Source organism: Agelaius phoeniceus, unplaced genomic scaffold (assembly GCF_051311805.1).
Source record: "Agelaius phoeniceus isolate bAgePho1 unplaced genomic scaffold, bAgePho1.hap1 Scaffold_110, whole genome shotgun sequence".
NCBI lineage: Eukaryota > Metazoa > Chordata > Aves > Passeriformes > Icteridae > Agelaius > Agelaius phoeniceus.
The window spans coordinates 2,004,325-2,074,317 of record NW_027509876.1 but is presented as its reverse complement, the minus strand read 5'-3'; the positions used below and the strand labels follow the sequence as shown (position 1 = coordinate 2,074,317).

At 53.4% G+C, this 69,993-nt stretch overlaps 2 protein-coding genes across 2 annotated transcripts; one reads left to right on the top strand and one right to left on the bottom strand.

Annotated features, from left to right (window-relative positions):
- Positions 1-20,852: 20,852 nt before the first annotated feature.
- Positions 20,853-33,359, bottom strand: LOC143692981 (olfactory receptor 14A16-like). Its single transcript, XM_077173060.1, has 2 exons — positions 33,178-33,359; positions 20,853-21,651 (listed from the first exon to the last, which is right to left on the bottom strand). The coding sequence occupies exons 1-2, from the start codon at positions 33,357-33,359 to the stop codon at positions 20,853-20,855; spliced, it is 981 nt and encodes a 326-aa protein (XP_077029175.1).
- Positions 33,360-57,132: 23,773 nt separating this feature from the next.
- Positions 57,133-57,720, top strand: LOC143692980 (olfactory receptor 14J1-like). The gene has a single exon (XM_077173059.1). It carries the CDS (start codon positions 57,133-57,135, stop codon positions 57,718-57,720), a length of 588 nt encoding a protein of 195 aa, XP_077029174.1.
- Positions 57,721-69,993: the final 12,273 nt, after the last annotated feature.

Below are 69,993 nucleotides of genomic sequence, written 5' to 3'. Positions count from 1 at the left end.
TATTCTAATAATTGTTATAGCTCCTGAACTGTGGAGTAAATAACTCTGGTTAAGATCTTTCTGTCCGATCATGATCAGACGCAATCAGAGCTGTATTTATACTAATTTATCTGGTATTCTATCATTAATCTTGTGGGACAAATTGTGCTAAATTTGAATTCCACCTGTTCAATATTTTACACCTTTGCAAAATTCTAGGTCTGGGATTGGATCCAGCCTCTCCCAGTGTCCTCTCCTAGAAGGAATTTTAAGAGTCTAGGGGCCCTGCAGGAGTTTGAGGATCCATGGTGGCTGTTGGGTGTCATTTCTTCATCTCATGACTCAGAAGGAGCTTCTCCAATAAAGAAAAAAAGCTTTGGCCTGGATCTCCCACTGTGCCCATGACAGGAACTCCTGTGAGTGTCTGGCCATCCTGGCTCTTTGGCAGCCTGGGGACTCCTGGGATGTCACCATGGAGCCCCCGTGAGTGCCTGTGACAGATGGATGCCTTTGCAGCCCAAGGTGCCCTGGGATGTCACCATGGAATGGCTGTGACTGCCTCTGACCACAGGGCTCTTTACCATCCCCAGAAAGCCCTGGGAGGTCTCCATGAAGCCCCTGTCTCTGTGTGTGACATTCCAGCTCTGGAACAGCCTGGAGATTCTTGAAAAGATCCCATGGAACCCCTCTGAGGGCCTGTGACAAATCTGATCCTTTGCAGGCAACCATCACCAGAAGCATGTTGCTGTGGTCTGTTTCCATGGCAACCACCACCAGGCCCTGTTGCTGTGGTGTGTTTCCATGGCAACCATCCCCAGCCCCCTGTTGCTATGGTCAGTCCCTCGGCAGCTCCATGGAGACCCCATGCCAGGGGTGGTTGCCATGGACACCAGCTCAGGCCTGCAGCCAGAGCCCGTTGCCATGGCAACCATTGGCAGCCCCATCCCCAGGCTGATGGGATCCCAGAAGCACAGAATTGGCTGAGCTGGGAGGGACCCATCAGGATCCTCCAGTCCAACTGCTGGCCCTGCACAGGACACCCCAACAATGCCAGCCTGGGCCTGGCAGTGCTGGCCAAACGCTGCTGCAGCTCAGAGAGCCCTGGAGCTGGGACCCTTCCCTGGGGAGCCTGGCCAGGGCCCCAGCAGCCTCTGGGCAAAAACCTTTTCCTGACATCCAACCTGAGCCTGCCCCAACTCAGCTGCAGCCGCTCCCTCCACTCCTGTCCCTGGGCACCAGAGGGAAGAGGTTCCCACAGCCCCAGCCAGGGACCCGCTCCCAAGGCTGCTGCCATGGCCACCAGGGCTGCCACCAGCTGGGATGCTCGGTTTCCATGGGCCGGGCTTCAGCAATGGGATTCCCCAATTTCCTGCTCCCGCTAAAACCGCGCTGCCCTCGCTGCCCTCCCGCCTCCCATGGAAAGCACAAAAGGCAAAGATCCGGGGCTGGGATAAGAACAATTTATTGGGAACAGCAACGAGATAAAAAAAAACAGAGCAGAAACAATATTGATAACAGAAGGGATAAATAAAACCGTTTACAGGGAAAATAAAAACACAGCTGACTGGGTCTGCCTGGCCACAATTCCCCTGTCTGGAAAGGACACCCTTCTCCTCAGGGAGAGAGAGAGAGAGAGCCCCTTTCCTGCTCCTGGAAATGTTCTGGGGTGGGAGTGAATGTAATGACAGGGCCATGGCCAGACCCTCATGTTTTTCAATGCCACATGATGTCATTGGCAGGGGCAGGAAAAGGGACAGGTGTCTTCCTCACATGGATCACAGGGAACATGGATCACCGGGGCTCTTCCCAATGTGGGTTCTCCCATGAGGGATGAAGCTGGAGTGGTGCATGAAGCTGTTCCTGCAATCGAGGCATTTGCAGGGCTTCACTTACTGGTGACTCCGTTGGTGTCTTTTCAAATGAGAGCTGCTGGTGAAGCTCTTCCCACACTGGGGACACTCATAGGGCCTCTCTCCTGTGTGGATGCGCCGGTGGGTGAGGAGGGTGGAGTTGTGCTTGAAGCCCTTCCCACAGTCAGGGCAGAGGAAGGGCCTCTCCTGGATGTGAATGCGCTCATGCAGGAGGAGATTGGAGCTGCTCTGAAACCTCTTCCCACATTGGGAACACTCGTAAGGCCTCTCCCCAGTGTGGATGCGTTGGTGCCTGATGAGGGCAGAGCTGCAGCTGAAGCCCTTCCCACACTCCCCACACTCATAGGGCCATTCCCCAGTGTGGATCATCTGGTGGCTGATCAGGGTGCTGCTCTGCCTGAAGCTCTTCCCACACTCCAAGCACTTGTGGGGCTTCTCCCCATTGTGGAGCTGCCCATGGGCCACCAGCTCTGATCTCTGGCTGAAGCTCTGCCCACCTTCCTGGCTCAGGGTGGGTCTTTCCTCCTCAGAGCCCCCTGGGCTGGGTTTTGAGCCCCTCCTCCTGTGGGATCTCTGGGGCTTTTCCTCTATGTTGGAATTCAGCACCGAGGAGCCACTCAAAATGGCCTCTTCCACGAGGTTTTGCTGTGGGGATTTTTCCTCCCTGGTCTCCATCCTCAGCCCCTTCCCTGGGGGAGGAAGGACAAGGAGAGGATGGGATTTGCCTCCGTGCCACAGGGAAGGGGAAGGAGATCCCCCCAGAGCATTCCTGGCAGGACGGGGTTGGCAGCAGGGTTGTCCTGCAGCCAGGGGCTGTGCTGGGCTGGGAGATGGAGCAGGAGAGAGGGGGAAAGCGGCACTGACTTCCTCCTCACCTGCCTGGGGCTCCTGGGGCATCTTCCTCTTCCTCACAGCCTCCTCCTTCATCTAGTGAAGGTTTCAGGATGGGAAATCCTGCTTTGGGAGGAAAACAAGGGATGAGCACACTAAATTTTATACTGGATTGAAGGCAAACCTGGGGGAGAGTCTAAGTCAGAATTACAATTTAATAAGAAAATTAGATCCCGGCAATGCTACAGAAACACTGCCTTAAACTGACAGAGTCAGGATATAACCTGACACCCTGCTGGTCAGGGTGGTGGCTGCAGTCCCATTAAATGGTGGCTGCAGTCCTGTGGGAGTGATGAACGTGATTCTGTCCAAGCAGTGATCCTGTAGAAGGGTCTGGTCTTCCTCTGAAGGTCCAGGGGTGGCTCTGGAGCTCTTGTCCTCTGGGAATCCAGTAGGCAAGCTGCTCCTGGTGTTTAAAGGCTCAGCTTATATCCAGGTAGGAATGCTTGGATCCTCCCCCTGGGCGGAGCATCCCACAATGGGATGATGGAATTTGATCAGTCCTGCAGTGACACACAATGGCCCATTCACAGCAGATATCTCCCCTGGAGGGCGTTATCAGGGCTGAGTCATGGAAGAGATAAAGAACCCTGCCCCACCTGTTTCTAGCAGTTGATGAAGATGGGGATTGAAAACATGCATTGGGTTCCATCTTACATTGCAGCCTGAAACAGTGGGGGAATCCCTGCTCAGGGGGTGAACACCATCCCCCTTACCCAAACTGGCTCAGGTGTAAAACCCCCACCCCGGGAAGGCCACACACACAGGGGACAATGTCACACTTGGCCTGCCCCAGGGGAGGTCTCTGTCCCTGTCACTCCCTTGCTCTCTCCCCTTTTCTCTTTCTTTCCATCTCTCTCTCTACCGCACATTTACTGTTTAATAAAATCCACCTTTTATTTGGTCTTGCTAGCACTTCAATTGAGGTGGAGGCATCTCTCTGAAAACTTTCTTATCCAGATTGCGAGACTATTTTGGCACAGTGAGTTTAGGCAGTCTTCTCTGACCCCGAGTGCCTTTGACAACAGCATGGTTCCCTCCACTTAGGAGGTTGTGGCTCTTTCTGGAAGAACTCTTGGAAACTTGTACACAGTCCCTCCTTCCTCCTGTGGAACTTATGGGAGAAATGATGAGGAAAATGGCTGCTGTGGGTCTGGAGCGTAAAGAAAATATTTTGTTGTCCTTCCTTGAAAAGTTTGTTAAAATCACTGGAGGAAAGGGAGCAAATGTTACCAGCAAGACTGACAAGGTTCATTCACCCCATGGTGAGGAACACAAGGCTGCTGAAAGTCCTACAAGAAGCCCAGCTCAAGTAGCTAAATTCCCAAATAACTCCAGCCAGGGGTCTCCGGGAGGATTTTTTTGGAGAGTGTTCGGAGCCGGCAGATCCCGGACTCGAGCCCCAGGTATCTCCGGGCTCCCTAAGAGGAGCTTTTTCGGGGGCAGAGGAGCCGCGATCGCCCCTCGGGAGGGTCCCGGGGGTCCACGTGGGGATGGCCCGGTACCGACGGGGCAGGACATTGGTTTTGGGGATCCCCGTGTGAGCCGGGGCTGTGGAACGGGGGACCCCCGGGGCGGGGAGAGGGGAAGGGGCGATACCGGAGCTGGGGCACCCCCGGCAGCCCGGAGATGAGGCGGGGACGGGACCCCCTGACCCTGACAGGGGCGCGTCCTGGGGTGACTTCATGATGCTCGTGCCCCATCGGTCCCTTTAGCCCAGAAATGAGTTCTGCACCTTTAAGGCTGGTTCTGAGAGCCAAGGGGAGGAGCAAGAAGCTGCAGTTTGTTTTCAGACACTGCACTCACTCCTCCACATTCCGGCTCCTGGATGGACAGAGGGCAGGACAGAGCTCTCCTTTGCTTTTAGTTAGTTTTTAGCTCTCTGAGGCAGAGAAGTTTCCTGGACTGTGGTTTTTCTTTTTCTTTGCAGCTGTTTAAAACCTGCTCTGGACTGAACACCCAGAACATCACTGGCAGCTCCCACCTGTGGCCCACTTGGCCGGGCGTGGGCCATGGCATTTCCAGCGCTGGAGGGACTGATAAGAGACTGATAAGAGACTGATAAGAGACTGAGTGCACTGAGCTACAGCCCAAGGAGGGACTTGTGGAGTTTGTCATCTATTTTGAAGCAGCAGGAGGTTTTATTGCTTAATATTGTTCAATTTTTGTGCTGGTGAATGCTTTGCCTGGTAAATAAAGTTTTTTTCCACTTTTCTCCAAAGAAATATTTTCCCGAACTGGCTGAGGGTGGGGCTGCTGAATCTGCATTCTAGAGGAAACTCCTTTTGGGGGTTTTCAACCAAATTTGCCCTAAACCAGGACAGGCTGGTGGAAAGAAGGGGGAACCCCAAGTGGCTGGATTGAGGGGAGGCTTGAGAAGGGAACCCTGGGACCCCAAAACCCCCCAGAATCCCTAAGCAGGACCCTGGAGAGGGGGAATATCCAGGACCCATGGGATCCCCAGCAGCCCTGAGATGGGGGACCACCAGAACCACAGAGGGATGAGACTGGAAATGGGAATCTCCTGGTGGATTTTTTTATTCCCTCTTGATTTTTGGACATCAGGTGACTTCCAGAGATCCAGACTTGGGGAAGAGGAATCCCCAACCGAAGGCATTCACATCTTGTTTTTCCCCAATCCACGATTTTCCCCAAACCTTCCCACAGTGACATCCCCCCTGTCCCACACTGGGTGAGCTCAGTCCAAAACCTGACCCTGATCCTGGTCTCAATCTCACTCCATGTTTAGACACACTCACAGTTCTGTATTTAATCCCATCCCAGTGCCAAACTCATCTAGCCCCAGACCCAATCCCAACCCCAGCCGTAAAGCCAATCCCATCTCTAGCCTTAACCCCAATTCCAGCTCTAATCCAAATCTCAGCCCCAACTCCAAGCCCAGCCCCATCTCCAGCCCCTTCCTAAATCCTCGGCCCCAAACCAAATCCCGGGCTCAGCCCTTCTGGGGCTTTGGGGGTGTCTCTGTCCCTGTGGCCCCGATGATGTTTGGGTGGGGTCACAGCAGGGCTGAGAGGGACAGAGACCCCCCCGGCCTCCCCAGGGGTGAGAAGGTGGCAGAGCCCCCCCAGCCCCGAGCAGCCTCAGCGGTGAGAGGGACACAGAGCCCCTGGTGCCCAGCCCTGCACAGGCATTGCCTGAGGCCAGAGGGATGGAGACCCCCCGAGCATCCCCCAGGGCCAGGGCACAGAGAGCCCCGAGCATCCCCTGGGCTGAGAGGGACAGAGACTGCCCCGAGCACCCCCTGGCACAGGGGAGAGAGGGAGGGAGACCCCCCAGGCATTCCCTGGGGTGAGAATGATGGAGACCCCTGGGGAATGGCCTGGGGTGACAGGGACAGGGACACCCCTGGGGAATGGGCTGGGGTCACAGGGACAGGGACAACACCCCAAAGCCCTCCCAAGCATCCCCCAGGGCAAGAGGCACAGAGATCCCTTGAGAATCCACTGGGCACTGGACAATATAAACTTGGCAGAAATCAAACTTAGCTCTGCATAAATGACTTTGATGAATATTTGATTTTCCCACAAGTCACATGTGATGAAAACACAAACAAATCCCAAACATGAATAAACTGACAATAGAAGCAATTCTGTGGCAGTTCCTGGTTTAATCTGTCCCTGCACAGCTCCAGCTCAGCTGCTGGCAGGTTCCAATAAAAGAAAAGTAGAAATTTGGCCAAATACTGATTATGAAAAGGAAGGGAAAGCTCTGTGTAGCTGTAAGAAATGTGATAGGGCTGAAGAGAATAATGATTCTCACATTTGGCAAAGAACCCAAGCCTGGGAATTCAGGAGTTATTTGGGAATTTAGCTACTTGAGCTGGGCTTCTTGTGGGACTTTTAGCAGCCTTGTGTTCCTCACCTTGGAGTGAATGAAACTTTTCTGTCTCACTGGTATCATTTGCTCCCTCTCCTCCTGTGATTTTAACAAACTTTTCAAGGAAGGACAACAAAATATTTTCTTTACACTGGCCACCCAAAATGGCCATTTTCCTCCTCAGGTCTCCTGTAAGTTGCTCAGAGGAAGCTGTGTCCAAGTTTCCAAGAGTTCCTCTAGAGAGAAGCACAACCTCCTCAGAGGAGGGAACCATGCTGTTGTCAAAGGCACTTGGGGTTAGAGAACAGTGCCTAAACCCACTGTGCCAAAATAATGTCACAATCTGGTTAAGAAAATCGTAAGAGAGATTCCTCTGCCCCAATAAAGGTGCTAATGAGGCAAAATTCATCATGGATTTTATTGAACAGTAAATGTGAGGTAGAGAGAGAGATGGAAAGAAAGAGAAAAGGAGGGAGAGCAAGGGAGTGACAGGGACAGAGACCTCCCCTGGGGCAGGGCAAGTGTGACATTGTCCCCTGTGTGTGTGGCCTTCCCGGGGCTGGGAGATGGAGCAGGAGAGAGGGGGAAATGGGCACTGACTTCCTCCTCACCTGCCTGGTGGTGGTTGCCATGGAAACAGACCATAGCAACAGGCTTCTGGTGATGGTTGCCTGCAAAGGATCAGATTTGTCACAGGCCCTCAGAGGGGTTCCATGGGATCTTTTCAAGAATCTCCAGGCTGTTCCAGAGCTGGAATGTCACACACAGAGACAGGGGCTCCATGGAGACCTCCCAGGGCTTTCTGGGATGGTAAAGAGCCCTGTGGTCAGAGGCAGTCACAGCCATTGCATGGTGACATCCCAGGGCACCTTGGGCTGCAAAGGCACCCATCTGTCACAGGCACTCACGGGGGCTCCATGGTGACATCCCAGGAGTCCCCAGGCTGCCAAAGAGCCAGGATGGCCAGATACTCACAGGGGTTCCTGTCATGGGCACAGTGGGAGCTTCAGGCCAAAGCTTTTTTTCTTTATTGGAGAAGCTCCTTCTGAGTCATGAGATGAAGAAATGACACCCAACAGCCACCATGGATCCTCAAACTCCTGCAGGGCCCCTAGACTCTTAAAATTCCTTCTAGGAGAGGACACTGGGAGAGGCTGGATCCAATCCCAGACCTAGAATTTTGCAAAGGTGTAAAATATTGAACAGGTGGAATTCAAATTTAGCACAATTTGTCCCACAAGATTAACGATAGAATACCAGATAAATTAGTATAAATACAGCTCTGATTGCGTCTGATCATGATCGGACAGAAAGATCTTAACCAGAGTTATTTACTCCACAGTTCAGGAGCTATAACAATTATTAGAATATAGTGCTCTAGGAAGCAACAGGGCGCCTTGCTGTAGTCACTGGAGCCCATTGCAGGCAGAGCCTCCTGCTCCAGCAGGAACTGCCTTGCCTGTGCCATCAGCAGGGCAGGTCCCGCTGCAGGAAAAGCCCCAGGCCAGCCCCAGCACAGGGAAGGCCTCGGGCACAAGGGCAGAGTGCCGTGCTGGGAGCTGTGCCAGGGAGAGCCTGAGGCACCAAAGGCACCTTGGCAGCAGCAGCTGCTTGCAGGCCATGGCCAGAAGCCTCCCTTGGCAGCCCGGCCTGGTGGCCACCACTGCAGAGCTGCTGCCTCAGGGCTCATTCCTGGCTGGCCTCTGAAAAGCCACTTCTGCTCCAGGAGCCTGACTGGGAAGCCATTGGCCCCAGCACCATGGGGACAAGATATCAATGACAAAACTCTTCATGCCAGCAGAGCCAAGGCAGGGCCAGAGGAAAGGGCAGAGCCAGGCCCAGGGGACAGGGCTGCCATGGTGATGGCTGTGAGGGCACTGCCCCTGCAGCAGCCTGGCTGCCCTCAGCAGACATTCTGGCCAGAAGCGTTGTGAGGCCACCCAGCACATCAGAGAGCCCACACGACAGGAATTCTGTCCTTGGAGATGAGAGGGTTTCACTGGGTCAGGTTGCACAAAGCTCCTGATCTTGGATAATTCCTGGGATGGGGAATCCAATTCTCTGGAAAAACAGTTGCAGTTTCATGTCACTTTCATAATTGCAAAATATTTCCTGTTCTAACAAATGTAAATCTTCCCTCATTTAGCTTAGAGATATTGACCCTTGTTTTGTCACTGCAAGATTTGGGAGAAAATAACTTTGATTACTATTTTTCCATTTTCACAGACCTTGGAGAGGAGTAAAAAATCTCCCAAGATGGGGTTTGGAGGCCTCATCATAAAACCGGCAGGGAGAGTCTGCAGTCTCTGGGTTCAGTGGTGTGGAGACTGAGGACAGAACAGGAGTAGCCTGGGAGGGATGGAAGGGTGGTTTGAGAGAGGCTGGAGCTTTTCTTCCTAGTGGGAATGAGCCTGAAGAAGCCATAATAGCACCAAGGGCAGCTGGGGAGGCCCAGAGTGGACTCCAGGAGAAAGGAATTTCCCTGGCCAGGCAGGGCTGTGGTGCAGCACGTCCCCCAGCAGGAGCCTGGAGCAGCCTCAGGCTTTGTGTGGGCAGGCAGAGGCAGGCAGGAGGCAGAGCTGTCAGCAAAGGAAGGGGCCAGCCAGATGGGGCAGCCGGGGGATGCCCACAGCCTGCAGGGACAGAGGCGCAGGTTTGCTCAGCACCAGAGACACCTTTGCCTTGCTTGTCCCCACCTGTCATCACTGCCACCAGTGTTCTCCTCTACCTGGAACCTGGGGACGCTTTCTCAGTCCTGTCCCCTCAGAAGGATCTATTTAAAGTATGAGAAATTTCAGTGTTTCACCCTCTTTTTGAGTCCCTGAGAAGTTCTTTGAGCAGACTGTGAGGGACTGAGTCTGATGCAAAGAGCACCAAAGCCCCAGAGGGTCATTACAGTCCTTGTGCTGTGTCTGTGCTGCTGAGCTGGGCCGGGCTCCTGGCCCAGAGGCAGCTCCTGGCAAGGGCAGCAGAGCTGCAGAGAGACAGCTCTGGCCAGGAGCAGCTCCTGTGCACAGCCCAGCAGGGCTGGGGCACTGCCAGGGCCCCTCAGGGACACCAGCAGGGCACAGACAGAGCTCCCAGGGGCTCAGCACTGGCAGGGGCTGTGGCATGTCCCAGAGGGGGCTGTGTCACAGCAGCTCCTCTGTGGCTGTGTCATGGAGGCACAGAGCAGCTGTGATGTCAGCAAGGGGCTGTGTGACAGCACAGAGTGGGCTGTGTGAGGTCACAGATTGGGCTATGACATGACAGAGTTTGTTGTGTGAGGTCATTGAGGTCACTGAGCATCATAGCGGGAACTGTGTGACCTCACAGAGCAGGCTGTTACATCATGGCATGGCTGTATGACATCATAGAGCTGCCTGTGAGGTCAAAGTGTCTGCTGTGACATTACAGAGTAGCAGTATGACATCACAGAGAGGGTTTTGTGACATCACTGAGGGACTTGTGACATCACACAACTGTCTGTGACATCATAGTGTGGGGCAATAGAGCAGATCCTGCCATAATAGAGGGTGGCTCTAGGACATGAGAGAGTGGGTTGTGACATCACCGGGTGACTGTGTAACATCATAGAGCAGCCTGTGACATCACAGAACAAACTGTGACATCGCAGTTTGACTCTTTGACATCAGAGTCTTCTGTGACAGAAGACAGAGCAGCTGTGTAACATCACAGGAGACTGTGTGACATCATAGGAGGCAATGTGACATCACAGGGGACTTTGTGACATCACAGATATGGCTGTGTGACATCCCAGGGGCTGTGTGAGGTCCCTGGGGAGGTCACTCTGCCCCGGCCCCCCTCACAGTTCCCCCAGAGCAGTCCAACCCTGCTCCTGCACAGCGGGGTCCCCTGTCCCCCCGGGTCCCCCCGCCCCCGGCGCCGCAGCCTCCCCCAGAGGATGTTCCACGAGATCGACCCCAGAGCCTGACACGGGGACGGGGGGCCGGGGCCCTGGGGGTGGCACAGGGAGACAGGGACACCCCGGCAGCGTCCCCATGTCCCCCAGGGCCAGAGCCTGGGCCAGGGCTCCTTCACCCTGGTACCAACGAGGCCTTGAGAGTGCTGAAAAAATCCCCAGCAAGGGATCAACAAAAATCAGATTTAATATTAAAGGACAGCAGCACAAAGTTCCTTGGCAAGAGTCACTCTGCTCCTGACTGGACACTTCAGGCACACCAAGGAAACAAAACAACAACAAAACCAAGCAAATCCAGGCAATCAAACCAGAAATGAGCCAAGAACTGTCCCTGTGTGTGTGTGTGTGTGTGTGTGTGTGACACAAGGACAGTGAGGGCAAGGATAAAAGGAATACGGCCTAGAAGCTTAATAGAGCTCAAACTTAGCAGGACTTAACTTATACCTTAACCTTAAGTGATACTGTCAACTCCACAATTTAGCAAAAGAACAGCACTTAACACTATTTAACCTAACTTAAAACCTAAGTTACCATTTTAACAGAGGAATAACACTTAACAAAATTCAACTTAGCTTATAAGTTATATTAAAGATAACAACTCAGCAAAAGAACAACTCTTAGCAGCATTTAAATTAGCTTAGGACTCATGGTGTAATCTTACCTAAAGGCTTACTGACTCAGCTATCCAAGGCACTCAAACTCCTCAGAGAGCAGCATTTCTGCCACATTTCCCCAGCACAGGCACTCCTGTGGGCACACAGACACAAAGAGTCAGTGCAAGGCACCTGGGAGAAATTCCCCTGAGGGCAGGAAATGCTCCCTGTGGATCCTTTGGCATCTCCCCAGAGGGTGAAGGGTTGAGCCTGGAGGAGTGGGGGGATCGGCCCAGGCTCCGTCGTTGTTGGGGATCCCCGAGTGCAGCAAACGGGAGAGTTCCTGGCTGGGAGAGGCCCCACTCAGAGGGAGTCGCTGGCCCAGGAGAGCTCCAAGGGCTCCTTTTGGAGCGCTGTTTGCAGGGCCCCAAGAGAGGGGCTTCAGTCCCAGCAATGGTTCATCCTGGCCGCACTTGGCACCAACAGCTTTCTTTGGCAGTGTGAGAACAGGGATGTTGTGCCAGTGAGGGAACAAAACCAGTTCCCAGGGCTGCTCCTACAGAAAGCAGGAGCTGGTTGGGCAGCAGCAGTGCCTGGAGCAGACAGTGTTTGTGATGAGCTGCAGAGGAGCTGAGCCCAGGGGCTGTTGGCCAAGGCCGAGGCCCAAGGAGCATTTCTCATCTGGCAGGGCGGCCTGAGAAGGGGAGGGGGGAATGCAGCAGCACAGGGCCCATGGAACCAAGGGACCATTGTGACACTGTGGGGCCCTGTGAGACCAAGGGACCGTTGTGACACTGTGGGGCCCTGTGAAACCAAGGGACCATGGTGACACTGTGGGGCCTCATTGAATCATGGAGAGCACTGTGACATTGTTGGGCCTCATGGAACCATGGGGACCATACTGACACTCTGTGGCTCCATGGAATGTAGGGATCATTGTGACACTGAGAGGCCCCATCAAACCAAGAGTCCATTGTGACACCGTGGGGCCTCATGGAACTGTAATGCCATTGTGACACTTTGAGGTGTCATGAGACTAAGGGACCGTTGTGACACTGTAAGACCCCGTGGAGCCAAAGGTCCATTGTGACATTGCAAGACCTCATAGAACCTAATGGAGAGACCATTTGGACACTTCAGAGCCTCATGGAACCAAGGTCCATTGTGACACTGAGGGGATTCATAGAATCATGGAGACTCATAGAATCATTGGGACACTGTGAGGCCTCATGGAACCAGTGAGACCATTGTGACCCTGGGGGTCCCCACAGATCCAAGAGGACCATTGTGATACTGTGGGGCACCAAAGGGCCATAGTGACATTGCAGAGCCTGATGTCATCAGGGGTCCATTGTGACACTGTGGAGCCAAAGGAGACCATTGTGACACTGCAGGGCTGCATGGAACCAAGGGGCCATGGTGACACAGAGGGGCCTCCTGTCATCAATGGTCCATTGTGACACTGTGGAGAAAAAGGAGACCATTGTGACACTGCAAACCCCCCCAGGTCCAAAGGTCCATTGTGACATTGCAGGGCTCATGGAACAGAGGAGTCCTGTGACATTGTGGGGCCTGTGGAACCACAGAGAATATTGTGATACTTGGTGGCGTTCTGGAACCTAGGAGCCATTGTGACACTGTGGGACCCCATTGAACCAAGGGTCCATTGTGACACTGCGGTACCCCATGGAACCAAGGGGACCATGGTGATAATGCAGGGCGTCATAAAACCAATGGAACATGGAACAGGTTTGGCTTGTTTGGCCTCCCATGGACTGCCTGACTGGTCCAACTGACCTTGGCATGTTGGGGGTCTCTTCTTATCAGCTGCTGAAACACTGGGGCTCTGTGCTTTCATTCCCAATGGAAAAAAACCTGTTCTTCTCCTCCAGGTACCCATGGCCAGAATTGCGATTTCGCCTCCAAATTTCCTTATATCCAGTGATTGTTCCCATAGGAATATTGCCAGGACAAGTCTGGCTGGCAGTGGTTTCACAAGGGTCACTTCCCATCTGTCCCCAAACCACTGGGGAAGGGTCCATGCTTTCCTTCCTATGGAAAAGAACTGTCCTGCTTCTCCAGGAGCCTATGGCCAAGATTGGGTTTCCACCTCCAAAATTCCCATAATCCAAAGACTGCTCCCATACAATATCTGCCATTCCTGACAAGTCTGAATGGCCTTGGCCTAGTGAGGCTCTCACCTGCCTTCCAAACATTGGGCTCTGTGCTTTCCTTCCTATGGAAAAGAACTGTCCTGCTCCTCTAAGCACCCACGGCCAGAATTGGGATTTCACCTCCAACATTCCCTGTTGTAACAGACTGGAGGAGATTGTTGGCTCAAAACATTTTGTGTGTGGGAGAGGAAGGGGCAGGTCCAGCCTTGCCCTGCCCTGGAAGCCCAGCCCTGCCCTGCCCTGGAACCCCAATCCCCCCAGAGCCTCTATCCCAGCCCAGCAGTGGCTGCCAGTCCCTGGCACAGCACAGGCAATGCTCCACAGCCACCTCTGCAGCCCCCAGCCCAGCTCCTGAGGGACCAAATGAACCCAAGCCCCACCTGGGGGAAGGGCCCAGGAAGACCAAGGGGTATTGAAGGCTGACCACAAGGCGAGCACACATCTTGACCCTGGATCCTTTTGGAATTTCCATCGGAACAGCGCTGGAATGCAGGAGTTGCGAGCTCTGTGTGTGCTTCTCTAAATCTTTTTTTGTCTTTCTCTCTTTCTGTGTCTGCTTCTTCTGTTTCTGTGCTCCTGCAAATGTTGATTAACTTAAAATTGAACAGGCTTAGAGTTTGTGAAGTTGAATGGGCCAAGTCAATGCTTTCAGAAGTGTTTTTTGTTGCTTGAATATCTGTTGTAGTACATGACAAGAATTTTTAAAAGTAATGTAAAATTTTTTGTGTAACTGACAATCAGTTAAACCACTGAGATACTGAACACACCTCTGTGAACCACATATGCTAAAGATGAAAAAACCCAGGAACCTCCTCTTTCTTTTCCAGTCAACAAAGAAGCAGCGGGCCCTGGCCTTGGCCCCCATCTCAACCAAACCAAACCAAACCAAACCAAACCAAACCAAACCAAACCAAACCAAGCAACCCTGCCATGGGCTGAGCCCCTTTCCCCCTCCCCAGACTACTCCACCCCCATCAGCCCCATTCTGACCAAACCAAACCCCAACAACTCCCAAACAGGAAAACAAAAGAGGCTACAAAACCCCAACCAGAACAAAGCCAGCCACAGCTATTAAATCTTACCAAGTCCCTTCCATCCAACACAACTAAAACTAAAAACTCCTACAACTTACAAACCATACAAAAAAACCCTACAACTAAAATTAAACACAAAAAACCCAAAACGAACCATAAAACCAATCCTAACACAACCCAACCACAACTTCCACCACAAGTTACCAGCAGGTCAGGTGTTAACCCTTTCAATACTTCAATCCTCCCTCGAGTAAAAGAAAAACAAAATGCAAGCCTATTAAAAAACATAAAACCATCAAAGCCAGTGAAGGAGAAATTAAATCCCCCCAAAAAAGACAAAAATTAACCTTAATCTTAAAACTAAAATCTTCTTATAAGGTATAAATAAAATCTCTTTTTCTTTATAACACAAAAACACTCTTAAAAAATAATCAAATAATATCAAACAAAAACCTCCATACTAAAATAAACAAATGTTAAAATAACTGATTTTCATCAAAAGTTTAAATGGGGGAAAAGAAAATAAGTAATTCAGTATCCCCAAGAGAAGATTTCTATTCCCAGAGATAAAAATAATTTTGAAAGTAAATAATAAAATCTTTTAAAGAAGTCGTCTTTAAAACAATATCTCATAAGTTGACATGGCAAATCAATAAGCTGTAAAACAGCTTGTAGCAATAAAAACAATTTCATAATAACAAAGTTCCCCAGATAACTGATATCCATGACAAAATTAAGAACCACAAAAAACCTATTTTTTCGTCTTGGGAAAAAAATCTCCATAACCTTAACAAGAAAAACTTCTCTCCCTAAGTAAACTAAAAAAAGACTATTCTAGAAACAGCAAACTAACTAGACATTTTAAATTTACTTTCTTTACACTCTCAGTAAAAAGAAAAAATTGTAAACAAAAAAAAAGTTTTCTAAAGAGATTATTTTAGTTCTTACTACCCTTTTTCTTTTTTAATTTCTATTTAATAAAATTTTATTTATACCCTTTTGGAATTTTAGGCCTACTTTACCATTCTCATATTCCTATCTCAAAACAAAATAAACACATTAATAATTAACCAACACTATAACCCGCCACACTCATCAATACATTAATTAGGAAATCTCAAAATTAGAAAAATCTTAAATTAACAAAACAAAACCACTACAATGTCATAATAAATCCTTTGCCAATTTTTCTCTGATTTTCTAATGCTCCCAGTAAAGTCTGTTTGGTTGTTTTGAGCTCCTGAGAATCTCTTGTTGGTATTACTCCAGGGAGTCCAACTCAGAGGGCACAAACAACTGTAATTCCTTTTAAATGTCTCCTTGAGAGAATTGTTTGGGGGATGGGAGTCAGGGCTTGTGTGTCCTGCTTGGCCCAGCCCAGGCAGGGCTTTCCCAGCCACATTCCACACTCCATTGCCCAGCTGGAGCCGCTGGTGCCTCTGAGTTGTGCTGCCCCAGCCCCAGGGACGCTCTCCTTGTCTGCCCATTCCCCCACGCTCTCTGGGCAGGGATGGCCTCAGTGGGGGCTGCTGACATCCTCAGCAACTTGGAGGCTGCTGCTGAATTTCCCTGCTCCAGAGGCTTGTTCAGCCTTCAGCTCTTCAGTGCAGGAATTCAGTGTCCCAGGGCTCATTGACATTCAGAACACCTTAACAAGCCAAGCCTCTGGGAATAATTTGATTTTAATTTTCAAATAATTTCTGGTTAATTAGACAGATCTCAGTAGTATATCCAAAGTGAATGCAATATATTTAAAAAGACAGAAACAAAGGATTTTTTAGGTCCTGTTTCAGTTTTTTTTTCCCTCTTAATTCATTGATATGTGCAATCTCCAAGTGACACTGAATCCAAGTACTGCTCCAGAGGCTTGTTCAGCCTTCAGCTCTTCAGTGCAGGAATTCAGTGTCTCAGGGCTCATTGCATTCAGAACACTTAACAGGCCAAGCCTCTGGGAATAATTTGATTTCAGTTTCCAAATCTTGTGTGGTTAATTAGAGGGATTTCAGAAGTGCATTCAACTTAATACGTTCTATTTAAAAAGAGAGTGAGAAAATATTTTTTAGGTCCTGTTTAGGTTTGGATTTTTTTTTCCTGTTAATAGCAATCTACAATTGACACTGAACCCAAGTACCTCCTCATGCAGTTTGAATAGATATGCAAATCAAGACCCTTCATGGCTGACAATCAATCAGACTCTGTCCCTACCCCCACCCCACCATTTCCCCCATCCAAGCCCTGGCACTCAGAGCAGCCTTGTGCAAATCTGAGCTCCCTCCAGCCCAGGCTGCACCTGCAGCTTTCAGCTCCTTGGCTCCAGCTCCCACCTGCTTTCCTTGCAGAAGGAGCTGCCCGAGACACAGAGGGATGTTCATTTCTTGTCAGCCAACAAAGCCAAGGGAACGCACAGCTCCATCAAATGCAAAAGTCATTCCTCTGCTGGATATTAAATCCACTTTGCACAGCAGACAGTCTCAGAGCAATGGAAAACACCTTCTGTGCCCAGCACAGATCCCAAGGTCCCCCCAAACCCTCCCTGCCCCAATTCTGCCCAGATTTGCTCTTTGCACACACGAGTCACAGGCTGAAATCAGGAGCCCTTTCATGCCCAGAGGGAGGAGAAGAGAGAAAGGGGATGAAGAGCTCTCCTGTGCAGAGCCAAGGTCCAAGTACAGCCCCTGCAGTGGGAACCACAACTCATCAGGTTTGTGTCCTTTGGGCTCAGGGCCTGGTGACACTCAGAGGCACAGAAGGGTTTCTTGTCAACAAACACAAGTTGAACATTTGAACGGTTTAATAACAATCACAGCTCTTCCCTCAGCTCTCTGGGATGTCCCAGCCACCAGGAATTTCTGTACAGGAACAGTTTTAGACAAAGACATAAGAAAAGGTAATTCAGTGATAGATATAAACACAATTAAGATGTTGGCTGAAACAGGGCCCAGCATGGTGCCGGGATCATCAGAGAGCTGAGGTGTGTGCTGGAAATCAATGCCCTCCCCATCCCACAGCAGCCCTGCATTTCCCTCCTGCAGCCTTGGTCTCCAGCCCAGCCACGGAGGCTCTTTGGGCTCTGGAGTGTTGCTGCAGCCCCCAAGGGCAGCTGAGCTCTGCCTTTGGCACAGTCAGGCCTGGCCAGCGCAGGCCATGCTCAGCAATTGCTTGTGTGTGCCTGGCCTTGCTGTCAGCCCCGGCAGCGGCTGCGTGGCCCCTTTGTGGCCCTGTGCTGGCCCAGCCATGGTGGCCCAGCCCCTGTGCAGGCCGAGCCCAGGCCAGGAGCATTGCGGCTGGGAACGGCCCCTGTGCCGTGGTGCCCACAGCAGCCTTGGGGCTCTGTGCCCCATGGCCTCCCTGCTGGGCAGCCTCTGCCAGCTCCTGCAGAGCCCCTGGCACCTGTGGGGCTGCACAGACAGCCCTGCCCCGGGCTCTGCCGGCCTCTGGGCCAGCAGAGAGGCAGCCAGGGCTGGCCATGGCCGGGAACAGGCCCTGAGCCCCGCAGGAGGATGGAGCTGGGCCACAGCCAAACTCAGCCCAGGCCAAAGCTGGGCTCAGCAGCCAGGGCTGCCAACACATGGGCACAGAGGCTGGCGCTGACAAATGTCCTGGGCCCCCTCCCTGCTCTGTCCATGCCACCAAGGGCACAGAGCAGCCTCCTCTCTGGGCCACTTGCCTGTTTGCAATGCCTTGCACAGGCGCTGGCCCTGCCCCACAAGGCCTGGCCTGAGTCCTGCCCCTGCACGCTCAGCCAGGCTGAGATGGACACTGATGGTTTCTGGGCCAGGCTCTCAGAGCCCAGCCCAGCTCCCTGCAAGCTCTGCCAGCTGCCCTGAGCTCTGGGCAGCACCAAGGGCCTCTCTAAGCCCAGCCCAGCCCAGCCGGCTCTGGCCCCACAGCTCTGCTCAGGCCAGGCTGCTCTGGGCACTGGCCCCACGGCCTCAGCCCCTGCCAAGGGCACAGCAGCAGCTGCAGCTGCCACAGGACTCAGCCCCAGCCATGGGGGAAGGTGCTGGGCCAAGGCCAAAGGAGGCTCCCTGGCTGCCCTGCTCCCCTTGGGCTGAGGTGCTGAGAGCTCTGCAGCCCCTGCTGCCATCCCATCTGCCCAGGGCAGCACAAGAGCCCCGGCCTTGGGGCCCTCAAGAGCTGCTCCTGCTCCAGGCCCAGGGCCCATGCCAAAGCTGGGACAGCAGCCACAAAGCTGTGCCCATTTCTGGTCCTTGCTGTTCTGATGGGGCTGGATACTCAGCCACTTGGAGGTTGCTGATGAATTTCCCTACTCCAGAGCCCTATTCTTTCTGGAGCTCTTCAGTTCATGAATTCAGTGAGAAAGGCTAATAAACATTTGCTCAAAATGCCGAAACAAAAAAAAGCCCCATTGAATAATTCAAAATTTTCAGTTCTTCCCTGGTATTTAGACTGATTTGAGAACTCTATTCAAAGTGAGTGTACTATATCAAAAACAATGCAAGAGAATCGTTTGTCCTGTGTCCATTTCCTGTTTATAGATGGCTATCAGCTATCCTCAGTTGATATTGATTCTCAGCACCTTCTAATTGAGTTTGAATAGATATGAAGAAGAAGACCCTTCATGGCTGACAATCAATAATACTTTGTCCCTACTCCCTCCCCACCATTTCCCTCATCCAACCCCTGGCACTCCTATGGATAAGGAATGATGTGGCCAGCAGGAGCAGGGCAGGGATTCTTCCCCTGTGCTCAGCACTGCTTGGGCAGCACCTCGAGTGCTGTGTCCAGTACTGGGGCCTCCAATTTAGGAAGGACATGGAGGGGCTGGAGCGTGTCCAGAGAAGGGCAACAAGGCTGGGGAGGGGTCTGGAGCACAAGTCCTGTGAGGAGAGGCTGAGGGAGCTGGGGTTGTTTATCCTGGAGAAGAGGAGGCTCAGGGGACACAAGGCGATGTCAGGGCACAGGTTGGACTTGATGATCTCCAGGGTCTTTTCCAGGCTTGCTGATTCTGGGATTCTCTGAAACCACCCTTGGATGAGCCCTGGGCCTCCTCTTCAGCAGCTCCAGCAGCCCAGGTCCCTCAGCTTCTCCTGGCAGCCCCAAAGCCCATCCTGTCAGTCCTGCAGAGCCTCTGCAGCTCCTCCTCATTGCCCAGAACAGGGAGCCCCAGAGGCAGACACAGCAGCCCAGATGTGCCCCCCTGGCCTGGGGTGCCTCTGGCAAGGGAGCAGCACCAGGCACTGCAGGAGCCTGCAGACAATTCCTGCAGCACTTGTAGGATGATCCTGCTGCCCAAGGGACGTTCCCAAGGTGCCAAGTCAGGAACTGCAATGGGGAGTGGGGCCAGAGAGGAAAGGGCAAACAGGGATGGGCTGTTTGCAGGGCAGGGAACAGGGCTGGGCAATGGGAAGAAATTTGTAGCAGTTGAGCAAAGAAGGCAAAGGTGAGGCAAAGGAAATGCTCAGGGCAGTTTGGGGGTGGCTGCCAGGCAGCCCTGGCTCTGAGCAACAGCGTCTGCAGTGGCACAGGAAACTCCCAGCTGATGGGAACAAACTTTCTGGCTGAGTGCAGAGGCCAGGACAAAGCTGAGTGGTTTCCCTGGTGTCCCGCAGGCCTTGCTGGCCCCAGGGGCTGATGGCATTTGTGCTCCCTCAGGTTCATGTCCCCACAGCAACAGCATGGGGGTGCTGCCCCTGCTGTGTGCAATGCAAACAGCGGCTGCTGAGGCAGTGCTGCCGTGCCTGTGCCTGCAAGGATGGGGCACCTGTGTGAGCTGGGGGAGAGGCCAGGGCTGCAGAGGGGGGATGTTGTTGGCAGCTGCATGAGGACGCTCTGGGACGCTGCCCTGGGCTGTGCAGCGCACTGGGCATGGATCAGCCCCTGCTCTGCTGCTCCTTCCCGTCTGCCCCAGGGCCCTTGCAGAGCCCCAGCCATGCTGTTTGCCCCCAGCCTGCCCACGGCCAGCCTGGGGCTGCTCACGGGGGTTTCTGTGCTGAGCATTGGCCTGGCCGTGTTCTTGAGAGAGCCTGGGCAAGGAGCCTGGAGCCCCCAGGGCCTGGCCTGAGGCGTCAGCGCTGCCCCAGCAGTGCCCATGGCCTGTCCCTGCTGCAGCCCCGGCACTGCCACCCCCAGGGCTGTGCCCGGCCCCGAGAGCACTCAGGCCCTGCAGCAACACCAGGGCCACCAGGGCAGCGGGGCAGGGCCACGGCAGCAGCACTGGCAACACCAAGTGCTGCTGCTGCTGCTGCTGGGCACAGCTGCTGGGCCAGCACTGATCTGCCCCAGCTCTGCACACAGACATTGCTGCTGCAGCTCCAGAGAAGGCAACAAAAGGGCATCTCTGCAGAAAACTCTGCTGGGACATCCTTTAGTTCCTCTAAATACACCAGGAGCGCAGCCCCTCATTGACACAGTCTATGGCCACAGGGAAGTTGGAGAGAAACAAAATGAGCAATGGCACAAACATTGAAATTTATTTGCGGACAATAAGAAAAAATTAAAACAAAGGTAAAGAAATTCTAAAATGAAACCAAGAAGAAGTATCAAAGATTACTTTTTTTACAAGTGATTTGCAAACACTGACCAGCAGTTTAATACTTCTGAAATTTTCCAGTCATCAGTCTCCCCACTGCAGCCTTGAGCTCCTGGTTCCTCAGGCTGTAGATGAGGGGGTTCAGGGCTGGAGGCACCACCGAGTACAGAACTGACAGGGCCAGATCCAGGGATGGGGAGGAGATGGAGGGGGGCTTCAGGTAAGTAAACACGACAGTGCTGACAAACAGGGAGAGCACGGCCAGGTGAGGGAGGCAGGTGGAAAAGGCTTTGTGCCGTCCCTGTTTAGAGGGGATCCTCAGCACAGCCCTGAAGATCTGCACATAGGAGAAAACAATGAACACAAAACAACCAAATACCAAAGACACACTAACAGCAAGAAGTCCCAGTTCCCTGAGGTAGGATTTGGAGCAGGAGAGCTTGAGGATCTGTGGGATTTCACAGAAGAACTGGCCCAGGGCATTGCCATGGCACAAGGGCAGGGAAAATGTATTGGCCGTGTGCATGAGAGCATTGAGAAAGGCACTGGCCCAGGCAGCTGCTGCCATGTGGGCACAAGCTCTGCTGCCCAGGAGGGTCCCGTAGTGCAGGGGTTTGCAGATGGACACGTAGCGGTCGTAGCACATCACGGTCAGGAGGGAAAACTCTGATGTAGCGCAGAAAGCAAAGAAAAAGACTTGAGCAGCACATCCAGTGTAGGAGATGTTGCTGGTGTCCCAGAGGGAATTGTGCATGGCTTTGGGGACGGTGGTGCAGATGGAGCCCAGGTCAGCGAGGGCCAGGTTGAGCAGGAAGAAGAACATGGGCGTGTGCAGGTGGTGGCCGCAGGCTACGGCGCTGATGATGAGGCCGTTGCCCAGGAGGGCAGCCAGGGAGATGCCCAGCAAGAGGCAGAAGTGCAGGAGCTGCAGCTGCCGCGTGTCTGCCAATGCCAGCAGCAGGAAGTGCCTGATGCAGCTGCTGTTCGACATTTGCTGTGCCTTGGCATAGGGATCTGTAAGAAAAGTAATCATGGAATAGTTGGGTGTGGAGAGGACTTGAAATATCCCAGCACAGCCTGGGGGCACTTTCCCCCCACTGCCTGCCCAGGGCTCTGCTGCCTGGAGCTGTCCCTGCCAGCAGCTGCTTCCCTGTGCCCAGGGCTGGGCCCTGCCAGTGCTGCCAGAGCCCAGCCCAGGCCTGGGGGCTCAGCTCTGCCCTGCAGAGCCCTCCCAGCTCAGGCACTGCCCCGGGGCAGCTCCGGCTCTGCAGGCTCTGAGGGCAACGTCAGAGTGATAGTGGAGCCCTGGAAAATGTAAAAAATATTCTTTGAAAATATTAGGCTTTGTGTTTTCTCAGATCACTGCACCTGCATAAGCAGTATGATAAAAGATATAATTGTTAGATGTGATGATTGTTTAGAAATTAAATATAATTATTATATTACCAAAGGAAGAATTGTGAGAAACTATGTTGGAAATTTAAAGGGAGCTATGTTTAGCTGAAATCTGTGTATACAATAGATGAATATAAGTTTAATAATTAACATGAAATTTAAGTAATGATAGAGTATAAAACACGTTCACCTCGAATGTATGGTCAGAATCAGATTTGGGTGGAAACTACATTGATTCCCAGAACTCTTGAATAAAAAGCACCACATATAATCGCTTATGTGATTATGTGTTTTTGAACGCTAACAAGAGCTACCCTGAGGAGGCTGGAAAAGCAGCACTGATGCTGCCTCTAAAGGGCTCTGTGCTGATTTCTGTAACTGCCGGGTTTATAAACATCTGAGAGGATTGTTTTTTTTTTTTTTAACCTGAATTGAGAGATAAATATCTATGTGCAATTTCCTATCAAGACAACCAAGAAAAATAGATTTAAAAAGCATGATTTCCTCTTTCATCCAGTCCCTGCATCGCTGTGGTCTAATTATAACTTACTTGGAAATGTTCTGCACTTAAAGGCCATGCTGGGAGCAGTCCTGAACAATGCAGCATCCTCCCCACACAAGGAGAACACTCCCAAGCCTCACCAGCTGTCTCCCCCCACCCAGATCTTGTCCCCCAGTGCTGGGAGCAGCTGCCAGGGCTGGCTGAGAGCTGTCCCTGGCAGGCAGCAGAGTCCCTGCCCCAGCACAGCGCCCTGGGCTGCAGGACCCTGCTCTGCAGGACAGCCCTGGGCACCCCTGGCTGCTCTGCACAAGAGACAAGCAGAGAATGTACTCACAGGCTCTGCAGGCATTGGCATGTTCCAGCTGCAGGAGATGGCTCCAGGAGCTGCAGCTGCATTGTCCTGCAGCCAGAGGTTCCTGTGCCAAGGGCTGGCAGTGATTGTGCCCCAGGCACTTCTCAGCCCCTTCCCAGCCCTGACTGATTGAAGCTCTCTGTGCCTCTGTGCTGTGCCCGGGCTGGCTGCAGGCAGTGCCCCAGCCCTGCTGGGCTGGCACAAGAGCTGCTCATCAAGAGAAATGTGCTTTTGAAGCTCTTCTTGGTGACCAGGAGCTGCCTCTGGGCCAGGAGCCCAGCCCAGCTCAGCAGCACAGACACAGCACAAGGACTTTAATCAGCCTCTGGGGCTTTGTGCTCAGGCCCTGGACATCAGTCCCTGAGAGGCAGCTGAAGAAACCTCTCCAGAACTCCAAGGCAGAATCCAACTCCAAACTTTCTTGGACTTTTAATGGGTCCCACTGAGGGACACGACTGAGCAAGTGTCCCCAGGCCCCAGGCAGAGCAGAGAACTGCAGGCAGTGATGACAGGTGGGGACAAAGTGAAGCCAAGTCTTGGTGCCCTGGGGCACAGCAGGGTCTGTGCCACCAAGGGCTGGGAGGAGACACCTTGTGCTGAGGCCCTGGGGCCTCCTGGCACAGCCCCAGCCAGGCTGGGCACTGTCAGCCCCTTGTGCTGCCCTCAGCATCCCCCCCTAGCCCACATCCCAGTGGCCTCAAGGATCTGCTGCAAGGAGTCCCTGGGGAGCCTTGCTCAGCAATGGCCCTGGGGGCTCCTTCATGCTCCCTGCAGGGGCTGCAGCTTTTTCAAAGGACTTTGGGCTTGGCTTTTGCCTTGGAGTCTCTGAGAGGTTTGTGCAATCATGGCCTCCAATTATCTGCTGTAATTAGTCCCTGGAGAGGCTTTGTCAGTAACAACACTCAGTGGGGCTCGTTAATACTTCAAGGTACTTCAGTATTTGAATGTACTTGGTGTTTCCCTTTTGATACAGACTCTGTGAGAGATTTGTGCATCATGGCCCCAATTATCTGCTTGAACAAGTCCCTGGAGAGGCTTTGCATGGACACTCAGTGGGGCTCATTAATACTTTGAGGTACCCAAGTTTTTTAAGGTAGTTTGGATTTTCTTTTCCACTCTGAATCTCTGAGAGGTTTTTTTGCAATCCTGGCCTTCAGTTCTCTCCTCCAAGGACTCCATGAGGAGCCTCTGTTGGGGATGGACCTCAGTGGGACCCAATCATGCTTTGAGACACTTTGAGTTTTTCCTCTGACTTTGATTCCTGGCAAGGTTTGTGCAATCCCCTCTCAGGCCCTGAGGTTCCAGACTCAGCTCCAAATGCACCACGGGGCTCATTAGGATCAAGCAAGTCCTGACAAACCATGGCTCTGCCTTGATTTCCTCTGGTCTGGAGCAGTTCAGCAGGAAGATTTCCTTTTACAGTTATGGAGAAATATTTCAAAGAGTTTCTAAAAAATATGCATTCCTATCTTAAAGAGTGTCTTTATTGCTGTTCATATTATACAAGAGCTGATTGCAGCATCTGTGATTGATATTGATCCAGGGTCTCTCACAAGGAGGTCTGGCCAGGTCAGTGAAGTTGTACCTTGAGAGCTCACCCAGCATGGACAACCTTATCCCACATTCCCTAACCCCATGTGAGAAATTATTTCTACTTTCAAAAATTTAAATGGTTTATTAAGACCTTATTAAAATTCAACAGAAGACTGAATAAAGAAAAGAATACAGCACTGGGAGCAAAGGATTCAGTCACTGTGTGCTCATCTACAAAATGGATGTTCTGTCTTTTACACCTCCAGCCCCTCCCAAAGTCTTGTCAATTGACTCCTTCTTCTCTGTCCAGTGCTGGAGATCACTGTCTCACACCTTGATTGGAGGTCAGGTGCTGCCATAGGAACAAGCCAACCCTCCCAAATGCCCCAACTACTGAGGCCATCCTGTGATAGCAATGCAAGGGGGAGGGGAAGGATAACTGTACATCTACAAAAGTTCTCATAACATAGATTTAATATTCACCCCTTCATTGTCAGAGTCAACCATAGGGTTACTAATCTATAACAAGCCCTCCTTTTCTTTTTCTCTAAGTCATTTTGCTTGAACAATTAAGTAAAAAAGTTTCTCTCTCTTTTGAATGAGTCATACCAGCATCTGTTGATGTGGGCAAGGACAGTAGGAACAGGAGAAAAAATCTCAGGTTTTCCTTAGACACACTCATTTGGAATGGACAAAAGGGCATCCCAGAGGTCCAGTGTGGCTTTGACTCCCATCTACCGTGCCTCTGTGGCTGCTGCCCATAGTTGGTGCATCTTAGGGGTGAGTACAGAGGCCAACTCGGTCCTGCCCTCCAGTCCCTGTTGAATTAAAAGACAACTGAGGAATGACAGAGGTCTGGAATTGCCTTTTGTCCCTACCTTACCATGCCCATGGGGTTGCTACCCACAGCAGGGCTATGGAGCCTTCTTGGTAGCAAACAAAGGGGCCAACCCGGCCTTGCCCTCCTTCCTTTGTCTTATTTTCTTGAAGAAGCTGTCCCATTGCCTTTTACAGTCCCTTGTTTACTTCCCCTCAACAGCTGCTGATAATTCTCACCCATGAAAACAGGAAGACAGTTCTCGAGCTGGTTGGTGGAAGCTTGACTCTGCTTTTTGGGCATCTTGGTGTTTTCCTGGTTGTCTTTGAGTGTCTGCTTGAGAGTCAATCTTGTTTCACCCAGCCTGGATGTTACAGTCCACTCTTTGGGTTCTTCTCCTGGGCCTTTGACTCTGTTGCCATGAGTCCATCCCCGCTCTGCAGCTCGCACGGCCGATTCGGTGGTGAGCAGTGCCTGAAAGGGACCTTCCCACTGGGGAGTTAGAGGCTGATCTCTCCATGGCTTAATCATCACCCAATCCCCGGGATTAATATTATGGATTCTGAAATCCAGGGTGGTAGTTTGAGGAATTGCCCCTTTATATCTTAGCCCTTCTAAGGTTTGTGCTATAGACATCACTTATTTCTTGGCATTGGCTTCCCCTTCCTCATGGGTGGCAGCCTTCTGGGGTGAGGTCAGGAAGGGAAACCCAAACATCATTTCATAGGGTGACACCCCCAGATCTGACTGGGGTTGGGTTCTAGTTCTTAATAAGGCCAAAGGGAGACATTTTATCCATGACATTTGGGTTTCAATCATTAGCTTAACTAGAGCTCTTTTAAGAGTATCATTCATTTTCTCAACCTGACCGGAACTCTGTGGATGCCTTGGAGTTTGTAATTCCTATTTTACTCCCAGGGCCTGAACAATTTTCTGCAATATCTTCAATGTGAAATGAGTTCCCCAGTCTGAATCAATCCTGTTTGCCATCCCATATCAGGGAATGATTGATTCTAGAATTGTTTTACTCACAACATTGGCATTGCCTTTCACAGTGGGTACCACCTCAACTCAATGAGTCACGTAATCTGCTATCACTGGCAAAACTTCCACTGTTGTACCTGGGGAAGCTCAATAAAGTCTACTTGGATGTTTTGGAAGGGCTGTAAAGCCAGTTCTCGCCCTTCCCTGGGTGTTTTCCTCATGATTTTCTTATTCACTTGTTGACATATCACACCCTGTTCAGTTACTTGCTTAGCTATTCTGAAAATTCCTGTGCATCTCCAGCCCCTTAGATATTGATCACTCAGCGCTTGTGTACCCCAATGTGTTGTTCCATGTATGCCTTCTAGCATTTTCCTGGCAAGGGGTTTATTATTATTTCCTTCCATCTGCTCATTTCCCTTTGTTGTCTTGCTTGGCTCCTATTTTAAGGAGTTCTTCCTCTTCTGACCCATTGAATACAGGGACTTTTTGCATTTCTCTCATGGGGGTTAATACTATTATTAGTTTTTCTGTCTCTGATTCAGTTGCATTTTTAGCTTCTAAATTGGCTAAATTGTTCCCTTGCTCCCTTTTTGATGTCCTTTAACATATACCACCACTACTTCCTCTGGTAACTGTAAGGTTTCTAACTCTTCTAAGACAAATTTTTCATGAATCGGTCACTTTCCCTTTGAATTTAATAGCCCCCTCTCTTCCCAAATTTTTCCAAAGATATGCACTGTTCCAAAAGCATATTTTCAGTCTGTTTATTTTGTTCCCCTTTTCCGTGCTAATATTTCCAGAGCTCGTTTTAGGGCACACAACTCATACCCTGGGCTGACCAGTTTTAAGGTAATTTTCCCTTTTCTATGGCCACCAACTCTTGATGCACTGTAGGGTACCCCAATACCCTGTGCCCCTTTATTACCCATGAAGATCCATCGATGTTCAGTCATTTTCCACCTTGGAGTGGTTGATCTGTTAGGTCCTCTCTTCCTTTAGTTTGATAGTTTATAACCTCTAGGCAATTATGTATTAGTTTCTTACTTGGTTCTCCATACAAGAACTGGGCAGGGTTGAGTTGGTTACTCACGATCAGCTCTAAACCATTATCTATTAAGATGGCTTCATACTTTAGCACTTGGGAATCAGTGAGCCATTCCTCAGCATTTTGGCTCAGGATACTCCTCACTGAGTTTGGATATATATCTTCAATTTTCCCCCAAAGGGTAATTTTTTGCTTTCTGCTATGAGTAGGGCAGTCACTGCCACAGCCTGAATGCAGGTTGGCCACCCCTGGCTGACAGGATCTAGCAGTTTTGATAAATAGGCCACTGGTTTCCTGGATCCTCCCCAGTCCTGGGCTAACACTCCATGTGCTGCCCCTTTTTCTGTATCCACAAACAATAGAAGGGTTTGTCTAAGGCAGGAAGACTCTGTGCCAATGCACTGACTAATTTTTGCTTTAAAGCTTCAAACTTTTGTTCATTGTCTTTTTCCCACCTAATCTCTTCTTCTGCTAACTTTTCATACAACAACTGGATGGCCTGCATGTATCCTTCAATCCATAGCCTACAACATCCCAACAGGCCTAAAAACCTTCTTACTTCCCTCTTAGTTTTTGGCCATGGGAGTGAAACAATCCCCATAATTCTCTCACAGTTCAACCCCCAGCTCCCTTGACAAATCACATGTCCTAGGAATTTTACTTCTTGCTCTACAAATTGGAGTTTCCCTTTTGATACCCAAAGTCTTTGGTCCCTCAGAAAACTTAACAACACCATGTGGATTCCCAAACTTCTTTTTCTTCCAGTCCTGAGAAAAGCAAATCATTTACATATTGGATGAGCTACATCTCAGGTTTAATGGAGAAGAGCTGTAGTACTTCTCCTAGGCGTTGACCAAAGAGGTTTGGGGATTCAGAAAACCCTTGGGGTAACCCAGTCCACCAAAGCTGTTGCTTCCTCCCAGAACCGAGGTCCTCCCATTCAAAAGCAAATATATCCCACTTTCCTCTGCCACTGGGCACACCCAAAAAGCATCTTTTAGGTCTATCACGCTAAACCACTGGGATGTTACTTAGGAGTGTATAGGGATTAGGCACCACTGGGTACTGATTCACAGTTCTTTTGTTCACTTCTCTCAAATCTTGAACAAGCCTGTAAGTCCCATCTGACTTCTTTGCTGGTAATATGGGTGTATTATGGGGGACATTTATGGTTCTAAGGTCCTGTCCTCAAGCAGGTCCTGGATCAGCGGCTGCAGTCCTTGTCTCCCCTCCAGGGAAAGTGGGTATTGTCATACCCAAACTGGATGCTTTTCATTAACTACTTTTATTACTATAGGTTTCATGTTTAATTTACCTCCTTTTTTTGGTTTTGCTCACATCATGTCATGAATTTTCTCCTCATTTTCTTCCCTTATTGGAGAAGCTTAACTACCATTTTCCCTTTCACTGGGAGCACCCCAATGTCAAACTGCACCTGTAAATCCTGTCCTAAGAAATTTCACACTGCTTCTGGATCTAATAGAACATCCCCAATTCCTATTTTATTTGTTCCTTCAAAATTTATTCGCTTTATAAGTGAGGCTTTGAAACCTCTGCCTTGTCTAGGTTTGAAAAGACAAGTGTCTGCTAATGAAGGTAGGAGCTGCCCCTGAAATGGAAAATGTAAAGCCACCTCCCTCTGAATTGTTAAAGTTTTGAAATTAAGGGGGCTCTCAGGCACAGATATGGGAGCAGGAATAACAGTTCTTTATTAGCAAAGAAAATCAAAATAAAATAAACAATGCAGTAATACAAAACAACACTGATAGAATCAGAATATGACCTGACACCCTGTGGGTCAGGGTGTTGCTAGCAGTGCAATGAAAATAGTGGCTGCAGTCCTCCTGCAGTCTTCCTGCAGACAGATGTGGTTCTGTTGGAGCAGCGATCCTGTAGAAGGGTGTAGTCTTCCTCTGAAGATCCAGTGGTGGTGTAGATGGGCCTGGTCTTCCTCTGGGAATCCAGTGGAAAGACTGTTCTGGTGTCCCAAAATCTCAGATTGTATCCAGGCAGGAACGCTTGGCTCCTCCCTCTGGGGAGAGCATCTCACAATGGGAAGATGTCATTTTATCAGTCATGCAGTGACACTCAATGGCCCATTAACAGCAGATGTCTGCCCAGAGGCAGGACTGGTTTGTGGAAGAGATAAAGAAAAACGGCCCAATTAACAGATGATAACTGGCCCACCTCTAACAGATGGGAATTGAACACACACATTACCTTGCAGTCTAGGACATTATCCATGCCTAATTCTATTTCCATCTGCATCCCAATGAAACCTTACACACAGCTCTCACTTATGACTGGGTTTCCCTGTGGTACACAATGGCTTTCCCCATCTTTCTGCATTACCCACCAAGTGTAACCAGGTCCTTGAACAAAAACAATCCCACAGATGGGTTTGTCTTTGCCTGAGGTGGGAGTAATCCAAACAGTCTTTCTTAAGATACCTTTCATGTGTACAACAGGGACTTTTCTCCATCCACTGTGTGCAGGGGTTCAGACTGGGCAGGACCAGCTCAACTGATGGACCCTTGGGTGTTGACCATCCAGATGGCTTTTGCTAAGGTCATTTCCCAATTTCTAAGTTCCCTTGCCAAGTGCCTTCAGCGTAGTCTTAAGTAACCCATTGAACCATTCAACTTTCCCAGCAGCTAGTGCATGATAGGGGATACAATAGATCCATTCAATGCCATGTTCTCTGGCCCAGGTGTTGATAAGGCCGTTCTTGAAATGGGTCCCATTGTCCGACTCAGTTCTCTCCAGGGTTCCATGTCTCCACAGGATTTGCTTTTCCAGGCCCAGGATGGTGTTCTGGGCCGTGGTGTGAGACACAGGGTCGGTCTCCAACCATCCAGTGGTGGCTTCCACCATGGTCAGCACGCAGCGCTTGCCCTGGCGTGTCTGGGGCAGTGTGATGGAGTCAATCTGCCAGGCCTCCCCATACTTGTACTTGGACCACTGCCCACCATACCATAGGGGCTTCACTCGCTTGGCCTGCTTGATGGCAGCACACGTCTCACAGTCATGGATAACCTGAGAAATACTGTCCATGGTTCAATCCACCCCTCGGTCTCGTGCCCACTTATAGGTGGAATCTCTGCCCTGATGGCCTGAGGCATCATGGGCCCATTGAGCTGGGAATAACTCTCCCTTGTGTTCCCAATCTAGGTCTATCTTGGACACCTCTATCTTTGCAGCCTGGTCTTCCTGCTCGTTGTTTTGGTGCTCCTCATTGGTTCTACTCTTGGGGACATGGGCATCTACATGGCGGACATTCACAGGCAGCTTCTCCACCCAAATGAGAATGTCTTTCCATTCATCAACAGCCCAAATTGGTTTTCCTCCATGCTGCCAGTTAACCTCTTTCCACCTCTCCAGCCATCCCCACAGAGCATTGGCTACCATCCATGAATCAGTGTAAAGGTAGAGCTTTGGCCACTTCTCTCTCTCAGCAATGTCCAGGGCCAGCTGAACAACTTTGAGTTCTGCAAGTTGGCTTGATCCACCTTCTCCTTCATGGCCTCTGTGACCTGTCGTGTGGGGCTCCATATGGCTGCTTTCCACTTCCGGTTCATTCCCACAATGTGGCAAGAACCATCAGTAAAAAGAGCGTGGCGTGTATCTTCTGCTGGCAGTTGGTTGTATGGTGGAGCTTCTTCAGCCCGTGTCACTTCTTGTTGCCCTTCATCAGTGAGACTGAAGTTTTCACCTCCTGGCCAGTTTGTAATTATCTCCAGAATCCCAGGGCAATTCAGGTTTCCAATACGGGCGCGCTGTGTGATAACAGCAATCCATTTGCTCCATGTGGCACTGGTGGCATGGTGTATAGAGGGAACTTTTGCTTTCAATATCCACCACAGCACTGGTAGTCAGGGTGCCAGGAGGAGTTGTGCTTCTGTACCATTCACCTCTGAGGCAGCTTGGACTCCTTCATAGGCAGCCAAGATTTCCTTCTCTGTGGGAGTGTAGTTGGCCTCAGACCCTCTGTAGCTTCAACTCCAAAATCCCAGTGGTCGGCCTTGAGTCTCCCCAGGCACCTTCTGCCAAAGGCTCCAGGACAAGCCATGGTTCCTGGCTGCAGAGTAGAGCATGTTCTTCACCTCTGGTCCTGTCCTGACTGGGCCAAGGGCAACCACATGAGCGATCTCCTGCTTGATCTGGGCAAAGGCTTGTTGCTGCTCAGGGCCCCAGTGGAAATCATTCTTCTTGCCGGTGATCAGGTAAAGAGGCCTCACGATCTGACTGTACTCGGGAATGTGCATCCTCCAAAAACCTATGGCACCCAGGAAAGCTTGTGTTTCGCTCTTGCTAGTTGGTGGAGACATCACAGTGATTTTGTTAATGACCTCAGTGGGAATCTGACGCCGTCCATCTTGCCACTTCACACCCAGGAACTGGATCTCTCAGGCAGGTCCCTTGACTTTTCTTGATCGCGAAGCCGGCTTCTAGCAGAGTCCTAATGATCCTCTCCTCTTTCTCAAATACTTCCATTGCCGTGTTCCCCCACACAATGATGTCATCAATATATTGCAGATGTTCTGGAGTCTCACCCTTTTCCAGTGCAGCCTGGATCAGTCCATGGCAGATGGTGGGGCTGTGCTTCCACCCCTGGGGCAGTCGGTTCCAGGTGTACTGCACGTCCCTCTAGGTGAAAGCAAACTGAGGCCAGCATTCTGCTGCCAGAGGAATGGAGACAAACACGTTAGCAATGCCAACAGTGGGTACCTCTTTGCTGCCTTGGACTCCAGCTCGTACTGGAGTTCCAGCATGTCCGGCACAGCAGCGCTCAGCGGTGGAGTCACTTCATTCAAGCCATGATAGTCCACAGTCAATCTCCATTCTCCGTCAGACTTGTGCACAGGCCAAATGGGGCTGTTGAAGGGTGAGTGGGTTTTGCTGACCACCCCTTGGCTCTCCAGCTCACGGATCATTTTGTGGATGAGGATCACGGCATCTCAATTTGTTCAATATTGCCGGTGGTGCACTGTCGGGGTGGCAATTGGCACTCGTTGCTCTTCCACCTTCAGGAGAGCTACTGCAGATGGGTTTTCTGATAGTCCAGGCAAAGTGTTTAAATGCTTGATGTTCTCAGCCTCTACAGCAGCTATGCCAAAAGCCCATCTGAGTCCCTTTGGATCTTTGTGACAGCCATTCTGGAGGAAATCTATGCCCAGAATACACGGGGCCTCAGGGCCAGTCACAATAGGATGTTTCTGCCACTCCTTCCCAGTCAGGCTCACCTGGGCTCCCAACAGGGTCAATTGCTGTGATCCCCCGTCACCCCAGCAATGGAAACAGGTTCTGCCCCCACATGTCCCGATGGTATCAGGGTACACTGCGCACCAGTATCAACTAAGGCATTGTATTTTTGTGTTTCTGATGTGCCAGACCATCGGATCCACACTGTCCAGAAAATCCGGTTTTCCTGTATCTCTTCCTGGTTAGAGGCAGGGCCCCTCTAACCCTGGGTATACATGGTCGAGGTACCTTCCAGGGGATCTGACGGATCATACTCAGCAGCTCAGTCATGGGAGGTTGAGGCTACCTTCACTTTACTGAGTTCCCTCGATTAGTGTTTCCCTCCTTGAGCTGATGCACCCGTGCTGCCAGGACAGAAGTGGGTTTTCCATCCCACCTTCCCATGTCTGCCCCATGGTCACGCAGAAAGAACCACAGGTCAGCCCGTGGGCTGTACCCTCTCTCTCTAGCTGGGGAACGTTGGGCTCTGACTCTGGGGCCTGTGACTCACACTGGTGCAATGTGGGAACTGTTCCTCCTCACCTCCTCCCTCATCTCCCTCATCTCCTCTCTGAGTTCTTGGACCACGGCAGGGCCATGAGCCTGTATTGGGCCATTGATCACACTCTCATAATTTCTAAGCTTGTTGGCAACAGAACCCACTGAATCTCGTTTGTTATTGGCAATAATCATTGCAATGAAGGTGGTGTATTGAGCTGGCCCCAGATTTGCCAGACTCCACAACATTTGCCCTGTGCACCTGACCTTGTTGGGGTTATTATCATGCTGTCCATCCCTCCCAAAGAGTACCTCCAATACTGCCACTTCTCTCAGCTGTTGGATCCCTTCCTCAAGAGTCTTCCAGAGCACATTCTGTGGTGCTGGTCCTGCATTCTCTCCCTGTGGACAAACCTCTCTCTGACACTCATTAAAAGCCACTCCCAGAGGGAAAGGGACCTTGGCTCCCTTACAAAAATCAGATTCATACCTGAGTCCTGAGTCAAGTGTCCCAAATTCCTTGCCTCACCACCATCCAGCTGGACACCTGTACCCATAAGGTCCCAGACCCAAAGTAGCCAGGTTGTATAAGCCTCACATCCCTGTTGTACAATGTCTTTGTGCAGATTACGGAGACTTTCGTATGTCAGGGACTCGGTGATGACCTCAACTGTTGGCCTCTCCTGGGCGTTGGGAAGGCTCTCCTTTCATATCCTCATCTGGGTGCTCTGATTTCATCTTAGATCTCCTTGTTTCCACCAGGGTGACTGCTGCTGGCTGTGACTGCCTTTGCAGTTCAGCTGGAACCCGGACAGTTGTAACATCTGTGGGTTCCACTGCTGCACCATCAGACTCTCCCTCTTTGAGGCAGGGGGATGGCTTTTCACCAGCTGTGGAAATGTACTCCTTCAGCACCTGGCCCATCTCTTTCATTAGAACCCTCATCCAGCCTGGGTGGTTCATTTCTGAGGTGGGCTGTGGGGCAGGGTCAGGCTCTGGGGCAGCAGCATCCCTGGTCTCTGGGGTAGGTGTCAGCGTGGTTATCCAGGTTAATCTTCCCTTATCTCTGAATGCTAAATGTAACAGGCCTATCAGCAACACCAGCCACTGTATGATATCATTAGCATTTAGAGTGGATCTGAACCCTTTGAAAACTGGTGGGGCAGACCCAAAGAGCTGGGTGAAGGGCTGGGAAAAAATTTGCCCCCGTGTCATTTCCTCACCCATTATTAAAGTAACCCCCAAAACCATACACTTAGTGTGTGATAGCTCTGAATCCATGTGCCTGCCTTCCAGAGGAAGTTAAAGATCCATGAATTCCTCACCTCATTAAGCCATAAAGCAAACTGGATAATAGCCACAGCAGCCTTAGTTTGGTTAGCCTGTGTTCCCAGGGATTGCCTGGGTGCTCTGGATGGGGCAGAAGGAAGAGCTCCAGGCCCTCCATGAGGGTGATGAGGGCAGTGGGCTGTCAGCAGGGGCTGGCTGGGGGAGCTGCAATGCCTGGGCAGGAGCTGCAATCCCTGCCCCGGCTGTGGTGGGCTTTGCTCTCTGTGTGGAGCAGGGGTGGCGTGGGCAGAGCACACAGAGATTTCAGGGATGCAGGCAGGGGGATTCATGGCCAGCACTTTGCAGCTGATCCCCTTGGCCTCTCCTCTCTTGCGGCCATGGCAAGAGCTGGGTGGGATGGCTCTGGCAGGAAGGTCTCCTTGGATTCCTGCACATGCAGGTTCTGACCGTGGCTCTGTTCCTCTCTCTTCCAGCCCTTCGAGCCCTGAGTGAAGACAACAGCCCCTCCTGCATAAGCACATTTGTTCAGGTGATGTTTGAGGGAAGAGCTGCAGAACTTTCATCTGCTGGCTCAGAAGAACCAGTGACTCTTTAAGACCTCCAGGTCCCTTGGAAGGTGAGACCACCTGGAGACCAGAGGGGATCAGCTGGAGTTCCAGGCACAGCTGATGACTGGCACAACTGAGCCTATGGGAAGCTCCCATGGCTCCTGCCTTCTCCCTCCCTGTTGACAGCTCCCTCCCTCCAGCCCTCAGACCCTGCCCATCCCCTTTCTTCCCTCCCAGCTCATCCCTCTGCTTCGCCTTCCATTAATAAACAGTTTGGCTTCTTTGCTTTACCTGCATCTCTGTGGAGCTGGAGTGATGCAAATCCGGGGCCCTGGGACACACAGGCCCCTGCTGCCATTCTCTTCCACGCCGTGTTTTGTGCACAGACACAGAGGAATGAGGGCAGGTCAGGCTGGAAAGGTTCCTGTGCTGAAGGTCCAGTTGTACAGCACTGTGCAGTTCCAGATCTTTCTGAGCACCCTGGAGCCCCTGGATGCTGGAAGAGCCAACCTGAGGATGTTCTGAACCCAGCTGAGAGGGATTCTACAGCAAGCATCCACAGAGGGCAAAGGAGCTTGGAATGCTGGAAGGTTTCAAGAATAGCTTCCTGAAAGCACAGCAGTGCTCCATCCCTGCACAGGATGAGGAAGAGGGCAGAACCAGAGACCATCCGGGCTTAGCAGGGAGCTCTGGGTGTGCCTAAGGGCAGATGAAGCAGCAGCACGGTGCCCGAGACTCGGACACGCGGCCGTGCCGGTGCCCGGAGCGCTGTCAGGCAGTGCCGGGATCCCGGCTGTGGTTCTGGTCCCCACAAGTGAGGAATGGCAGCCCCAGGCTCAGAGCCAGTCAGAAAGCCAACCAAGGGAGAGCAGAGGGAGGGCACCCTTCCAGTCTCTCTTGGGCATGGCCGCAAATCAACCCCTGCTGCTTCTTCCTCCGCCTGTGTTGGGGCTGTGCTGGTGGCAGAGCCAGCCAGGTTGTGCTCTGTGTTCCAAAGCCTGTTGGGAGCGGGCATGAAAAGCGCTGTGTGCACAGCAGAGAGTCCTGGAAGGTGCTGGCAAGAGCCTCCTGTGGGGACAGGGCTCTGGGCTCTGGCTGGGAACAGCCTGGTTTTGGTGCTGTGAGCACAGGCAGGAGCTGAGGCAGGGGAAGAGGCAGCGGGCAGCTTGTGTTTGTAGAGGGCCTGGGGCTGCACCTCTGAACCTGCACCTGGACACACACTTGGGGGAATACGAGCTGGAGCTGGAGTGCCTGTCCTGAAAGGACCTGGAGTCATTCAGCCTTGCCAGCTTTTCTTAAGGGTGTGTTGGTGTTCCCCAGGAAAGCCACACATTTGGGGAAACACCTTTGGAGGAAAGGGGCTTGCTTCTCAAGGAAAGTGCTTCCCAGGGAGCTCCCAGTGAGGCAGGTGCGAGTGTCCCCCTTTGGCTCTCTGTGCTCCTTTCAGTCCTTGAGGCCCGTTGCACTTGGCAGAGGGGCAGGGCAAGGGAGAAGGCTGTGAAGAGGAGGTTTGGCATCCGCCTGGACCTGCAGAGACCAAGCCAAGCACCTGCAGCAGGGTGTGTTCCCCCACTTTGGACAGAGGTGTGAGCAGGAGCATCTCTGTCCAGCCATGAGCCCCAAAGCTCTCTGTGAGAGCTGTGAATTAAAAGGCCTTTGCACACACACTTTTCACATCTTTCCTGTCTGCTGTGTTTCAACTCTTGGCAAAATGCATTTGCCTCCTGCTTGGTGGGAGCTGCTGTGGCCCAGGGCCAGCACAGAGCTGGGCTGTGTGGGCCAGGCAGCGTGGAGAGCCTTGGCTGATCTTGGTGTGTCCCTGGCCTCAGAAAAGGCCTCCCAAGGTGTCCTGCTCATTGGCTCTCCCTGTGCATCTTGGAGAGAACAAGGTGGGCATTTCTGGCAGCTGGGCATCAGCAGGCCTCAAAATGGGGGCGTGTGGTGGAGTGAGCCCAGCTGAGATCCCCTGAGAGGAGCCCAGTGCTCCTTGCTCCTCTCTGCTGACCCGGGAGCGTTTGTCTGCTTTCGGGATGGCCCTGGCTGTGTCAGGGCTGCTCCGTGGACACGAGACAGCCGCTCCTGTCCCGCTGGGTCCCAGCAGTGCCTGGCAGCAGCCCTGCATCCACGTCAGGATGCTGGCCAAGAGAGGCCCTGGGAGCTGAGGCAGCTGATTGGAAGCTTTTGCAGATACACACAGGGCATGGCCAGCAGTGTTCCCTCAGGATACAGCAGTGCTGAGGCGCCTCCCCAGAGCTGCCTGATGCTGCCCACTCCTTGTGGCACCAGTTGCTTTCCTGTGGGATGTTCTACCTCCTCCACCAGGAGTGAAGAGGGAGCTGGAGAAAGAGCTGGCCAGGCTGCTCTGGATCCTTTCCCAGCAGCCCTGGCTGAGTGGAGCAGTCTGAGCTGAGCGCAGAGGTGCCCATGGAACAGCCGTGCCCAGGAAGGCTCGCTGGGAAGGGTGATCCAGGAACCACAGGCCTGGCAGCCTGAGCTGCCACCGGGGAAGGCCTTGGAGCAGATCCTCCTGAGTGCCAGCCCACGGCACGTGCAGGGAACCAGGGCGTCTGCTGGAGGCTGGGAAAGCTCTGCAGAGGGACGGGCACAGCTGGGGCTCCTGGTGAGGTGTTGAGGGCTTCTGTGGGGGATTTTGGGGGGTAGGTGTTGGTGGGGTGTTGGGGAAGGAGTTGTCTGGAAGGTGAGAGGTCTGGGCTGGAATTTGAGTCAGTTTGAAGGCAGCATCTATGCTTTGGCACAGCTTTGGTTATGGAGGGCAGAAAGAATATCTGTGACTGTTTCTATTCATGGTCCTGTTTCCCCTGCAGGGAACAAGAGGGGAGAGCTGTACTTTATTGGCCACTTAGATATCTGTACTGGGGGAGGATCAGGCCTTTTGCCATCTACTCATTTGTTTGGGTTACTCTTGTAACCCTGAGTGGTCTTTCATTCCTTGAGAGCTTTTATTCCTTAAGAAAATTAGGAGATTATCATCCCTTCATCAAAATCCATTTGCAAATCAAAGAATGATCTTCTTTTTGGCTCTCTGTAGTCTTATGTTTTGTAAAGTGACATTCAATGGATGATAAGGCAAATGAGTTGCTGCTTCAGGATGGGACACAAACTTGTAGACCAGTCAGATTCTCAGGCCATCCCAATAAATTTGGGAAGTTTGCAAATTTTGGAACTACTTGAGCTGAGCAATGGGAAGTAAAACTTTCCTGAAGTGAGGATTCCTTAATGCCAGATTCTTCTGTGTCTTCATGGCAAAGATGTGTTTGTGGTGCAGGAAATGACTTCAATGAGAAAATAATTCCAGCACAGAGTAAGAGCTTCTGACAGAGACCAAGTGTTGCCAGCAGTTGCTGCAGGTGCTGCTGCCATCAGCCCCCAATGCACGTGGGCTTTGGCTCCCTGTGGCACAGCAGCCCCCCGGGGGCACAGGTCTCTGGGGCAGGAGACGGGCACCAGCGCTGCCAGGGCTCGGGGGTGGCAGCTCTGCTTGGGCAGGGACTCTGCCACAGCTGCTGCTGTCAGCGCTGCCCGGGCCCCAGGGCTCAGAGCAGCATTTGTGCCCTGGCCCACACATTCCTTGTCTGTGTCACACCCGTGGGTTTAGGATGGCCACCAGCTGGGAGGTGTCCCAAGGAGGCCGTGCCAGCTTCCCTGGAAGGCCCCGTGCCCTTCCCAGCGCGGCTGCGTCGGCAGCCCTGGGGCTCCTTCTGCTGCCCTGAGCCCGCAGAGCAGGGCAGCGTTTGCTGATGCTCTGAGCCCTTCCTAAAGATCCTGTGGGGCTGCCTTAGACACCTGGGGCCAGGCATTCCTTCCAGCCTGGGCCACTTTGGCTGGGCTGGGGGCGGCCCCAGGGCAGGCAGCAGTGTGTGCAGGGGCCCTTTGTGACACGGTGCAGCACGGTCACTGTGGCATAGAACGGGTGTCCAAGGGCCCTTTGTGACACGTGGGAAATAGAAGCCTGCCCGGCTGCTGGGAACAGGCAACGGGGCAGAACGGGACAGAGCGGTGCCGTGAGGAGCCCCCGCACAGCGCCCTCGTTCCTGTCCCACCCGGAGCCTTTCCCAGGCGTTATTCCTGCAGGTGACCTCGAGGCCAGACCACAGGACTTGCTGACCCGTGGTCTCCCTGAGGCTTCTCTTCTGCAGGAGCCTTTGAGGCCAGACCCCAATCCTTGACAGGAGTCTCCTGTCCTTGTGGCAGGAGCCCTTGAGACCGAGCGCAGGACTTGCCGTCCTGCAGCCTTCCTGAGGCTTTTGTCTTGGAGGTGCCTTCCAGGCAGGACTTGGTGACTTGGAACTTTTGCAAGGCATCTCGCCTGCAAATAGCCACAAATCCAGTCAGAGATATGGAGCAGAGACCCCCGAGAGTGCCCAAGCTGGCCTGGGTGGAGGAGGAGGAGGAAGAAGGCCCTGTAGCTGCCCCAGCACAGGAGACCGAGGAGGTGGTGCCGTTCCAGCCACCGCAGGAGGGTGAGCGGCAGAGCTGGGCCACAGGGTTGGCGTCTGCAGCCAGCTTGACCCCATGCCATGCCATGCCATGCCATGCCATGCCATGCCATGCCATGCCATGCCATGCCATGCCATCCTATCCCCTGGGGAAATGCCCATGGACAGGACGGAAGAGGGCCTGGGCAGACACCCTGCAGTGGCCGCACTCCATCCCCTGGGCCATCCCGGGGCTCTCCCAGCCTGGGCAGTGCAGGGCTGGCCTGTGTTCTCCGGCCTCTCCCGCACCCCCTCAGCTCTGGCTGCGCTCGCTCTTTGCCAGATGCAGCCCTGGAGTGCACACAAGAGCAGGAATCCAGCCGTGGCCGTTTCCGCAGCACAGCGCAGGTACCTGCAGCCACCCCCACCTGGGCTGGGCCTGCTGTCACTGCTCAGCCCAGCACCGTGTGTGCAGCACTCCATGCAACATCCCCGGCTTCCTGCCCTTCTCCTACAGTTCATCTGCAAATTCATGAGGAGAATGCAGGAGGAAGAGACCATGGCCATGGGCACTGGGCTCAGACCATACGCGCCCATCTTCAAAACCAAGCCCAGCGCTGCCCTCCTGTGTATGCTTGTAGAGGAAGGATTTTACTATCCAAACCAAGTAAGCAGCCTGTGGGCAGGGTTTGATCCTCCCAGGAATTGCTTGGCCTCCCAAGTCACGCATGCTGGTTGCTGTGAGCCCTTGAGGCCACATGGCAGCGCGCGGGGAAGGGAAGCACTTCTCTGGGCAAGCTGGGAACATTGCTCCCCCTGGCAGCTTCCCAAGTCTCCCTGTGCCTTCTCCAGGTGCCTGCCATGGTGAGATTCATCCACCAGTGGCTCGTGGCCAATGATTGTGCTGAAGCCAGGCTGGACGAGGCCCTGCTGGATCTGACAGAAGCACAGCCAGATGACGTAGTCCTGACGCTGCTGCGTGTGGCCCCGTCCTGTGACAGGTATGGGGCCCACCTGCCCAGAGGGCTCAGGCCTCCCCAGCCCATCAGCCTGTACAGCCTGCTGCAGGTGTCTGAGCAACAGAGACTTCCAGGGCCCTCTGGCTGCTGCCTTTCCCAGCCCTGGCACGTCAGCCCCTGAGCCTGCTGCCATGCTCCCTTCCTGCCCCTCAGGGCTCTGTCCCCACAGGCCTGGGCTGCCTGGCTGCTGCTGGCCAGGGCCAGTGGGCAGAGGCAGAGCTGGCAGCCAGCTCAGCTCCCCACGCTGCTGTGGCTGAGACCGCCCTGCTGAGACAGAGCTCTGACCCCCCAGAGCTGCCATGGCCATGTGGAAGACCATCATGGGCTCAGCCAGGACTGCCGAGCTGGCACAGCTGATCCTCCTGGATGTGCTGGGGAGCTGGCCAGTGCACAGCACGTGCACCTCCGATGGGGACCAAACGGCTGTCTTTAACCTGGCTGTGAGTTTCTGCAAGTGGCCTTTGCTGGCCCCAAGGCCGCCTCTCCAGCAGCTCTCCATCCTCCTTCCCCCACTGCATCTGCCTGCCTCAGGCGCTGGCCTGAAACCTGGCCCAGGGGCAGCTTCAGGCCCAGCAGGCCCCGTGCTCCCCCTGCCAAGGTCTCTGCGGGCCTCTCCCTGCCACGCTCGGGCCCTGCCACACGGACGCCTGGGCACTGAGCGCTGTCTCGGGGGCCTTTGTCCCTTGCAGGCAACCGTGGTGATGTGGAAGATCCTGCAGGTGCCCTGTCTGCCACGGATATTGAAGGTGTATTTCCCCCGCCTATTTGTGCATCTGCTCTTCCAAGTGTTCTCCAGCACCTTGGAGATGCCAGAGGAGGTTGATGCCTTCTGGAAGCAATGCCAGCAAGAGCACGGCCTTGCCACCAGCCCCAACAGGTGCTCCATCCCACTCCTCCTGTCCCTGCCACGTGGCCTGCCAAGGAGCCAGTGCTGCCAGCGTCACCTGGCCTTTGCTGTGCACGCAGGTTTGCAGTGCGCACCCTGAAGTCCCTGCTCTGCCTTCTCCGCTGTGAGGATGTGGTGGTGGCAATGGAACGCAGGTGTGGCTGGGACACGCTGCTCTCTCTTGACACCCACCACTTTGCCGTGGCTCTGCTGGCCAGGTGAGAGCCCCTTCTCCCCACGGCCTCTGACATTTGTGCTCTGTGCCCAGAGTGTCCTGCAAAGTTTCCATGGTCATGGGCCAGAGGGCCTTGTCACTGCGGGACAGCCAAGCAGACTGGAAAAGGCTGGGAGAGGAGGGTGCCCATGAGAAAGCAACACCCGAGTGGCCCAAGTCCCCCTGCTGGAAGGGTGGTGGGGAAAGATGAGAACTCTGTGAGTCACTCCTGGGAGAGATTTGCCCCACTGGCTCAGGGTCTTGTTTCCTTTTTCCTCTTTTTAGAGAAATTTCCCATTCAGCCCTACACTTTTGTTCTGGGATTGCATTCTACCTGCTCGCCATGCTGGGCCAAGAGATGCCATACTGGGATTTCCCTGCCCTGGCATTCCTTGTGGAGGTGAGCCTCAAGGCCAGCGCTGCCTCCCAGCTCTCTGCCCTCTCGTAGGCACAGCTGCCAGAACGGTGCCCGTGCCCTGTGCTGCTGCCTGGGCCCAGCCCTGTGCGGTTCCGGGCTCCTGCCGGCCAGCTCCCTGTCACTGCCCTGTGCCTTTCAGGTCCTCGAGTGCCTGGACTTGAGGGAATGCAGTGACAGTGTTCTGCAGATCATGGCACAGAACCTGCAGAGCCAGCACAGGGCCAGGCGTTACTTGGCACTCAGAGGCCTGGTAGTGCTGGGCAAGAATCCCTTGATGGTGAGAAGGGGGCAGTGGCTGAAGCCGTGCAGGCAGCGTGGGGCCATGCAAGGCAGTCGCTTGGCCTTGCCTGGGATTGGGGCCCTTGGGCAGCTGCTCCCAGCTCTCCTGCCTCCCGCTTCAGCTGCCCCAGTGCTTTGGGACAGGCCTTTGGCCTCTGGGCCCTGCGGCAGCAGACTGGCCTTTCACAAACTTGTGTTCTGCACAGGCTGAAAAAATGGGGAGCCTGAGCCAAAGTCTTGTGGAGCTCCTGCAGGAAAATGATAGCCACATGATCAGGATGACCATTCTTCTACTCCGATATTTGCTCCTGGATATTGGGGGTGCCCCAATAGCCACCCCCATTGCCCTGCAGCTGGCTGAGGCGCTCCTGCCACTCTTTGACCACGTAAGGCTCTGTGCCCACAGCCACGGCCGCCGGCTGCTGCCCGGACACTTGGTGCCCGGTGCAGATGCAGGCCTGTGCCCTGGAGGGCCTGAAGCAGCTGATGCTGAGGTCTTTTGCCCTTCCTCTCCTACAGGATGATATCTGGGTGCAGCTGAGCTCCATGTGTGTCTTTCAAGAGATGCTGGACTTATTAAGAGAAGATGGAAGAAAGGCCCTGAAGTCCCACGTGCACCAGAGCCTGGTCCCACTCTATATCCACTGCCATGATGAGAATCAGATTGTTGCTGAGGTGAGGACCTGTGGCCACCTGCTGTCCCCCTGGCAGGGGACTGGGCTGCCTCCTGCCCTGGCACCTTGCGGGCTGCAGCCTCCTCCAGGCTGTGGCACTGGGATGCTCCTGTGCCCTGACCTGTGGGGCCAAGACCGCGTCTCTGCTGCTCTCCAGGCCTCCCGGGAAACGCTGCATTCTGCAGCCAGATTCCTGAAGAGGAGGAATCTCGAACAAATGCTCCAGATGGATCAGACATGGAGGTTTGGCGAGTGCTTGGTAAGAGAAGCCGAGAACGCCCAGGCTCGGCCTGGAGAAGGCCCCTGAGGGTGGTGCTCAGTGTGCGGGGCCAGGTCGCTGTGCCCCTGCCTGCTGCTGCAGCCAGAGGCCGCGGGGGCTCTTCTCCAGGCTCCCGTGGGCCGGAGCCGGGTGCCCATGGAGCCCCGGCCCGGCGGGGCTGCGGGCCGGCACCGCGGCTCCCCGGGCAGCAGCCGGCCCTCTGCCCCCTGCCCTCGGGAGCCCTTGGCCAGCGGCTGCTGGCCGCGCCTCAGGGCTGTGCGGGCAGGGGAGGCCGGGGCTGGGCGCAGGCAGCGCCCGGCCCAGGGGCTGAGCCCGCGCCAACCCTTCCCTCCTGCCGCTCTCTGCAGCTGGCCGAGGACAGGAGCCGAGCGGCCGAGCACCTGCGCCGGGCCCTGCGTTACCTGCAGAGCCCACAGGAGCCCCTGCGAGAGGCGGCCATCAGGTTCATGGGTGAGCCACGAGCCCGGGCTCCCTCCCCAGCCCGCCGCAGCTCGGCCCCGGCCCCGCCTGCTGCCCCGGCAGCGCCAGCCGGGCCCGGCACCGTGGAGCCCCGCCTGGGCTGGGCATTGCTGCTGCCGCCCTCTGGCAGCCATGCCCTGGGGCGGCAGCGTGCGCCAAGGGCCGGGCTGAGCCCTGCCGGGCCAGCAGCCCGTGTGGCCACAGCGCCGGCAGCGCCGCTGGCAGGGAGCTGTGCCGCTGGCGCCGTGACAGGCTCTGTGTTCACAGGCATGGCCGGGCGGCACCTGAGGGGGCAGCAGCAAGAGCTGCAGCTGATCTGCACTGGTGAGTGAGGCCAGTGGGCTGGCAGCGGGGGCTTCCAGGGGGAGAGCTGCAAGCCCTGCCCCGGCTGCGGAGGGCTCTGCTCCTGGGGGTAGAGCACACTGAGATTTCAGGGCCACGTGGGCCATTGGTGGCCAGCAGCTTCGGGCTGATCCCCTTGCTCCCTGCTCCCTCCTGGCCATGGCAAGAGCCGGCTGCGATGGCCCTGGCAGGGGGCTCTCCTCGGCTCCCCGCAGAGCCGGCATCTGACCATGGCTCTGTTTCTTTCACTTGCAGCCCTGGAACGCCTGACGGAGGACATGAGCAGTGCCGTGTCAGAGCTGGCACTTGAAACACTGCATGTCCTCCGAGCAACAGCCAGTGGGCGATATTCCATCTTCCAGAGGCTGCACGACCAGCTGCACAGGGCATGGATCACTCGGCCTCGTCTGTCACGGCTGGGCTGGCTGCACTGCTGGAGCTCTGAGGACAGCTGATCCGGGAGGCTCTCTTTGCTGGGGCAGCCTGAGCCAGTGGGGATTTTTACTTTTCTTTAAGATTTTTCTTTTCTTCCATTCTATCTTTTACCCGATGTAAATATATACCCTGTTATAATATACACACTCTCAGGAGATTTTCTTTGCTGCCCAGGGTCCGTAGGGCATAGGGAAAGTGGAGAAAAGCCTGCTTCTACTTAGCATGCTGCCCATGCATGCAGTGCTGCAGGGAAAATGGCCAGAAGCCCCTTGGCCTGTGGTGGTTCTGCGGAAGCCTTTGTGCTGCCCACAGAGCGGCTGGGCAGGGGCCGGAGCTGCGGGGATCCCTGCCAGAGCGGTGCCTGGAGATGGCCACAAGCCCTGTGCCAGGCAGGAAGCGCCATCCGTGCCCTCCTGCCCGTCTGCTGCTGCCTGCCTTGCTGAGGGCTCCCAGGTGCCTCTGGCTGGGGCTGCTCTGGAGCTGCTGTGGGGCTGCGGCGCTGCTGCCGGGCAGCTTGGCCGGGCTGGGGCAGGGCCTGAGGGGCTGGGGCGCTGGCAAGCCCTGAGCAATGGGGCTGTCAGAGGCCACAAGCAGCCCCCTGGCAGCCGCCTTCTTCCTGCCAGAGTTGACTTGCAAGACAGATCCCGGGCACTCTGCAACTAACAGCATCTCAGTGTTGTTGGAAACCCAAATCCAGAGAAATGTCAGACCTTTGGTCTTGTCAGCAAAGCTCAGAATTAAACATAGCATTTGATCTGAGACCTTGGAAAGGGCTTCCGAACTCAGGTGCTAGAAGCCAGAATGCGGATTTCTAGTTTCTCGCAGAGACACGGGGAGGAAAGTTGAAGTGGAGGAATGTTTAGAGTTTTAGAGTTCCAGACCTAGAAAAAATCCAAGTAGTTACAACAGTAAACAAGAAGTTTAGGATGCAGTGCTGTAGGTTTGTTGCGTCATGGCATGATTGGCTAAGGAAGCTTCCACTGTAGCATGATGTGGGAAGCCAGGAAATTCCTCGGGCTGCCCTGCAGGACTCGAGACCCTGTCAGAGGGCTCAGAGACCTTGGCACAGAGCCCAAGATCCCTGTGCCTTTGATTTAGCCCTTGGAAAAAACAATTCCCAACCTTGTATGAAGAATGACAAGCCACAAAATGAAAGGGAATTTATCACAGAGTGGAAAAATAGATTTTGGGGCTTTTTAGAATGGGGCTTCAGGGGGCAAGATGGAGGAATCTGGGCATGTCTAACCTTTCTCCTTCTTCTTCTTGGCCTCCATCTTCTGCTGTGATGTTGGCACTTTTAGATTGGTTATGAGTAGAAGCTCACTGTCTAACGTAGATGATAGGTATGGGAAAGTAATTGTAAATATTGTACAGGGAGTTGTTTTTAGTATAAAAAGATAACACCGCCCCCGGGGGAGGCAGAGTGCCTTAGACTGTCTTGCTGAGCCGACCTCGGCAGGACAGGAGAAAGAATTTTCTAGATAAGATACAAGAAACAACCTTGAGACCGAGAAATGAAGAGCTCTTACTCCTTCTTCGACCACCGGGCTGGGAAAAGAGACTTTCTAACTTATCTTGGGGTCACTCTGAGCAGCTAGAGACCCCGAGAGCATGAGTCCCTAAGAGGAAATATTGAAGGATTGGCTCCAAAACATAAATATCCTTGTTGGCCGTGTCTTCTTGGCCAAGAAATCCTTCAAAGCTCTTGGAACTACAAGTCTTGCGGCCCTGTGAGCCATGCGGTGGAGATGGGAGCCAAACTCACCCTTTCTGTCTATGTAGAAGAGAAGAAAAAGCAATGGAATCATCTAAAAAATTCAGAGGTCTTCTCTCTACTTCATTCCAAACTCCTTCAACTCGCCCAAAGTGGGATTTAGCTACAAATAGATGACAGGGACTTTTAGTGCTGCCTCTTTGACTCCAGAGTAGCTGCTTTAGAATCTTTCCCATAACCCTGTGTAGTTATGTGCCAGCAAGGTCTCCTTTGAAGAAACTTTCCCAACTGACTTGCATGGAGGTTTGTTTGAAGGGTGTTTGAGGGGAAAGGCTCCCAGCAGAGGTCTGGGCTTTGGCCTAGCTGTGTCCCCTGCTGATTGTGAAGTGTGCCATCAGCTGCAGGGCTTTCTGGGCTAAAAATATCATCAAGTCACTTGGACTTGCTCATTTTGGCCTCTAAAAGCTGGACCCACTTTCGGGGCAAATTTGGAGACCTCATCTATGGGTGGATGGAGCAACTAGGATTTTCCCAGTTGCTGGGAATGGTTCTCCAGGTCCCTGGATTATCCAGGGCCCTGGTAAGTTCCAGCTCCACACAGGCCTTGGCAATGAGAAGCAGAGGAAGCCAGACCTTTTTGTGCTGCCTGTGTCACTGCACCGGGGCCATGGGATGGGCACACGCAGCCCTTGTGCTGGAGCTGAGCTGCTCTGCCCAGCACTGGTGGCCGCCATCCAAGCTGGTTTTGCTTGTCCTGGTTCCCTGACAGCTGGGGCCCTGGGCCGAGCCCTGAGAGCCTGGTCTCCCCCCAGGGAAGGAGCAGGAGCCCCTGGAGAAGCTGTACCGGGTGGGGATGCTGCTGCTGCTGCTGCTGCTGCTGCTGGAGACAGCCAGGATGACATCAAGGATGACAAGCTCTTCCTCAGCCTGGCCACTGGAGGCTGAAGGTGATGGACTTTCATTCTGGCACCTTCTTCAAAGCCAGGCTCCACAGGGAATTTGCCGATGAGTCCCCAGCGGGGAAATTCTGCCAGATTTGGGCATGGGCCAGCCTGGCTGGGAAGCAAAGGTTCCCCCTTTGCTGGGGCAGATGCAACTCATCCTTCAGTCGCTGCCCAGCTGCTTTTTGGCAGGGCTGTGGGGATGGGCTGGGCTGGGTACGAAATGGGAGTGGGCTCCTGGCCCTGCCAACAGCCCCCAGCACCCACCGTGCCCCGGGCTGGGGCTGGGGCTGGGGCAGCCAGCTCGACACATACAAAGACCCATGGTGGGAGCAGAGGTGGGACTCCAGAAGCTGTGCAGGGGCTGCTTTGCTGTGCAGGCAAGGAAGGGCTTGGGCTGCTCAGCTGCCCTTGTTTGCTTTGGGATCACCGTGATTTTGGGGGCAGTGCAGGGGGAAGAGAGAAGTGTGGGCTTCCCTTAGCCATGGCTGGGTTTTTCCCTACCATGTAGGAGTTGGGCCTTCCTCAAGGCCCTGAGAGAGATAAGAATTATTCCCATTTTTCTTGCTTTCCCTTTTTGCATCTAATCTCTTTTCAAGAATGTGTTGTTTGTTTTTCCAGAGGAAGCGTTCTAGGTGGTCCAGTGTGGATGGGGAAGTGCTTGGGAGCAGCTGTGGTGTGGATGGGCCGTGCCCTTGGAGAAGGCTGAGGCCATGGTTTGGGAGCAGCTTTTCTTGCAGCTGTGGGTGGCGTGAGGTGGGTCCCTGTGTGCTTGGCAGGGTGGGATCAGAGCTTTTGGGAGATGGCAGCGAGCACAGGAGCATCCTGCTCTGGGCAGCTGCTGAGGGCTGGATGTGCCGTGGCTGGCTGCAGGCTGGGCACATGTCCTGCCCTCCTGCTCTGCTGCCAAAGGCAGCAGGGATGGGCAGCTCTGGGCACAGCTCTGGGCACAGCCAGCATGGCCTGGGCACCGCAGGCCTTGGCACAAGGGCACAGGAGCCCTCAGCTGACGGGCGGTTTCTGCTTTCTCTCCTTGCAGCCGGGCTCTGCAGCTGCTGAGGCTGCTCTGGGCTCTGCCAGGGCTCTGCTGGGCTCAGCCCTGGGCCCAACTGGGCTGGCTCTGCCCTCACATTGCTCTGACAGCTCTGCATCAGACGAGCCCGTTGCGAGCACAGCGCCTGAGCTTTCTGCTTTGGCAGCTGAGTGAGACTCTGCTGCAGGCCCAGAGATTGCAGCTGGGGACACACATCCAATTGGCAAGGACCCAAACTCTCCACAGTCCCAGCTGAATGCCTGGATCTCCCCAGGAAGATTTGTCTGTCCCACTCTTCCTTCTTGATTGGCTGGAATTGTGCAGTTGCACTTTCTTCCTCCTCTAGCAGTGCCACGAGTGGGCCAAAGCTGGCGAGTGGGCCGTGCTCCTGAGGCAGTGCAGTCTGGAGGTGATGGATGGAGAATTGCCCTTCTGCACTGCCAAACCAGAGCAAAAAGCTGTCAGTGGGACTTTGTGTCTTCAAGAAATCCCTGACAGTTTCATAGGGAATGTGCAGCTCATTTCCAGGCTGAGAAGGAAGGGCATCTTCTAAAGGATTTGGGCTTTGACAGAGTTTCCATTCCCCGTCCTGCTTGGAGCTGGCAGGGCACAAAGCAATTTCCCATTGCTTCACCCACAATTTAACAATGTTGGAAACAACCTCAAAAACTTTTAAAAAAGGCTGCAGAAGTCAGCAAGATGGATCCATGGCATCAGCACATTTACAATGTAAATAACTGAGTTCTCTTTTTCAAAAGATCATGTACCTCTTAATGCAAAGAATGTAACTTCGCATTTATGTTTTGTTTTTTTCACTAACATTATGTTATGTGTTTTCACTAACACTTGGATTTTATTCTTATCTTCTACAATTTACCTATTTTTTTTCCTTTTTCCTTTTTTTTCCTTTAAATTGAAAACATGTCCTATATAAGGAATGTCCTCTGCTCCTGGTTCCCGTGTGGAGCAGCTCCCTTCCTGCTGGCTGAGCTGCTCAGGCAGAGCCCGGCAGCTCCTGGCCTTGCAGGGCTGAGGCTTTTCCCCGTTGCTGGGCACAGACTGATGGAGCAGCACTGCTGAACACGGGCACACAGAGGGACCAGGAGCAGCTGCCTCTGCCCACCTGAGGCTCCAAGGCCCAAACTCTGAGCAGCCAGGGCTGGAAGAGACTGGCAGCATCTGATCCCTGACTCTGGGCCAGGGCTGCACAAATGACCCCACAGCAGCAGCAGCAGCAGCAGCAGCAGATGGAGCTGACTTTCAGCACAGCCCCTGCCCCTGTTCCCTCCCGTGTGCAGCGGTGTCACAGCAGCCTGAGGCACCTGGGAGCCCCAGTGCCAGCAGGGACTTGAGATGGCAGCCCTGGGCTCCTGGAGGCTGTGCAAGGAACGGAGCTGGGCACTCCCTGTCCATGGGGAGCTTGCAGATGGAAAAGGCTGCTGTGCCCAGGCAGCTCCAAGGGCACAGAAAGGAGGCTCTGGAGCACTGGATCTGTGCCAGTGCCACAGTCCTGGGCAGCAGCCAGCCAGCCCTGGGGGAACAGAGGGCACAGCACGAGGGACAGAAGCAGGCAAGGGCAGAGACTGGAGAGAGCCAGAGCCAGGAGCAGGAACAGCTGCTCCATTGCACTCTTGGAGAAAGCTCTGGGCTGGTTCCAAGCGCTGAAAGGCGTGAAGGGCAGAGAGGAGGCCACAGCAAACAATGCTCCTGTTTGCACAGCCTCCCCTCTCCGTGTCCCAGAAGGAATTGCATGGACTGTGTTCTTCTCTCCGAGTCGTCTCGTTCAGCATGAGCAGCTCAGCACCAGGAGCTGAAGGAGCTGAAGCCTCAGGCCACAGGAACTGGGCAAGAGGGAACTTTTGGAGCAAAGTAATGCTGCTAAACTAGACCCAGCTGAATGCAGTGGATAGAATCATGGAATCACAGAATCCTTTCTGTTGGAAAAGCCCTCTGAGCTCACCCAGTGCAGCCGCTCACCCAGCAGTGCCAAGCCCAGCACTAAACCACGTCCCTGAAGTGCCAAGGCCTGGACAGCAGCCCTGAGTGAGGCCTGAACAGCAGGCCCTGAGCCCAAGGTGGCCTCTGGATGAACCTTCCAGCCAAAGGTTATCTTTGAATCTGCTCCCTGATGAAATATGCATGGTCATTAGCACTGTGATAGATGTAGCCACTCATTAGTGAAATGTGTATTGACCTTTGTGTATTTAGTAGCCAGACAAGGCCATGAAATCTGACATCTGGCCTTGTTTGGGGCTGAATGGTCAAAGTCACCTCCCTTGGTTCCTCCTGGGGCCCTGGCCAGCCTTTGGGAGGGACCCAAGAGGAGGATGAAACCAGATGTTGCCACACTAGCAGTGCTGTCAGTTTGTCCATTCAGCACTGTCAGAGCTGGGCCCTCTCCCAGCGGGGTTGGAGCCTCACCTGGGGCTGGAGGCACCTGCAGGAATTGCCAGTGCCCAGGAGTGGCTCTGCAGCCCTTGGCTGTGACAGCTTCCCCAGCTGCTGTGTGGGTCTGGGCGATGGTAAAGGCTGAGGGTAACTGGGGCTGGATCTTTCTCAATCACTGCAGGCAATCTTTGGTGGGGATGGTTGGGTGCATTGATGAGCTGCTCCTGTTGTGATTCTTTGCTGCTCTGAGCTGCAGGAAATGACACTGATTCCTTCAGTTGGTGTCTGTGTCTTTGGTGCTGACCCTGCCCACTGGTAAAACAAAACTGGCCCAGTCTGGCCAGATCCCAACAAAATGTCACTTGTTCAGTGTCAATGTGAGGAATCAGTGCCGTCAGAAATTCCCAGATGGGAAGCCCTTCCCTGGAGTTCCCTGGCTCTGGAGTGGGCTGAGGTTGGAGCCCCGTGGGAGCAGTGGGGCAGTCGGGTAAAAGAGGCTGCACCCCTGGATGGCTTCAAATGCATCCAAAAATTGCACATGGAAAAGGAAAAGAACTTGTGGGCTTGGGCAGACAAAGATGAATTTGTTAAGAGTACATTGGAAACAGCACCTTCAGAAGGAACAATTATTGTTGGAATGTTCCCACATGGAGCAACAGAAGAAAGTTTTAATCTTGAGCTCAGATGCATTGGTGCAAGGGAAATATCAATATTATAAATAACTATATACATATTTATAGTACAATAGGACCTTCATATATATTTGTTATATATTTTTATATGTATGTCTAGGTCTGTCTATCTATATCAAATGTATATCTACATATAAAATTATAATAATGTGAAGTAGTGCTGACAATACTAATTTGGTAGCTTTGGCTGCTCAGGCATGTAACCCTAAATACCCTATAGAACAGGATTGGCCAGGGCCCTAATGTCAGTGGTCAACTTTGTGAGATTGTATACAGTGAAAAAAGGAGGAAGGGAGGAAATTGGCTGTTTTTACAGGGTTTGCTGATACTGTGATGCAGAGTGCTTTGTCTGTTCCTGTGAAAAATTCAGTGATTAAGCCTGCAGGGTTTTTCATGTGCCAGACTATGCACAAGCTGCAGGATTGGTTGCATGGGTGAAGGGGTTGTTTAAAAAGCAGTTGACAAAATGAGGAGATGGGAACCTTTGCCCATGGAGAACCCATCTCCCAGATGTGCTCCATGCCCTTAACAATGGCCCACTGGGGAAATGGAAACCCCCTGGCTGTGCACGGCTGCCCCCAATTTGCAAATCCAACCATGGGCAGTGAGACTTGGGCTGCCTGGGAAATTGTTCTGGCTGTGATGGCCCCTGGCAGGGCCAGCCCAGAGGCTGCAGGGCTGGGCCTTCATGCATTGGAATTAATGAGGAGAAATTCAAAGCAAATGAGAGCTATCAATACTGAAACAGGAATTCAGATTCCTCCAGGACACTTTGGTTTGATAACTGCTCACTCGAGCTTGGCCTTGCAAAGTGTTCATGTCATGAGAGGAGGAATTATTGTTGCAGATATCAAGGAGAAATTAAAGGAATTGTATTAAACAATAGTGACCAGGATTGGATTAGTCAACCCCATGACAGGGTAGCACAATTATCAATATTGCAATTTTAAGAAGGATTGTGAAGAAAGGAGATCCACCTGCAATCACCACCGTTTGTGGAGAGAAAGGGTTTGGATCCAGCAGCCCTAATAATGGAGCCAGAGTGTGGGTCCAGAGGCCAAATGGCCCTCCCGAGGCAGCTGAAGGAGCAGCTCCTGGGAAAGACAACTCTGAGTCCTGAAACCTGGGCAGGAACAATGGGAATGTGTCCCTGCAGCCAAGTGTTCTGTGTGAGAACAAGTAGATCTGACAGGATATTGTTTTACACATGCTGCCAGACCAAATCTCCCTGTTTGCCCCAAGGGCCCCTTTGGGGAATGCTCTGATCCACGGGGCTCCATGGGAAGGCTGCTGTGACACTGAGGGACTTGCACAGGAATTGCATCCAGGAGCCCGGGTGCCCCTCAGGGACTGGGACCCAGCCCCTTCCAGCCAGAGGGGAAAGGGCCCCCCCAGGCCTTGTTAGCCACAGACAGCATGGTAAAGCTGAACAGCAAAGGGCCTGGGGACATTATTCTGGAATTACCATGGTGCCAGCTCCATGGACAACAGAATTCTTGTTCCTAACTCGGATGAGATTGAGAATAATGGGTGAAGAACGGTGTCACTAAAGTACTACAGGTGTCTGTAAGGTGTACCTTGATAGTCAGCCAGAATCTTTGTCTGCCACAAACACCTCTAGTGTTTGACCAAGGGGTTAGTCATCAAAATGTAATGATGAGTTCTGATGGATTGCTGAGCTTCTTTTGTAATTCTTTGCTAATGATGATGTGCTTTGCTGAGCTTATCCTTTTGTAATTCTTTGCAGCTGTGCATGATATAAATGACACAATTCCTTCAGTTGGTGTCTGTGTCTTTAGTAGTGACCCTGCCCACTGGTGAAACAGGGCCCCCTCTTGCCTAAGTGTTACCTGGGAAGGCAGAAAGCCTCCCTCCAAAATTCCCCCTTCCTCCTTGTTCCCCCCCTTCATACCCTGAGCATGATGTGCTCTGGTCTGGGGTGTGCCCGGGGTCAGTTGGGGTCACCTGTCCTGGCTGTGTCCCCTGCCCAGCTCCCCCGCAGCCCCAGCCCCTCCCCAGCGTGGCTGGACGAGGGGCAGGACAGGCCTTGGCTGTGCTGCAGCTCAGCAAGAACAAAACCATCTCTGCGTGCTCAGCCCTGTGCTCAGCACCCGGCCCAGCAGTGTCTCAGTGCCAGGGGCTGTGCCCTCAGTGCCTGCCAGGGCTTTCCATGGCAACTGCCAGGCCAGGTGACCCAGGTGTCCCCCTCAGTGCCGGTTGCCATGGAAACAGTGCCCAGCGCTGCCCCTTTCTGTCTGGCTGACCTGGCCTTTGGCCCTGGCAGTGCCCTTGGCTGCTGGTTCCTGGTGCCGAGCGGCCAGCGCGGCACAGGGCAGGTGGCCATGGCACAGCCCCCAGCAAGGGATCCCCTCTGGCCCTGGGCACTGACACCAGCCCTGAGCAAGGTCCGGCTCCGGGCATTGGTTTCCTTGGCACCAATCTAAGGAACGGGTCCCTGTGTCCATTGCCATGGCACCTGGTGGCACCAACGAGGGTCACTGCAATTGTACCTGGAACAGCCCCGGCACTGCTTTGTCCTCAGGGTTGCCATGGCAGCCCAGGGCAGCAACAGCTCTGCAGGCAAGGGGCCATGGAACCTGGCTGCAGAAATGGCTCCTTGGGCTGGTTTCCAAGGAAACCTGAACTGATGGGGGTTGCCATGGCACCCAAAGCCAGCAGTGGGGTCAGTGCAGTGTCCATGGCAACAGTCCCTTGCAATGGCTCAGTGCAGGTTGGGATGATGATCCACCCTCACAGCTGGCCCAGGGCAGGTCTGGAGTGGTCTCAGTGGCACCTTGGGCTTGGCACACACTTGAGGAGGGTGTCTGTTTGCAATGGGGAAACTCAAAGAGTTTTAGATTGCTTGAAAAAATAAAAGAAGCAAAGCCGCTCTTTGGCTTTGTGCAGCCAGTTCTCTGAGCAAAGCAGGTCCCAGGTGAGTGAGGAGAGACAGGATGGGGTTGGGGAATGTGGAGCAAGGTTGTCCACACTGGGTCAGACTTAAAGGCACAGCTTCTCTGACCTGGCCAGACCTCCTTAGGAGAGTCCCTGGATCAATATCAATCACAGAATGCTGCAATCACATCCTGTGTAATAAGAACAGCAATAAAGACACCCTTTAAAATAGGAATACATAGTTCTTAGAAGCTCTTTGAAATATTTCTCCATAACTGTAAAAGGAAATCATCCTGATGAACTGCACGAGAGCAGAGGGAAATCAAGGCAGAGCCATGGTTTGTCAGGACTATCTTGGTCCTAATGAGCCCCGTGGTGCATTTGGAGCTGAGTCTGGAACCTCAGGGCCTGAGAGGAGATTGCACAAACCTTTCCAGGAGTGAAAGTCAGAGGAAAAACCCCAAAGTGTCTCAAAGCATGAATGGGTCCCACTGAGGTCAACACAGGCTCCTCATGGCGTCCTTGGAGGAGAGAATTGGAGGCCAGGATTACACAAAAACCTCTCAAAGACTCAGAGTGAAAAGGAACATCCCGAGTGCCTTAAAAACCTTGAGTATCTCAAAGCATTAGTGAGCCCCACTGAGTGTCAGTACAAAGCTCTCCAGGGACTTGTTAAAGCAGATAATTGGGGCCATGATTGCACAAACCTCTCACAGAGTCTGTATCAAAAGGAAAAAACAAAATACCTTAAAATAACTGAAGTATCTTGAAGCATTAATTACCTCAATGATTGTCATTACTGATTAAGGCTCTCAAGAGACTAATTAAAGCAGATAATTGAATGCTGCAACTGCACAATCTTTCTCATAGAGTCTTTGGCAAAATGCAAGCACCAAGTAGCTTGAAATAACTGGAGTACCCTGAAGCATTAATGAGCCCCACTGAGTGTTGTTACTGACAAAGCCTCTCCAGGGACTAATTACAGCAGATAATTGGAGGCCAGGATTGCACAAACCTCTCAGAGACTCCAAGGCAAAAGCCAAGCCCAAAGTCCTTTGAAAAAGCTGCAGTCCCTGCAGGGAGCATTCAGGAGCCCCCAGGGCCATTGCTGAGCAAGGCTCCCCAGGGACTCCTTGCAGCAGATCCTTGAGGCCACTGGGATGTGGGCTAGGGGGGGATGCTGAAGGCAGCACAAGGGGCTGACAGTGCCCAGCCTGGCTGGGGCTGGGCCAGGAGGCCCCAGGGCCTCAGGACAAGGTGTCTCCTCCCAGCCCTTGCTGGCACAGACCCTGCTGTGCCCCAGGGCACCAAGACTTGGCTTCACTTTGTCCCCACCTGTCATCACTGCCTGCAGTTCTCTGCTCTGCCTGGGGCCTGGGGACACTTGCTCAGTCGTGTCCCTCTCTGGGACCCATTAAAAGTCCAAGAAAGTTTGGAGTTGGATTCTGCCTTGGAGTTCTGGAGAGGTTTCTTCAGCTGCCTCTCAGGGACTGATGTCCAGGGCCTGAGCACAAAGCCCCAGAGGCTGATTCAAGTCCTTGTGCTGTGTCTGTGCTGCTGAGCTGGGCTGGGCTCCTGGCACAGAGGCAGCTCCTGGTCACCAAGAAGAGCTTCAAAAGCACATTTCTCTTGATGAGCAGCTCTTGTGCCAGCCCAGCAGGGCTGGGGCACTGCCTGCAGCCAGCCCAGGCACAGCGCAGAGGCACAGAGAGCTTCAATCAGTCAGGGCTGGGAAGGGGCTGAGAAGTGCCTGGGGCACAATCACTGCCAGCCCTTGGCACAGGAACCTCTGGCTGCAGGACAGTGCAGCTGCAGCTCCTGGAGCCATCTCCTGCAGCTGGAACATGCCAATGCCTGCAGAGCCTGTGAGTACATTCTCTGCTTGTCTCTTGTGCAGAGCAGCCAGGGGTGCCCAGGGCTGTCCTGCAGAGCAGGGTCCTGCAGCCCAGGGTGCTGTGCTGGGGCAGGGACTCTGCTGCCTGCCAGGGACAGCTCTCAGCCAGCCCTGGCAGCTGCTCCCAGCACTGGGGGACAAGATCTGGGTGGCAGGAGACAGCTGGTGAGGCTTGGGAGTGTTCTCCTTGTGTGGGGAGGATGCTGCATTGTTCAGGACTGCTCCCAGCATGGCATTTAACTGCAGAACATTTCCAAATAGATTATACAGGGAGTATAGCAAGGCAGGGGCTGCATAAAAGGGGATATCCTGCTTTTTTAATCTACTGCTCTCAGTTGGAAATTGCACAATGATATTCATCACTCAGTTCAGGTTGAGAAAAAAAAAAATATTCTCTCATCAGAATAAGCCAGGAAGAAACAGCAATCACCACAGGACCCCTTAGAGGCAGCATCAGTGTTGCTTTTCCAGTCTCCTCAGGGTTGCTCTGACGTTGCCCTCAGAGCCTGCAGAGCCAGAGCTGCCCCTGGGCAGTGCCTGAGCTGGGAGGGCTCTGCAGGGCAGAGCTGAGCCCCCAGGGCTGGGCTGGGCTCTGGCAGCACTGGCAGGGCCCAGCCCTGGGCACAGGGAAGCAGCTGCTGGCAGGGACAGCTCCAGGCAGCAGAGCCCTGGGCAGGCAGTGGGGGGAAAGTGCCCCCAGCCTGTGCTGGGATATTTCAAGTCCTCTCCAAACCCAACTATTCCATGATTACTTTTCTTACAGATCCCCATGCCAAGGCACAGCAAATGTCCAACAGCAGCTGCATCAGGCACTTCCTGCTGCTGGCATTGGCAGACACGCGGCAGCTGCAGCTCCTGCACTTCTGCCTCTTGCTGGGCATCTCCCTGGCTGCCCTCCTGGGCAACGGCCTCATCATCAGCGCCGTAGCCTGCGGCCACCACCTGCACACGCCCATGTTCTTCTTCCTGCTCAACCTGGCCCTCGCTGACCTGGGCTCCATCTGCACCACTGTCCCCAAAGCCATGCACAATGCCCTCTGGGACACCAGCAACATCTCCTACACTGGATGTGCTGCACAGCTCTTTTTGATTTACTTCTTCCTTGGATCAGAGTTTTGCCTCCTGACCATCATGTGCTATGACCGCTACGTGTCCATCTGCAAACCCCTGCACTACGGGACCCTCCTGGGCAGCAGAGCTTGTGCCCACATGGCAGCAGCTGCCTGGGCCAGTGCCTTTCTCAATGCTCTCATGCACACAGCCAATACATTTTCCCTGCCCCTGTGCCATGGCAATGCCCTGGGCCAGTTCTTCTGTGAAATCCCACAGATCCTCAAGCTCTCCTGCTCACACTCAAACCTCAGGGAAGTTGGGCTCATTGCTGTTAGTGTGTGTTTAGCATTTGGCTGTTTTGTGTTCATTGTTTTCTCCTATGTGCAGATCTTCAGGGCTGTGCTGAGGATCCCCTCTGAGCAGGGACGGCACAAAGCCTTTTCCACCTGCCTCCCTCACCTGGCCGTGGTCTCTCTGTTCCTCAGCACTGCATCATTTGCTCAAATGATGCCCCCCTCCATGTCCTCCCCATCCCTGGATCTGGCCCTGTCAGTTCTGTACTCAGTGGTGCCCCCAGCCCTGAACCCCCTCATCTACAGCCTGAGGAACCAGGAGCTCAAGGCTGCAGTTTGGAGACTGATGACTGGATGCTTTCAGAAACATTAAACTGCTGGCCAATTTCTAAAGTTAAGTTGAAATGAAAGTAATCTTATTGATGGTTTGATTGTGGCTTTTTTTCCTTTATATTACTATATCTTGTTGTCCACAAAGAAATGTCATTGTTTGTGCCATTTCTCATTTTGTTTCTCTCCACCCTTCCCTGTGGCCACAGACTGTGTCAATGATGAGCTATTCCCTTGGTGGGTTTAAAGGAACTAAAGCAAATCCCAGCAGTGTTTTCTGCAGAGGTGCCCTTGTGTTGCCTTCTCTGGAGCTGCAGCAGCAATGTCTGTGTGCAGAGCTGGGGCAGATCAGTGCTGGCCCAGCAGCTGTGCCCAGCAGCAGCAGCAGCAGCAGCACTTGGTGTTGCCAGTGCTGCTGCCGTGGCCCTGCCCCGCTGCCCTGGTGGCCCTGGTGTTGCTGCAGGGCCTGAGTGCTCTCGGGGCCCGGCACAGCCCTGGGGGTGGCAGTGCCGGGGCTGCAGCAGGGACAGGCCATGGGCACTGCTGGGGCAGCGCTGGCGCCTCAGGCCAGGCCCTGGGGGCTCCAGGCTCCTTGCCCAGGCTCTCTCAAGAACACGGCCAGGCCAATGCTCAGCACAGAAACCCCCGTGAGCAGCCCCAGGCTGGCCGTGGGCAGGCTGGGGGCAAACAGCATGGCTGGGGCTCTGCAAGGGCCCTGGGGCAGACGGGAAGGAGCAGCAGAGCAGGGGCTGATCCATGCCCAGTGCGCTGCACAGCCCAGGGCAGCGTCCCAGAGCGTCCTCATGCAGCTGCCAACAACATCCCCCCTCTGCAGCCCTGGCCTCTCCCCCAGCTCACACAGGTGCCCCATCCTTGCAGGCACAGACACGGCAGCACTGCCTCAGCAGCCCCTGTTTGCATTGCACACAGCAGGGGCAGCACCCCCATGCTGTTGCTGTAGGGACATGAACCTGAGGGAGCACAAATGCCATCAGCCCCTGGGGCCAGCAAGGCCTGCGAGACACCAGGGAAACCACTCAGCTTTGTCCTGGCCTCTGCACTCAGCCAGAAAGTTTGTTCCCATCAGCTGGGAGTTTCCTGTGCCACTGCAGACGCTGTTGCTCAGAGCCAGGGCTGCCTGGCAGCCACCCCCAAACTGCCTTGAGCATTTCCTTTGCCTCACCTTTGTTTTCTTTACTCTTCCTTGGTCCAGATTTCTTCCTGCTGCCCAGCCCTGTTCCCTCCCCTGCAAACAGCCCATCCCTGTTTGCCCTTTCCTCTCTGGCCCCACTCCCCATTGCAGTTCCTGACTTTGCCCCATGGGAACGTCCCTTGGGCAGCAAGATCATCCTACAAGTGCTGCAGGAATTGTCTGCAGGCTCCTGCAGTGCCTGCTGCTGCTCCCTTGCCAGAGGCACCCCAGGCCAGGGGGGCACATCTGGGCTGCTGTGTCTGGCTCTGGGGCTCCCTGTTCTGGGCAATGAGGAGGAGCTGCAGAGGCTCTGCAGGACTGACAGGATGGGCTTTGGGGCTGCCAGGAGAAGCTGAGGGACCTGGGCTGCTGGAGCTTCTGAAGAGGAGGCCCAGGGCTCATCCTGCAACTGCTCCAAGGGTGGTTTCAGAGAATCCCAGAATCTGCAATGTTGGAAAAGACCTTGGAATTCATCAATTCCAGCCTGTGCCCTGACACTGCCTTCTGTCCCCTGAGCCTCCTCTTCTCCAGGATAAACAACCCCAGCTCCCTCAGCTGCTCCTCACAGGACTTGTGTTCCAGACCCCTCCCCAGCCTTGTTGCTCTTCTCTGGACACGCTCCACCCCTCCATGCCCTTTCTAAATTGGGGGCCCCAGGACTGGACACAGCACTGGAGGTGCTGCCCAACCAGTGCCAAGCACAGGGGAAGAATCCCTGCCCTGCTCCTGCTGGCCACACCATTCCTGATCCAGGCCAGGAGCCATTGGCCTTCTTGGCCACCTGGGCACGCTGCTGCCTCATGTCCAGCCTGCTGTCCATCAGTCCCTGCAGGTCCCTTTCTGCCTGGCTGCTCTCCAGCCGCTCTGTCCCCAGCCTGTAGTGCTCCAGGGGTTGTTGTGGCCAAAGTGCAGGACCCAGCACTGGGACTTGTTAAACCTCACCTTGTTGGATTTGGACCCTGGATCCAGCCTGTCCAGGGCCCTGTGCAGAGCCCTCCTACCCTCCAGCAGATCCACACTCCCAGCCAACTTGGGGTCACCAGGGTTCCATGAGGCCCCAGAGTGTCCCAATGGTTTCCATGATTTCATGAGGCCTCCCAGTGTAACAATGTCCCTTTGGTTCCATGAGACCCCTTGGTGTCACAATGTGTCATGGATCCTTGGGCCCTCCAGTGTCACAATGGCACCATGGTCCTGAAGGGCCTGCAGTGTCACAATGGATCTTTGGTTCCATGAGGTCTGGCAGTGCAGCAATGCTCTCCTTGTTCCACATTGTCACAATGGCCTCTGGTCCTAAGAGCCACCACTGGGTGTCAAACATGTTTCCTTCATTCCAAGAGTCCCTGAGGAGCAGCCCTGGCCCCTTGGTTCCATGGGGCCCTGCAGTGTCACAATGGCCCCACTGTGACACCAGGTCCTGCTCTGTCACAATGCTCTGCATGGTTCCACAAGGCCCTGCAGGGTCATAGTGGCCTCTGTGGTTCCAGCAGGACCCAGACTGTCACCATGGACTCCTTGCTTCCATCCAGCCCCCAGTGTCACAATGGCCCCTTGGCTCTGTGCTGCCATGTCGCACACAGTGTCACCATGGTTCTCTTAGTGCCACCAGGCCCCGCAGTGTCACAATGGCCCCTTGCTTCCCCAGGCCCTGCAGTGTCACAATCATCAGAGAATCAACTGGGCTGGAAAAGACCTTGGAGAGCATCAAGTCCAACCTGGGACCCAACACCACCTTGTCACCCAGACCATGGCACTGAGTGCCACATCCAGTCTTTCCTTAAACACCACCACAGCTGGTGACTCACCCACCTCCCTGGGCAGCCCATTCCAATGCCCAATCACCCTTTGTGTGGAAAATATTTCCCAATGTCCAGTCTAAATGTCCCCTGGTGCAGCTCAAGGCTGTGTCCTCTTGTCCTGTCGCTGTTCCCTGGGAAAAAAGCCTGACCCCCCCCTGGCTGCACCCTCCTGTCAGGGAGTTGTAGAGAGAGATGAGGTCTCCTCTTCTCCAGGATAAACAACCCCAGCTCCCTCAGACACTGCTCCTCACAAGACGTTCTTCCAGTCCTCTGACCAGCCTTGTTGCCCATCTCTGGATACGCTCCAGCTCCTCCATGTCCTTCCTAAACTGGGGGCCCAGAACTGGACACAGCACTCGAGGTGCTGCCCAACCAGTTCCCAGCACAGGGGAAGAATCACTGCCCTGCTCCTGCTGGCCACACCATTCCTGATCCATACAAGTGCCAGGGGTTGGATGAGTGAAATGGTGGGGAGGGGGTGGGGACAAAGTGCTATTGATTGTCAGCCATGAAGGGTCTTGATTTTCATATCTGTTCAAACTGCTTTAAAAGCTGCTGGGGATCAATATCAATTGGACATTGCTGAGATCAATCGATAAACAGGAAAATAAAACTTACCAGAACAAAACTGTACTCTTTGCATTGTTTTATACTATTGTATATTCACTTTGAGTAGACTTCTGTCATCTGTCTAATTAACCACATTAAGAACTGAAAACTTGAAATATTCCCGAGGGCCTTTACTTGTTCAGGTATTCTGAACAAATGTTTCTGAGCTCTTCTCACTGAATTCCTGAACTGAAGAGCTCAAGAAAGAAGAAGTCTCCGAAGCACTAAAATCCATCAGCAGCCTGCAAGTGGTTGAGGATCCATCCTCATCAGAGCAGCAATGAACAGAAATGGGCACAGCTTTGTGGCTGCTGTCCCAGCTTTGGCATGGGCCCTGGGCCTGGAGCAGGAGCAGCTCTTGAGGGCCCCAAGGCCGGGGCTCTGGTGCTGCCCTGGGCAGATGGGATGGCAGCAGGGGCTGCAGAGCTCTCAGCACTTCAGGCCGAGGGGAGCAGGGCAGCCAGGGAGCCTCCTTTGGCCTTGGTCCAGCACCTTCCCCCATGGCTGGGGCTGAGTCCTGTGGCAGCTGCAGCTGCTGCTGTGCCCTTGGCAGGGGCTGAGGCCGTGGGGCCAGTGCCCAGAGCAGCCTGGGCTGAGCAGAGCTGTGGGGCCAGAGCCGGCTGGGCTGGGCTGGGCTCAGAGAGGCCCTTGGTGCTGCCCAGAGCTCAGGGCAGCTGGCAGAGCTTGCAGGGAGCTGGGCTGGGCTCCGAGAGCCTGGCCCAGAAACCATCAGTGTCCATCTCAGCCTGGCTGAGCGTGCAGGGGCAGGACTCAGGCCAGGCCTTGTGGGGCAGGGCCAGCGCCTGTGCAAGGCATTGCAAACAGGCAAGTGGCCCAGAGAGGAGGCTGCTCTGTGCCCTTGGTGGCATGGACAGAGCAGGGAGGGGGCCCAGGACATTTGTCAGCGCCAGCCTCTGTGCCCATGTGTTGGCAGCCCTGGCTGCTGAGCCCAGCTTTGGCCTGGGCTGAGTTTGGCTGTGGCCCAGCTCCATCCTCCTGTGGGGCTCAGGGCCTGTTCCCAGCCATGGCCAGCCCTGGCTGCCTCTCTGCTGGCCCAGAGGCCGGCAGAGCCCGGGGCAGGGCTGTCTGTGCAGCCCCACAGGTGCCAGGGGCTCTGCAGGAGCTGGCAGAGGCTGCCCAGCAGGGAGGCCATGGGGCACAGAGCCCCAAGGCTGCTGTGGGCACCACGGCACAGGGGCCGTTCCCAGCCGCAATGCTCCTGGCCTGGGCTGGGCCTGCACAGGGGCTGGGCCACCATGGCTGGGCCAGCACAGGGCCACAAAGGGGCCACGCAGCCGCTGCCGGGGCTGACAGCAAGGCCAGGCACACACAAGCAATTGCTGAGCATGGCCTGCGCTGCCCAGGCCTGACTGTGCCAAAGGCAGAGCTCAGCTGCCCTTGGCGGCTGCAGCAACACTCCAGAGCCCAAAGAGCCTCCATGGCTGGGCTGGAGACCAAGGCTGCAGCAGGGAAATGCAGGGCTGCTGCGGGATGGGGAGGCCATTGAATTTCAGCACACACCTCAGCTCTCTGATGATCCCGGCACCATGCTGGGCCCTGTTTCAGCCAGGAGCAGAGCAGATGTTGATGGGACAGGAGCCCTGCGGGGCTGTCAGGGACCTGCAGCTTGCAAGGTGCTCTGCTCTCCCTCAGGTGCTCTGGGAGAGATCCAATCCCAGCTCAGGGCACCTCAGGGCACAAGTGGCACTGCCTCTTCATGGGCACACAGCTGATGTCTGCCTGGAAAGGGGCATAGGTGTTAATACCTGTTAGTTTCATAATATACAAGCAAATCTTTATTATCTGGGTCATTTGAGTCCTTTTAAGAAATGGCAATGTTTTCCCATCAGGAACAGGAATTTCCTGGATCTACTGGATTCTTCTAATAATGGCAGAAGATAAAATATTGATCTTCCCCTCTACTTGTGTCACCAATATTCTGTATAATATTTCCTCTCGCTCTTCCTTCATGTGTTTTCAGCTCTCTTGTTTAAATGGCCATGTCTAAGGGCATCTCTTCACTAGGCTCTCTGGAACTTTATTCTTCCCATTCCTTCCAGATTTTCGCCTCCAGATGCTCTCTGGTCATTCAAGTGCCTCTCAACCGACTGGTTTCATGCTTTGACCTGCAGGGAGTTGCCTAGTCTTTCTTAAATTCAAATAAATATCACATTAGTCAATATCTTAATTGTGTTTATATCTATCACTGAATTACCTTTTCTTATGTCTTTGTCTAAAACTGTTCCTGTACAGAAATTCCTGGTGGATGGGGGACATTTCAGATGCTGCTGGGACATCCCAGAGAGCTGAGGGAAGAGCTGTGATGGTTATTAAACTGTTCAAATGTTCAACTTGTGTTTGTTGACAAGAAACCCTTCTGTGCCTCTCAGTGTCACCAGGCCCTGAGCCCAAAGGACACAAACCTGATGAGTTGTGGTTCCCACTGCAGGGGCTGCACTTGGACCTTGGCTCTGCACAGGAGAGCTCTTCATCCCCTTTCTCTCTTTTCCTCCCTCTGGGCATGGAGGGAGCTCCTGACTTCAGCCTGTGACTCGTGTGTGCAAAGAGCAAATCTGGGCAGAATCGGGGCAGGGAGGGTTTGGGGGGACCTTGGGATCTGTGCTGGGCACAGAAGGTGTTTTCCATTGCTCTGAGACTGTCTGCTGTGGAAAGTGGATTTAATATCCAGCAGAGGAATGACTTTGGCATTTGATGGAGCTGTGCCTTCCCTTGGCTTTGCTGGCTGACAAGAAATGAACATCCCTCTGTGTCTCGGGCAGCTCCTTCTCCAAGGAAAGCAGGTGGGAGCTGGAGCCAAGGAGCTGAAAGCTGCAGGTGCAGCCTGGGCTGGAGGGAGCTCAGATTTGCACAAGGCTGCTCTGAGTGCCAGGGCTTGGATGGGGGAAATGGTGGGGTGGCAGTAGGGACAGAGTCTGATTGATTGTCAGCCATGAAGGGTCTTGATTTTCATATCCATTCCAACTGCATGAGGAGGTACTTGGATTCAGTATCAATTGGAAATTGCACACATCATTTAATTAACAAAAAAACCTAAAACTAAAAAACTAAAACTAAAAACTAAAACTAAAATTAAAAAAAAAACTAAACAGGACCTGAAAAATCTTTTTCTCACTGTCTTTTTAAATATATTGCATTCACTTTGGATATACTACTGAGATCTGTCTAATTAACCACAAATGATTTGAAAATTAAATTCAAATGATTCCCAGAGGCTTGGCTTGTTCAGGTGTTCTGAATGTTAATGAGCCCTGGGACACTGAATTCCTGCACTGAAGAGCTGAAGGCTGAACAAGCCTCTGGAGCAGGGAAATTCAGCAGCAGCCTCCAAGTTGCTGAGGATGTCAGCAGCCCCCAGTGAGGCCATCCCTGCCCAGAGACCGTGGGGGAATGGGCAGACAAGGAGAGCGTCCCTGGGGCTGGGGCAGCACAACTCAGAGGCACCAGCGGCTCCAGCTGGGCAATGGAGTGTGGAATGTGGCTGGGAAAGCCCTGCCTGGGCTGGGCCAAGCAGGACACACTTGCCCTTACCCCCATCCACTAAACAACTCTCTCGATATTTAAAAGGAATTAAAATTGTTTATTTCCTCTGAGTTGGAAGTACTGGAGAAATACCAACAAGAGATTCTGAGGAGCTCAAAACAGCAAAACAGCCTTTACTGGGAGCATTAAAAAGTCAGAGAAACTTTGGCAAATGGTTTAATATGACTTTGAATCAACCAAAAAGACTGCTCAAAGCTTTGAACTGGCCCTTTCAACTTCACAAACTCTAAGCCTGTTCAGTTTAATGTTAAACAAAATTTGCAAGAGGACAGAAATAGAAGACACAGAAAGAGAGGAAGACAAATTTGATTTAGAGAAGCACACACACAGCTACCAACTCCTGGATTCCAGCACTGTTCAGATGGAAATTCCAGGAGGATCCAGGGTTAAGATGTGTGCTTGCCTTGTGGTCAGCCTTCAATACCCCTTGGTCTCCCTGGGCCCTTCCCCCAGGTGGGGCTTGGGCTCATTTGGTCCCTCAGGAGCTGGGCTGGGGTCTGCAGAGGTGGCTGTGGAGCATTGCCTGTGCTGTGCCAGGGACTGGCAGCCACTGCTGGGCTGGGATGGAGGCTCTGGGGGGATTGGGGTTCCAGGGCAGGGCAAGGCTGGACCTGCCCCTTTCACACATAAAATATTTTGAGCCAACAGTCTCCTTAAGTATCTCACAGTAAGGCAATGTTGGGGGTGGAATTCAATTCTGGCCATGGGCACCTGGACAAGAAGGACAGCTCTTTTCCATAGGAAGGAAAGCACAGAGCCCCAGTGCTTCAACAGCAAATGAGTAGAGACCCTCAACATGCCAAGGTCAGCTGGACCAGTCAGGCAGCCCATGGGAGGCCAAACCAGCCACACCTGTTCTGTGCTCCCTTGGTTTTGTGGGCCCCACAGTGTCACAATGGTGCCTTGGATCCGTGAGGCCCCACAGTGCCATAATGGTGCCTTGTTTCTATGGGGTCCAGCAGTGTCACAGTGGCAAAGTCTTGCAGTGTCACAATGGACCCTTGGTTTGATGGGGTCCCGCAATGTCACAGTGGCCCCTAGGTTCCATAAGGCCCTGCAGTGTCACAATGTTCCCACTTATTCCACAAGGCCCTGCAGTGTCACAATGGTCTCCGTGGTTCCCCAGCCCCCACAATGTCACGGGACTCCTCTGTTCCATGAGCCCTGCAATGTCACAATGGACCTTTGGACCCTGGGGGTTTGCAGCGTCACAATGGTCTCCTTTGGTTCCACAGTGTCACAATGGACCATTGATGACAGGAGACCCCTCTGTGTCACCCTGGAGCTTTGGTTCCATGCAGCCCTGCAGTGTCACAATCAACCATTGGTTCAATGGGGTTCCACAATGTCACCATGGCCCCAAGTTTCCATGCAGCTTTGCCGTGTCACAATGGTCCCCTTTTGGTTCCCAGTGTCACAATGGACCCCTGATGACACGAGGTTCCAAAATGTCACAATGGACCTCTGGTTCCATGCAGCCCTGCAGTGTCACCAAGGCATTTTGGTTTCATGAGGCCCCACAGTATCACAATGGTCCTCTTGGTTCTGTGGGGACCCCCAGGGTCACAATTATCTCACTGTTTCCATGAGGCCTCACAGTGTCACAATGCTCTCCTTGGTTCTATGAAGCTGTAAATTGTCCTGACAGTGTCTCCATGGTTCCATGAGGTGTTGCAATGTCACAATGGACCCTTGGCACCATTGTGAGACCATGGGGTCACACAGTGTCAGTACTGTCCCCTTGGTTCCATGAGGCCCAACAATGTCACAGTGCTCTCCATGATTCCATGAGGCCCCACAGTGTCACAATGGTCCCTTGGTCTCACAGGGCCCCACAGTGTCACAATGGTCCCTTGGTCTCACAGGGCCCCACAGTGTCACAATGCTCCCTTGGTTCCATGGGCCCTGTGCTGCTGCATTCCCCCCTCCCCTTCTCAGGCCGCCCTGCCAGCTGAGAAATGCTCCTTGGGCCTCAGCCTTGGCCAACAGCCCCTGGGCTCAGCTCCTCTGCAGCTCATCACAAACACTGTCTGCTCCAGGCACTGCTGCTGCCCAACCAGCTCCTGCTTTCTGTAGGAGTAGCCCTGGGAACTGGTTTTGTTCCCTCCGTGGCACAACATCCCTGTTCTCACACTGCCAAAGAAAGCTGTTGGCGCCAAGTGTGGCCAGGATGACTTAACCTTACCTACATTGCCTGTAGGTAAGGTTAAGTCATGAGGTCTAAGTGAAGCTAAACACCCCCAAGAGTTGTTGTTTCCCTAAGTTGCTATGTATAATATAAGTTATAAGCTGAGTCAAATACTGTTAAATGTTAATCCTCTCTTCAATTGCAAAGTCATAGGTTAAAAGTTAGATTAAATTCTGCTAAATGCTGTTTTTTGCTTAATTGTGAAATTGAAGGTATCAGTTAAGATTAAGGTATAAGTTAAGTCCTGTTAAGTTTGAGCTCTGTTAAGCTTTTGGGCCGTATTCCTTTCATCCTTGCCCTCACTGTCCTTGTGTCACACACACACAGGGACAGTTCTCAGTTCATTTCTGGTTTGATTGCCTGGACTTTGTTTGGTTTTTTTGTTGCTTTGTTTCCTTGGTGTGCCTGAAGTGACCAGTCAGGAGCAGAGTGATTCTTGCCAAGGAACTTTGTGCTGTTGTCGCTTAATATTCAATCTGGTTTTTGCTGCTCCCTTGCTGGGGATTTTTTCAGCGCTCTCAAGGCCTCGTTGGTAGCAGGGTGAAGGAGCCCTGGCCCAGGCTCTGGCCCTGGGGGACACGGGGACGCTGCTGGGGGGTCCTGGTCCCCCTGTGCCACCCCCAGGGCCCCGGGCCCCCGTCCCCGTGTCAGGCTCTGGGGTCGATCTCGTGGAACATCCTCTGGGGGAGGCTGCGGCGCCGGGGGCGGGGGGACCCAGGGGGGACAGGGGACCCCGCTGTGCACGAGCAGGGTTGGACTGCTCTGGGGGGAACTGTGAGGGGGGCCGGGGCAGAGTGACCTCCCCAAGGACCTCACACAGCCCCTGTGATGTCACACTGCCCCTGTGATGTCATGGAGTCCCTGTGTGATGTCACACAGGCCCCTGTGATGTCACTGAGTCCCCATGTGATGTCACACAGCCCCCTGTGACGTCGCACAGTCCCCTGTGATGTCACATTTCCTCCTATGATGTCACACAGTCTCCTGTGATGTCACATAGGCCCCTGTGATGTTACACAGCTGCTCTGTGTTGTCACAGAAGACTCTGATGTCAAAGAGTCACACTGCGATGTCACAGTTTGTTCTGTGATGTCACAGCCTGCTCTATGATGTTACACAGCCACCCGGTCACAACCCACTCCCTCATGTCACAGAGCCATCATCTATGACAGCACGATCTGCTCTATGGGCTCACACTATGATATCATAGACAGTTGTGTGATGTCACAAAACCCTCTCTGTGATGTCATACTGACACTCTGTAATGTCACAGCACACACTTTGACCTCACATCCCACTCTGTGATGTCACACATCCATGCCATGATGTCACAGCCTGCTCTGTTATGTGACAGAATCCCCTCTATGTAGCTGCTCAATGACCTCACACAACAAACTCTGTGATCTCATAGCCCAATCTGTGCCCTCACACAACCCACTCTGTGCTGTCACACAGCCCCTTGCTGACATCACAGCTGCTCTGTGCCTCCATGACACAGCCACAGAGGTGCCCTCTCAGGCTTTGCTGCTCTTTTCATCAGTCAGTCCCCCAGAGAGGGCTCAAAAATTTCTCAGGAACTCAAACTTAAATTGAAACACTGAAGTTTCTTGTGCTTTAAATAGATTCCTGTGAGGCACAAGAGTGACAAAGTGTCCCCAGGTTCCAGGTAGAGCAGAACACTGGAGGCAGTGATGACAGCTGGGGACAAGCAAGGCAAAGGTGTCTCTTCTTGGCCCCTGCACGCTCAGCCAGGCTGAGATGGACACTGATGGTTTCTGGGCCAGGCTCTCGGAGCCCAGCCCAGCTCCCTGCAAGCTCTGCCAGCTGCCCTGAGCTCTGGGCAGCACCAAGGGCCTCTCTGAGCCCAGCCCAGCCCAGCCGGCTCTGGCCCCACAGCTCTGCTCAGGCCAGGCTGCTCTGGGCACTGGCCCCACGGCCTCAGCCCCTGCCAAGGGCACAGCAGCAGCTGCAGCTGCCACAGGACTCAGCCCCAGCCATGGGGGAAGGTGCTGGGCCAAGGCCAAAGGAGGCTCCCTGGCTGCCCTGCTCCCCTTGGCCTGAGGTGCTGAGAGCTCTGCAGCCCCTGCTGCCATCCCATCTGCCCAGGGCAGCACCAGAGCCCCGGCCTTTGGGCCCTCAAGAGCTGCTCCTGCTCCAGGCCCAGGGCCCATGCCAAAGCTGGGACAGCAGCCACAAAGCTGTGCCCATTTCTGTTCATTGCTGCTCTGATGGGGATGGATCCTCAGCCACTTGGAGGATGCTGATGAATTTCACTACTCCAGAGGCCTCTTCTTTCTTGAGCTCTTCAGTTCAGGAATTCACTGAAAAAGGCTCATAAACATTTGTTCTAAAGACCCAAACAAGAAAAGCCCCATTGAATACTTTTAGTTTTCAATTCTTCTGTGGTTAATTAGACACATTTCAGAAGTGTATTCAAAGTGAATCTGCTATATTGAAAAAAAAAGCAGAGAGAACTGTTTTGTCCTGGTTTTTTTCTGTGTTTATAGTTTGGTATCAGCAATTTTCAATTGATATTGACCCCCAGCAACATCTAATGCAGTCTGAATAGATAAGATCAGGACCCTTCACGGCTGACAATCAATCAGACTTTGTCCCCACCCTCTCCCCACCATTTCCCTCATCCAACCCCTGGCACTCCTATGGATCAGGAATGGTGTGGCCAGCAGGACCATCACACTAGGATCTTTTCTCCTGAGAAGCTGGGAAGCTTCAGCTTTTCCATGTTTTGCTTCTTTGGAATGCGATTTAGAGAATTGTTTACCCCCCAGGTGAAATTGTACCTACTTGATGACCAATCACACATCCAGCCCATTTTGGACTCTGGTCAGTCACCAGATTTTATCATCATTCCATTCCTTTACTTACTAGCCTTTGGATGAAATCCTTTCTTCTATTCTTTTAGTATGGTTTTAATATAGCATTTTCTTTTAATATAATATATATCAT

Bases quoted from the DNA above. Each gene is read 5' to 3' on its own strand.
- LOC143692981 (XM_077173060.1), bottom strand. From the start codon at position 33,359: ATGATTATTGCCAATAACAAACGAGATTCAGTGGGTTCTGTTGCCAAC. The intron at 21,652-33,177 runs GTGAGTCACAGG...CCTCATCATCAG, and splicing joins AGTTCCCACATTGCACCAGT to CGCCGTAGCCTGCGGCCACC.
- LOC143692980 (XM_077173059.1), top strand. From the start codon at position 57,133: ATGTGCTATGACCGCTACGTGTCCATCTGCAAACCCCTGCACTACGGG.